Raw genomic sequence first — 72,089 nt, forward strand, 5'->3', positions numbered from 1 at the left:
GTCTTTCTTAAAATCTATTTTCTATATCTCATATTAAGAATATGAACTTATAGTAAATAATATCCATGTTGATCTAATTATAGCTACTTGTGAAAAAAAAAGGTTTGATCATAGTAAATTTCATGAATATGTTAAGGATCACAGTCAATGACATACGTATGAGAAAAAATATTTGTAACAAGTCTTGCTTTAAATGTGTATGGTTGTCCATGTAATGTATTATTTCTAGAAGAATCACTTACTCCTTATAGCCTCGATATAAGGAGGAAGTTCAATCAAGGCCATACTTGATTATCATACATGGATTACATCTCTTGTGCATGAATCTAAGTCATTTATCAGATTCGAAATCCGACATAGCATCTTGGCATTTGATGGATTTTCCAAAAACCATCAAGAAAAGCTCATCAATGAGATTCCATATTTCTCAAGTTATAGATGATTTCTACCGCCAATAAAAACAATTTGTGTTTATGAATAGCTATTATTCAAGTTTAATAATCCTTCTTAAAGCTAGTACCAACCGTAACTAATCAGGTTATTGTTCTTAAGCTGCTTCAAGTTCCATGTACCTCCCACTTGCTTTGCCATTAGAAGCTTTCTTTCTACTAAATCAGCTATAAAAGAAACAAGAAAACTTATTCTTGGTGGGTTTGCATATAATAATAATCTAAGCCACATGTATAGTATTATATACAAATATGCATTCAGTAGATTTTTGGATTTAGAAGCTTTAGTCTAACATGGGCTTCAAATCCTTAAAACATTTAATAAGATAGGGATGAAACCTTTCCATGAAAAATCTTATAAATAAAATGTTATATCTACTTATTAGATGGTATTTGTATTCAAGGTACAATTGATAGTGCTATATGTGTTATCCCATGGAAATAAAAGGAGGACATTTCTACCGATTAGAAAGTAAATCATACCAAGTAAGAATTAATTCATCATTTATTATCATTAAGACCTTAGATAGCTCTTACCAGTTTGTATCTCAACTTTATATTGGAAAGCTTCAACAAAGATTTCGCAATTATGTTTTACCATGTAAAATATAATTATAACTATTATAATTGTTAATAAAGTTAATTTGGTATCTTGTGCTAAATCTTAGACATTCATTAGAAAGGAAGTCATACACCATAGTCTATGGTTCCTTATTAATTATTTTCTCTACTACTTAGTAAAAATATCATTAGGAATCTTTTAAATATAAATAATATTTACATATGTCAAAAATCTACACTATTTGCCTTCAACGATCCCTTTCTTCAAGTTGGAATATTTGAATGTTATTTATAAAATAAAGATAACAATGTCAAAGATGAGTTTGATTTAAAATGAATTTGAGTAAAAATATTATGCATATAGAACTTGTTATTTATAAATCATTTTTAATTTAATTTATAATTCTTATTAGGAGATCTAGTATCATAAAAAGAATTTTAATCATTTCCAAATATGAAGGTGATCGTTAAGAAAAAAGATTTAAGTAAATACTTAATAATTCATAAATTAAATTGGGACATATATTTTGGCAAGCTAAATTAAAACTTACATTATTCCAAAAAAAAATTGTCTCATAATACAGGTACATTATGTTCCTAGCATAATTAATAAACTAAACTCCAAGAGTGTAGTTCCAACTCGATTGAGCTCATCTTGTTACTCTTCTGTAAATATCTGCAAACCATTTACAAATATTATATTAACATTTAAGTACCAAGTACCTAAGTCTTATATGAAATGTGTGATTTTTGTCTAGTAGATACATGAAGGACTAGTCTCTTAGATAAGAGGAGCAGATCCTCTTCCAATGTCTAATTTCTCCATAAAAGAAACAAGATCCATCTATGTGGGCCTTATTGGATCACACAAGGTGAATCTTTTGGGCCTTGTAATTTTCCTAGCTTGATGTTAGAAACATCTTTAGCATCACAGTGATGCCTTTATTAGGTATCATGTCGAAGTTTATTGCTCAAAGAAAATAGTTTAGGACTATAACCTTTAAGAGTATACAATTTCATATCTCTCATGAGATTGTCTCTTAAGACATGAACTCATTCATTGAAGTTGTATCTAGTGAATTTTATTGTTTCAATAAGTCATTAAAGAAAATGGCAATTCATGGTAATGAGAATGAATTATTTAACTAGAAAATTTTAACAAAATTCATTTAGTATTTTACAAACTCTTTAATAATTAATACCCTTCTAGTTTCTAAAAAAATTAATTATTAAAGTCTAGGATACAAGTTGCAAAACCAATAAATGGGTAAATGACCATTATCCCATTTATTTGAATTCAACCTGGTAGATATCGATTATCAATTACATCTTACTATATAATTCCTAGATGTATGGGACCGCTAATAAAACATTTGATTAGATATGTTTGATCCCATTTATGCCTCAAAACTCGTTTTCTTAGATATAATCCAATTTGAAAAACATGTGTAACCAGCCTATAACTTTGTTATAGAAATCGCAAAGACACCCCGACAATAAAAAGGTAACACTAAGCGGTTAGATATCCTTTATCCCACTAGTGTATACAAGAGATGTGCGAGTGTTCTTAAAGATGGATTTCATAGATTTGAGGTGTGTAAAAGGGCCTTTTTTATGTTTTATAATTCTAGTTTTTAAACACATATGATAGCATGGTTATTACATGCATATAATAAACCATGGTACCAATTTTCAAAATAAAATCATTTTTAAATGTTCTATATAAAAGCTAGTTTTTATATAATTTAACGTGATTAAATTTTAAAAACTGGTATTAAGTTTGAGAGCATTTTAACCTTTTATATCTTTAACAAAACTTCCTTTCATTACTTATATATTTCGAGTTTGTATAAGTTAGAAAAATCACCATTTTAAAACTTATATTTGAGTATTTCAAAATTTGACATTAATATCGGTTGTATAAAACCGGATTTTATTTTAAAACAATAAATGGTTACATCTTATGTCCGCATTATAAATATTGAAAATCAAACTCAATGTTATGTTTATTTTTTCCAAAAATTATTTTAGCATGTGAAAAACTAATTTATCAACCACACATAATAATTGTACAAAATAAACAACAAAAACATGCATAAAATTATATGTGCATAAACATAACCAACTAATGATATTTTTTATGAGCCAACAAAAAAAAATGCCAAGTACATTCCTAAAGAGAGATTTTAAGGAACCAAAAATCTTCTTGTAATGTTGTTGTCGAAACTTCCACTTGAGAAATTACTTGCAAAAGATTGGAAAAGCTTCTTGAAAGGAATATTTCAACAACTGTTGCTAAGAGTCCAACAACCCTTAGAAACACCATTAGTGCCACTTCTCAGAAACTATCACTAACTTTCACCATGTTTCTTAATCACGAAAATTGCTCTTTGGTCTTCAAAAAATGGCTCCAACTTCATTTCTTGTTACATTTGTGTACATATAAATTATTTCTAACCATTAATCTATTATTTACAAAAATAAACCAAGAAGACTAACCTATTTAATTTATTACATACCATATGAATAAATAAATTATTACAACCATTTGATAATAAAAAATACAAACACAACAACACAACAAACATATTGGCTAGTCTATGCACATCATACATATCAACATACACATTAAATAACCTTTGTTTTTATTAGACAACTTTAAATGAAAAAAGATGCATGAAACTTTTCTCACAAAAAAATAACAATTATAAAGTTGTCGTAGAAAATATGTATGAATTTGCTTTTATACAAAACCATGTTATCCATATTCTCCAAAAGCTAAGATTTTCAAAACCAAGTTATCCATATTCGTACCATATGAATATTTATTAAAATCAATTTCTAATAAATAATCAATTATATCAAGTTTTTGTTAGTGTAACCCATTAGTATCATATGTTAATTAGCAATATCACTTTAATATGATTCTTGAGCATACAAGATCTTTCACTAACATCAGTAAGAAAGTGAACGATACCAAAACTAAGATTATTTAGTTGCAAGCTCATGACCATCACATTCTTATGGAACGTTTGATACCGATTAGAGTTAGAAGGTTTTTAGAAAAAGACACTTATACATATATTGTAGGCCTTTTTATGTTTTTCAAGCAACTTTGCTCCATAACATTAAAGGTGGAGAATATGAGGAAAGCAAAAGTTGACATTATTTCAATATGGTGCAAGTTAGAATTGATTTATCCTCTAACGTTTATTTGACATTATGGTTCATTTAGTTTTGCATTTACCTGATGAAGTGATTTTCGGAGGCCCGATATATATGTGATGGATGTATCCATTGGAAAGGTAAATGAAAAGCTAAAAAATTATGTTAGAAATAAGACAAGGCCGGAAGTTCTATAGCTGAATAAGCTTTATCATTTTGTTCGATGTACCTTCGAGATGTGCAAACTCCATTCAATCGCCCTGAAAGAAATGAAGATGTCGTCGTTAAAAACACAAAGTTTTGGATATTTGAATCTAAATGTCGACCGACCAACGCAAATCAAATCAAAACTCGTAATCTAACGGAAATGCATAACATGGAATGGTTTGTACTGAACAGCTATGAAAAAGTCAGACAATATATCAAGTAACTGTGCTTATCTCTAACTTTCATTATCTAATTTTTTCTATCTTTTTACATTTATGAATACTATATCTTTTATTAATCAATGTAGGAAATTCAAATCTAAACATCCACAAGGTGATGAAAAGAGTGGATATCATAACTGGTTTCGTGAAAAGGTAACACAAATTAACTAACACATTTGTTTCGTCGATCTAAAAAATACATAATAAATATTATTATATTTGATAGGTTCATCAACTGAAATTAGAAAACTCTCCAAAATTCCACAAAGAGTTGTCACATCTTGCAACGGTTCGCAAATAAATGTTTATACTTATACCGCATTCATAGTCAACAGTGATATGTTTATGCTACTTAGTTGTGACCAACAAAACATAACTCTAAACTTCGGGGTTTTAGCAGTGGGTGACAATGGTAAGAAATATTATGGTCAGTTAGAAGAGATTATAGAGTTGCGGTATACAAATGATTATTCAACTGTACTAGTTCGGTGCAAGCAGTTTGAAGCTTGAACATGAGTTATTTCTAGTAATAATTTCACTAGTATCAACACACGACACGAAAAATAAAAATATGATTAACTCATATATGCTTCAAAACCTAACCATCGCTGTGTCATCGAGCATGTTAATCATCAAAGTATTTGGGACCTACCATCGAACGATGATTGTGACCAACTTGTATTACGACGACTCTATTCAAAATGTTGATAATAGATTAGATGAAAGTGTTGACAATGTGGAGATAGTTCAAAATATCTCTTCATCCAATGCTCCATATTTTATTAATTTCACCATGTACATTCAGAACATTCCTAGAGTCAATGTTAAGCTAGAGAGTGTAACTAAAGCTCCTCTACCAACTGATTGAGTTAATGATGTTTCTGTTTACGAGACTGATTATGAAGATATTGATTCTGATTATTATACTGAAGAAGACACTGAAGGATATGAGGAAGATTCTAATTAGAATAGTTCTTGTGTAATGCGTCTTTATAATAAAAACTTTATATGGATTCCTGGTTTAAATAGAAATGTTTATTCCTATGTAATGTGTATTTATAATAGAATTATATATATATATATATATATATATATATATATATATATATATATATCTTATAATTTTTCAGGTAATGATGTCGATATGGAACTTGTTTTCATACAATATGGATGTTGTTATGGTTCATAAACATGGGGGTAATGGAGTCGGTGACCCACCTCTACCAAGCGGTAGAGGTGTTGGTCGGCATGAGCAAGATGGTAAGTCTTATTATGAATTTTTATTTACTATTTTTTTCATTTATTATAAAATAGCTTTTCTAATAATTTTTAATTATATTTGTAGTTGTGCCATACAAGAGAGTCATAGGAAAAGTGAAAAACATTAAGCTCAAAAAGGCGCTCTTGGATAATAAGGACAAACCAATTGACATGGACTATGATAGAGATATGACATTTGATCCTTTAAGAGAGCCAAAAGAAATGTTTGCACGCGAAATAGCGAAAGTAATGTGACAGATGGTCCCTTTTGATACAAGAAGTTGGAAAAAAGCTTTCCCTAATAAAGGATACAGTAAAACAACATTTGAGGGTAAATTATTTATATAAGAATATTTTTTATTGTTATTTATAATTGGTTTTTACTTAGTTAACTTTTTTTTTGTAGACAAAATTTGATTTTGATCGGATTTCCTAGGATATAGAGGCTGCTAGGTTGTTAGAGAGTTATGAAGCAGCTTTTTAAAAGTTTTTAGATGATAGGTTGTTAGAGAGTTTTGAAGTGGCTTTGTAAAAGATTTTAGAGAGTGTAAAGCTGACGCGAAAGCAGTTGAGTATTTCCCAAAGGATGAACACCTAACTGCTTCGGCAAGAAACAAAAAAGTCTGTGAACTACAAACGACCGTGAACCGGGGGGGGGGGGTGGTCAAGCTCGTATAACAGTGTTTTCTATAAAAGGTAATGTACGATATTTGTAATTATTTATTTAAAATATAGTCTATTTTTTAATGTTAAACAACACCTCAAGAAAACTTTTCACGCTGCTCATACCGATAAGAATGTTGTATTTGTTTCTAATATAGCGGAGCAGAACTGCGTAAGTATTTAATTATAATTTGATCATATAATTAAGAATTTATTTATAGTTAATTGTTAATTATTTTTGGAAAACATGGAATTGGTTAATGAAAAATATCTTAAAACAAATGAAAGGACTAGAAGGTGAAATAAATTCGTCATCTGCTGAAGAAAGACCATGTTTTGAAAGAGTATTAGGTGAACGGTGTGGCCATATCAGAGGCCTCGGCTGGAAACCTTCTTCTATCTCATCGATTGCACAACCATCGCAGCCACCACCACAATCACAACCATCACAGGTAAAACAAGAATATTTAATTTCAATAGACACATATTGATTTGGTAATTTTCCTTTGTGGTGATCATTTGCTAAAAGCTTTGGTAATTGGTTTTTTGTCAAAAAAATGCATGTTGATTTGGTAATTGTGTTTTTGTCCGAAGTGCAAGAAATAACAATGTACTTTGGTATTTCTTGTATTTAAGGTTTTTAGCACAAAAAAGTAGACTATTTAATTTCAAAGTCTCGTATATCTATATAATGGTTAATAAATTTATGTTGATTTGGTAATTGTTTTTGTAATTTTGTTTATGTCCAAGTGCAAGAAATAGAAATGCCCTTTGGTATTTTATCCCTAGTTTAATAATAACAATGTACTTTGATATCAATAAATGCATGATGATTTGGAAATTGTGTTTATGTCCAAGTGCAAGAAATAGCAATGCAATTTTGGTATTTCTTGTATTTAAGTGCAAGAGAATAACAATGTACTTTGGTAGTTTTTTTTATTTATTTTTGATATTTTAACTTCTAAGTTTATATATGTTGTTATTTATTAGGTAGTTGAAAATTTTTGCAATGCTCAAAGACTCGTTGTGTAGAGAGGAACTTTGTGTTTTGTATATTAGACTTATGGTGACACGTTGTTACTTGTTGGAATTATAAGATATTTGTTGTTTATTTTGGTATTTAATTGTATTTATAACACTATTTAGTATCTAAGTGGATGTGGTTATGTAAGTTTTTTTCGCATTTAATGCTGTTACGTATCAGTGTTTTTGCACCCAAAAAATGTTGATTTAAAACATAATAAAAAATGTAAAATAATATTAATGACGATAAAGGGAATTACTGGCGACTAGGTTATTAGCGGCAACAAAGGGTATTACGGGCAACAAAAATATTAACGACTACATTTGGAGCAATAACGACATGACAATAATGATGACTTTTTAGCAGCAATATGACAATAATGACGACTTTTTTTTTTTTTTTTTTTTTTGTATAAGAGCAAATGAAATCAAAGGTAATCTTATAGAGATATCTCCAGAAAAATCCCGATATTTTGGGCAAATTTTTAATAAAATCCTAAATTTTATTTTTTGAATAAAAAAGTCATGACTTTTTCATCTTTTGAATAGAAAAACCCAAGAAACCAGCTAATTTATTCACTTAAGTCCTTTTTGACCTGTTCAGCAGGTCATGGGACCAAATTGTTAATTTTTTGAAAATAACGGGACTTTTTTGCAGATTTCGTCAAAAATTTATATGATACATAAACATATTTTTTTTAAATATCTATATCAATTTTTACGTATTTGTGTATTTTCATGTATTTATATGTATACATTTATGTATTTTTATGTTTTTTTAAATATATAAACATATTTTTTACTTATTTATATGTATCTTAGACCATTTTACATTTTTATATATTTTTATATGTAATTTTTTATGTATTATGTATTTTTACGTATTTATGTATTTTTAAGCTTTTTATATAGATGTTTATGTATTTTAAATGTTTCAACGTATTTTTTTACGTATTTACATCAATTTTTAAGTATTTTACATATTTTTTTTATGTATTACATATTTATGTATTCCTTTAAGTGATTTATATAGATGTTTTTGTATATATTTATGTATTTTAAATGTATAGACGTATTATTTTAAGTATTTATATGTATTTTTTTTAAACTATTGTACATATTTTTTGTGTTTTTTTATGTATTATGTATTTATATGTATTTTTGCGAATTTATGTATTCTTTTAGTTTTCTTATATAGATGGTTATGTATTTTTATGTATATTAAATGTTTAATTGTATTATTTTTACGTGTTTATATATTTTTACGTAAAAATAGTACACTTTAACATTTAATGTATATAAAAATACATAAACATCTATATAAGAAAACTTAAAAAATACATAAACACGCAAATATATATATATATATATATATATATATATATATATATATATATATATATATATATAAATACATAATACATAAAAAAACACATAAAAATACATAAAGAAAACTTGTAAAATACTTAAAAAATACATATAAATACGTAAAACAATACATTTATACATTTAGAATACATAAATATAGAAAAACATCTATATAAAAAACTTTAAAAAAATATATAAATACATAATACGTAAAAGATATGTAAAATACTTAAAAATAGATATAAATATGTAAAAAATACGTTTATGCACTTAAAATACATAAACATCTATATAAAAAGCTTTAAAAATACATAAATACGTAAAAATATATAAAAATGCATATAAATACATAATATATAAAAAATAACACATAAAAATACATAAAAAATATATAAAATGGTTAAAAATACATATAAATAAGTAAAAAAAAACGTTTATACATTTAAAATACATAAAAATACGTAAATATATACTTATAAAAATATAAAAAATACAAAAACACGTAAAAATGGATATAGATATGTAAAAAATATGTTTATACATTATATAAAAATTTTGACGAAATCTGCAAAAAAATCACTTTATTTTCAAAAAATTAACAATTTTGTCCCATGACCTGCTGAACAGGTCAAAAAGGACTAAAGTGAATAAATTAGTCAGTTTCTTAGTTTTTCTATTCAAAAGGTGAAAAATTCAGCACTTTTTTATTCAAAAAATAAAATTTAGGATTTTATTAAAAATTTGCTCAAAATATCGGAACTTTTCTGAAGATATCTCAATCTTATACAATAACTTTTATCCATACACACGATATATTTTTTATTTATTCCACTTTTTAAAAATATAAATGATTGTTTATAGATAAATAAATATTACTTCCCTAATTAAAATATGATTACAAGAATTAATTTTTAATTTAAAATTAAATTAACATATGACCCAATAAATAAAACATACAAAAATATATTAACAATACTATACTATATATAGCCTAAACCCTAAATAGTTGGTCTCATCCAAAAGTGAATAAGCAAATGAATATTAAATGATAATTCAATTCTGTTAAGAAAGAAAGAAAGACGTGCCAACGACTTTTAAAGAAAGTGAGTACCAGTTCTTACAGCTGGAACGGGTGAATTCACATAGAATCATCTATATAACTGTCGAGCATGAGTGATTGAAGCTGCAAGATGACCTGATTAACCATATCTTATCTTCATATAAGTGTAAGTCTCCATCTATGTATATATATACTCATATATCGCAGAATACACCAGACAGAAATACTCACAATAACATAAAGAACATATGGAATGGTTTAAGATACCAGATCATGCTGGCAGCTTCAATCTCTTAGACCAACATGGCAACATGGACACCAGTATTCTCGAAACAAGAACTGCAATTTTAGATAGATAGACACACACAGAGAGATAGAGAAAGAGAGAATTCATGTATCAGAAGGCATGCATGTTTATAGGTCGGGATGAGGGTATATGTTGTCATTTTTCACCGAGAGAGAGAGAGAGAGAGAGAGAGAGAGAGAGAGAGAGAGAGAGAGAGAGAGAGAGAGAGAGAGAGAGAGAGAGAGAGAGAGAGAGAGAGAGAGAGAGAGAGAGAGAGAGAGAGAGAGAGAGAGAGAGTTGTCAAAACACAGTTGTGTAGTTTTGTTTCTTCTTCAGACCACATAAAGTTTCCGACCACATAAAGTTTACATATTCATCTTTCTATATCAAACTGTACATGTGCGTATGTATATATTTATTATAGCCAACGATGTTATGTGATAAGAAAAGGGACCACCAATTCAAAAGAACAAGTTTCTACAAATTAACTAATGATTTTTAGTTTTTTACCACCCCTTTAGTATGGATAGATTTACTGGCACATACATACGGACCACCTGCCATGTTATAGAGTCTGTACACGTGTTTTTTTTTTGTAACAATTGATTTTGCACATGATTGTTCAAACGAATCATGTGAAATTATATTTTCAACTCCACGCATGGAATAATAGAATATTGACGATAGAACCATAGATTTCAAACACCATTCCGTCACCATGAAATGGATTAACGTTAAAGAACACGTTGATTAGTAACTTTTTTTTATTGATATTGTACTCAAACCAACTATCAAGGTCTGTTTTAAATGGTCCCTGGTATTACTTTTTGATACTTTAGGAGCATAAAATCTATTTTTACCTGTTAAAAAAGGACACTCACTTGTTATTATCCCTATCTTTGATGACATAGCTTTTTTCACAAGATATCAGAATTAAACTAAAATTCACCACATAAATTACCAAATCATAACCATAAACTAATCAAACACCTAAAATGATGGCACCATATCAGAATATCTCTAACTCCCACCAAAGAAACTAGTCACAGTCGAATCAACATCCTCAAGTCCAACATCGATGCATAACGGACACCCATTTCTATCATCGTCGTCGGTGCGTACCATGACATTTGTATCTCTATACTTCACTATACATTTGCAACCCACGACAACTGCTTCTCCGCCTACCCACAATGTTACTATAGTCGGATTCTGAAGAACAAGAACTCTCCAACAAGAAAGGCGACTCATTGCAAGCCATCATCATCCTGGCAGCTTTCTTCTTCGTCTTCTCTTCTATCTTCATCCTCTTCGACTCATTGCAACGAGCATCATGTTCTTCTCGTCCGAACCTTTCCTGCCAGCTTGCTCCATCACAAAACTCAACGGATTTTCCTCATAAACAAGCCATAAATGGTCTCAAGGGGTTATCCCCGCTCCACCATATATCAAAGTTCTGTGAAAATCAACAACCAAAGAACAAATATAAAGTGCAAAATACTTCATCAGAAACTTCCCTTTCCCTTGTCTAATTCTATAGATGTATCGCCTAAAACCCTCCAGCCAATCAAAGTATCATGAATCGTTTACTGAATAGATCTGACCTCAAGGGGGATTTTGACGTCTGGGTGTGTGAGAATGAAGTCTCTGGTGGAATGATCGAGAATGAAAGTGTGTGCACCCAAACTGAATGAGGTGCAGAGTATAATGGTGTAGGAGTAAAGAACATAAACGACGGTAACAAGGCAGTTGCCGCTATGCAATGAATTCAACAACGTGTTCTCCTCTGTTGTAAGATTATCAAGTTCTATTAAATGATTGTAGATCCCGAATATTATTCTGGTATGGATTGACGTGTCGATGTTACGAGAACCATCGAGGGAAATTGTCACCACCACAAATGGTGTGTTATAGGCTATCCAAAGGGAGCATCATCTTCTTCGGAAGCCCCATAACTACAAATTTTTCCGAGTTTTTCAAAGAAGATAAATGATCTCATTCTGGGAAATATATCATCTAGCAATCAGTGAAAGGGATTTTAAGAACACGAAACCCCGTAATCATTTGAGATAAGCGATTGAAAAATAAAGACATAAATGATTAGAGTACAAACATAAACAATGTTGAGTGGCTTAGGTTTATCTTTACCGGAATCAACATTTGGGCAACCGCCAGAGACAAAGAAGACAACATCGAAGTACGAGAAGACGAAAGACGGCGAGGGTTTTGATTGGATTCGGGTTCTAAAGAAAGCATTACATTAGGTGTTACATGTGACAATTGAGTTGACATCTAAACCTATTGATTAGGCAGGGGTTATCGGGTAACCCTTCTGTAACATCCGGATTTTCGGGTATGCTATTTTAACTATTTATTTTGAATTAATTGGAGGGACTCGACGAGTTGGTGCCTCAACTCGTCGAGTAGGGTCGCGTTTAGATGACGAGTTTAATGAATGGACTCGTCGAGTCTGGTATCTGACTCGACGAGTCGGTGCTGATGAGGAAAACCCTAATTGTCCGGGTTTGTGACCTATTTAAAGGCCCTTATGGCCTTTATTTGTGGCCACACAAACCCCTGTGAAACCCTAATCACCGTTGACAGCTTAGAGTGAGAAATAGCACCTTTATGAGCTTCTTGGTGTGTTCTTTGAAAGGAAGGAAAAGAGTTTCAAGGTTGGAAGCCAGGAGGTCGTGGGATTGGTTGCTATTTCACTCTAGATTTATGTATTAGGTACAAATTTGGACCTAATCTCTTGTATTGAATAGATCTCATGGATTTTGGGTTCTTTACCGTCTTTTGGAGCTAGATTATGAAGATGAGAGGTCCCTTTTCGATTTAGACATTAGATCTGGACCTTAATAGGTCCAGAGAGTCCTTTCAGGTTAGCTTTATGTAGTTCCATGAGTGTGTTGAGCCTAAAACACCATTAAAGTTGTTATTTCATCAAAAACAGCTTGATGTGCCATGCCTAGACATCAAGTTCAAACCTTTACGTGACTTTTGAGTTATAAAAGGCCAGATCTATGGATTAGAGGAACAAATCCGAACTCAGAAGGTCAAATGAGTAATTCCATGTGGGAAACTCGATGAGTCCATGAGAGAACTCGACGAGTCGGATCGGGTTGCCCCGCGATCCGTGACCAGTGGTAACCCGTCGAGTTGAGAGGTTAGCTTGACGAGTCAAGTGAGGTCTTAGAAGGATTCAGGGTATACGCATGAACTCGGCGAGTCTGGTCAAATTTGACCATTAACTGCGGTTGACTTCCGAGGACCTTAGGGTTTTGGTCAACTGAATCAAGAGAGGCCATGGACGGGTAGAATGGTCTTCTACCCATCCTTTAGAGATGAGAAGATAATGAGAGTATTGATTTGAGATGTTATCATTTGATAGGTGGAGGCTACACCAAGGATATCAGGTACGGGAGTTACTGGACATCTTACGAGGTGAGTCTTCTCACTATACATTACCTAGAGTGGTATCTATGTTCAGACCGGAGGGTCTAATGTGTATGTGTACATTTTTTATTATGTGAAATGTGTTATATATTTGTTATGTGATATAGACCGGGCCTGAGGGTCCAACGACTCATGAGGCCAGAGGGTCATCGATCAGACCGGACCGAAGGGTCCAACGAGCTAGACCTAACCAGATAAACCAACGAGCTACGGTACTGGAGGGTCACCCTGAGACACATTGGCCAGAGGGTCATACCGAGTTATAGACTTGAGTGGTTTATGTGCAGTATGTGGTATTTTGGAGAAATCACTAAGACTTTATGCTTACGATGTTGTCTGTTATGTGTTTCAGGTACTAACAAGGATCGCGGGAAGGCGTCGACGTGATCTGTAAACACTGAGAGAGTATTGAGCATATTGAGATTCTGGTAAATGATGTATTTGAGATACTGTTTGATACATTGGGTTTTGAGAATATTTTATGAAATATGTTATGTTGAAAGATGAAAAAGTGTTTTAAAAATTCATGTTGTTACAAGTTGGTATCAGAGCCTTGGTTTGAGGGATTCGGATGCACCTTCTGGCATATCTTAACTCAAACTGAGAGAGAAATTTTCATAAAATAAAAGATTTTGAGACAAGCAAAAAGGAACAGTGTATACAATTAGCCAGCGCTCGAACGACGATTTCCCAAAATACCCTTACATTACGTGATATTATGTGATATGCTATGCATGTTATAGTAGGCTAGGTATTCAAATCTAGGACTAGAGTGGCCTGATTTGTGATGCCTTAGCCTAGGGGATTGCTGCTACTTTGAGATGCTTTGAGAGTGCGTAGGTAGTAGCGAGGAGCTTATGGGTGGTCTATTAGAGAGTAGCATATGATTAGAGAGATATAGAGTATTTGTGATTTGGTATCCGAGGAGGAGGACTTGGGGTGAATATTGATGCAGTGTGGAAGGTAGTATAGGGCCCGTACTACTGGAGACACCGGGTCGGTGAATAGTCCAATTAAGAATCCTTCGGGTACCAAGGAACAAGTAGGGTTGAGTATCGAGTGTGAGTATACTCGAGCGAGTCTCTGATATCTTTTGTGTTGTGTTTTAGAGACATCATGGTTGGGACACGCCACAGTCCTGGGGACAGCGGCGTTAGCGACGAGGAGATTCATCGGATGATACATGACGAGGTGGTCGCAGCAATCCGGGAGGCCATTACGGAGATGTTTGATGAGCAGTACGCTGCTGTTACCAAGGCAGCTGCTGCCGTAGCCACAATAGCTGTTGCTGCCGTGAGGCCACAGGGGGGTGACTCGTTGCTATACCGAGAGTTCAGCAACACGAAGCCACCAGAGTTTGATGGGACTCAGGATCTGATAGTCGCCATGAGGTGGATTTCATACATTAAGGGATGCTTTTACACCTATTCTTGTCCGTAGCATCAAAGGGTTCGGTTTTCTTTGAACCAGCTTCGTTTGGGGGCGATGGATTGGTGGAAATTTGTGACGGCTGATTTCACTCCTGCAGAGATTACATGGATGTTTCATTAGAGGGCGTTGTTTTGCCCTGAACACGTGTCTACTGAGAAGGCCCACATGAGTCGATATCTGAGCATACTGAGGAGGGACATTCTTGAGTTCGTGGCGAACTCAACATACTGGACATTTGTTGAGCTCTAGGAATATGCCCGGAAGAAAGAGATCGAGCTGGAAACTCAGCCCAGGGAGGAGGCCGAGTCTCAGAGAATGGATGGGCGACCAAGTCAGTCACAGTTGACAGACAAGCGGGCAAAGCCCGCTGATTGAGAGTTGGGGGTTAGAAGGGCCACACTTGCGGGAAGTGCAACAAGATCCATGTGGTAGTGTGCAAACCAGGGGTGTGCTATAAGTGTGGCAAGGAGGGGCATTTCGCTAGGGATTGCACCAAGGGGTTTGTAGTTTGGTTTCACTGCAACCAGACCGGACATCAGAAGGCTGAGTGTCTGTAGTCACTTCAGGAATCAGCACAAGGATCTTCACCAGCTGCTAGAGCTACCGGGGTTCGGCCAGCGAAGGCCGAGGCACCGAAGGCTCACGGGATAGCCTTCCAGTTGACAGCAGAGGAGGTCCGTGCACCACCGGATGTCGTGGCTGGTATGTATTCTTTTATTTATTGATGTTGAGTTTGAGATAGTGTGTTTATATTGTTGTATGCTTAGATACTTTTTCTTGTGAATTTTATACCTGCTTTGGTTTTGTTTAACTTGGGTGCGAGTCGGTCTTTCGGATCTTTAGCATTTAGTCAGCACATCAGTATCCGACAAGAAGCGTTGAGTCGACCTCTGTGAGTTTCTGTAGCCGAGGAGCGAGCGGTGTATGCCACATATGTGATTCGAGGATGTGTACTCGAGATTTTTGGTGCTGAGTTCCCGATAGATTTGGCAACAATTGCGATGGGGGATGTCTATGTCATCATGGGCATGGACTGGCTGAGCTGATTTGGAGCTGTTATCGACTGTGAGCGTCAGTTGGTAACCATTCGAGACCCTAATGGGGGAGTACTTACGATGTATGGAGAGGATACTCGATCTGGGTCAGCATTTTGCTCGGATACCAGGGCGAGGAAGAGTCTATAGCAGGGTTGTGTAGGGTTTGTAGCCTACGTGATGGATACACGAATTGCCACCGAGAGGCCGAGTTCAGTCGATGATGTCCTGATAGTGCGTGAGTTTCCGAATGTTTTCCCCGAAGACTTACCAGGTGTGCCTCCGGAGAGGTAGGTGGAATTTCACATTGATTTGGTTCCGGGAGCAGTACCTATTGCCAAGGCATCCTATCGCCTTCCGCCTCCCGAGATGCAGGAGTTATCCTTGCAGCTTCAGGAGTTGCTGGGGAAGGGATTCATTCGACCGAGTAGCTCACCGTGGGGAGCGCGGATCCTTGTTATCAAGAAAAAACGGACTGAACACACCAGATGTGTATTGATTACCGGGAGTCGAAGTTAATGGTCAAGAACTGTTACCCACTACCAAGGATCGATGATATGTTCGATCAGTTGCAGGGAGCATCTTGGTTTTTCAAGATAGATTTGAGGTCAGGATATCATTAAATGAGGGTGCGTGATGAGGATATCCCAAAGATGGCATTTAGGACTTGTTATGGGCATTACGAGTTCGTGGTGATGCCTTTTGGGCTCACCAATGCACCAACAACATTCATGGATCTCATGAACTGAGTATGCAGGCCGATGTTGGATCAATCGGTGATAGTGTTCATTAATGACATTCTAGTGTATTCGAGGTCTAGAGAGTAGCATGAGGAGCATCTGAGAGAAATCCTCAGAGTATTAAGATCGGAGAGGCTTGATGCCAAACTCTCCAAGTGTGATTTCCGGTTACGAGAGGTCCGGTTTTTAGGGCACCTCATTAACCAGAATTGGATATTGGTCGATCCGGCCAAGACAGAGCTGTTATGCATTGGGAGGTGCCGAGATCCCCCATCGAGATCAGGAGTTTTCTAGGATTGGCCGGCTACTATCTAGGATTTATCAAGGATTTCTCCAAGATTGTCGTGCACCTCACTAGATTGACCCGGAAGGGTGTGGCTTTTACTTGGGGACCAGAGCAGCAGACCTTGTTTGAGACTCTTCACCAGAAGTTATGCGAAGCCCCGATGTTAGTTCTTCTGGAGGGAATGGAGGATTTTGTGGTGTATTGTGATGCATCTATATCAGGGTTGGGTCTGGTGCTTATGCAGAGACGGCACGTGATAGCATATGCATCGAGGCAGCTGAAGCCTCATGAGATGAGGTACCCCACCCACGATTTGGAGTTGGAGGTAGTGGTGTTCCACCTCAAGATATGGCGCCATTACTTGTGCGGGGTTCAGTGTACCATATATACGGACCATAGGATTTTGAAGTATCTGATGGATTAGCCCAACCTGAATATGCGCCAGATGAAATGGTTAGATATGGTTAAGGATTATGATTGTGAGATCCTGTACCACCCGAGCAAGGCTAATGTCGTAGTCGATGCTCTGAGCCGCAGGGCGGATAGTGCTTCGATTCGAGACATATGTATGAGGATGATGGTGATGACTCTGGTGTTAGATACCATTCAAGTGGCCCAGGTAGAGGCTGTGAGACCGTAGAACCGCAAGAGAGAGAGCGGCTAATTGGACAAGTATCCGAGTTTGTTACTGATGGTCGAGGGCTTATGACCTTCCATGGATGGATCTGGGTGCCGTTTATGGGCGGGGAACATAGCATACTAATGGAGGAGGCGCACATATCGAGATTTTCTATCCATCCCGGGGCCACTAAGATGTACTTGGATCTGAAGAGAGACTATTGGTGGCGATCCGAGCTCAAGTTCCAGGTTGGAGATTTTGTACTTCTGAAAGGTAATCCGGTTTAGGAAGCGGGGCAAGTTGGGGCCTCAATATATTGGGCCTTTCAGGGTGATCGCCAGGGTAGGCAAGGTAGCCTACCATTTAGAGCTACCCGCAGAGTTGAGCCAGATCCATGATACCTTCCACGTATCTTAGTTGAGGAAGTGTTTCACTGATTAAACGGCTGTAGTGCCACTAGAGGATATTCAGGTGGACGTGAGCCTGAACTACACTGAGAGACCGATTGCCATCTTTGATCGGAAGGTCAAGGTTCTAAGGAACAAGGAGGTGCCTTTTCTTCAGGTCCAGTGGCAACATCGGAGAGGGTCCAAATCAACCAGGGAGCTGGAGCCGGAGATGCGGAAGCAGCATCCAGAGTTGTTTGAGGTCGAAGACTTCGAGAGTGAAGTCTGATTCTAGTGGGGGAGAATTGTAACATCCGCATTTTCGGGTACACTATTTTAACTATTTATTTTGAATTAATTGGAGGGTCTCGACGAGTTGGTTCCTCAGCTCGTCGAGTAGGGTCACGTTTATATGACGATTTTAGTGAATGGACTCGTCGAGTCTGGTATCCGACTCGACGAGTCGGTGCTGATGATGAACACCCTGATTCCCTAGGTTTGGGACCTATTTAAAAGCCCTTATGGCCTTCATTTGCGCCCACACAAACCCCTGTGAAACCCTAATTGCCCTTGAGAGCTTAGAGTGAGAAATAACACCTTTGTGAGCTTCTTGGTGTGTTCTTTGAAAGGAAGGAGAAGAGTTTCAAGGTAGGAAGCAAGGAGGTTGTGGGATTAGCTGCTATTTCACTCCATACTTCTGTATTAGGTACAAATCTGCACCTAATATCTTGTATTGAACAGATCTCGTTGATTTTGGGTTCTTTACCCTCTATTGGAGCTAGATTATGAAGATGAGAGGTCCCTTTTTGATTTAGACATTAGATCTGGACCTTGATAGGTCTAGAGAGTCCCTTGAGCTTAGCTTTATGTAGTTCCATGAGTGTGTTGAGCCTAAAAAACCATTAAAGTGGTTATTTCATCAAATAGAGCTTGATGTGCCATGCATGGACATCAAGTTCAGACCTTTACGTGACTTTTGAGTGCTAAAAGGCCAGATCTATGGATTAGAGGAATAGAACTGACCTCATAAGGTCAAATGAGTAATGCCATGGGGGAAACTCGATGAGTCCATGAGAGAACTCGACGAGTCGGATCGGGTAGTCCCGCGATTCGTGACCAGTAGTAACCCGTCGAGTTGAGAGGTTAGCTTGACGAGTCGAGTGAGGTCCTAGAAGGATTCAGGGTATACACATGAACTTGCCATGTCAGCGAGTGCACTCGGCAAGTCTGGTCAAATTTGACCATATACTAGGGTTGACTTCCGAGGACCTTAGGGTTTTGCTCAATTGATTCAAGAGAGGCCATGGAGGGGTAGAATGGTCTTCTACCCATCCTTTATAGATGAGAACATGATGAGAGTATTGATTTGAGATGTTATCATTTGATAGGAGGAGGCTAGACCGAGGATATCAGGCACGAGAGTTAATATACATCTTACGAGGTGAGTCTTCTCACTATACATTAGCTAGAGTGGTATCTATGTGCAGACCGGAGAGTCTTATGTGTATGTGTATGTTTGTGATTATGTGCAATGTGTTATATGTATGCTATGTGATATAGACCAGACCAGAGGGTCGAATGATTCATAAGGCCATAGGGTCCTCGATCAGACCGGACCGGAGGGTCCAACGAGCTAGACCGGACCAGAGGGTCCAACGAGCTACGAGACTGGAGTTTCCTGCTGAGACACATTGACCGGAGGGTCATACCAAGTTATAGCCTCGAGTGGCTTATGTGTTCTATGTGGTATTTTGGGGAACTCACTAAACATTTATGCTTACTGTGTTATGTGTTATGTGTTTCAGGTACTAGCGAGGATCGCGGGAAGGCGCTGGTGTGATCTGTACACACTGAGAGAGTATTGAGGATATTGAGATTCTGGGAAATTTGATACATTGGGTTTTGAGAATATTTTATGAAATATGTTATGTTGAAAAATGAAAATTTTTTAAAATTCACGTTGTTTCACCTTCACTTTTCTCAAAAAAGACCCTTTAAACCCTAAAAACATGAATATGTACCCTTAGAATGCAAAACAAAACAAAACAAAACAGACCTTTTAAACCAAAACACATAAGTTGGGTGGGTCACAGTGACAATAACCCCCCCTTTTTTTTTAACTAAATACACAATGATTTTTTTCATAAAGTAACATAATACTTTAAGATTTACTTATTTGGACAAGAGAAATCATTCCTACCATTTGTTCTTATCTATCTTCCAACTTACAGGTCTATCCCTAATATTTTGAAGGCCTTGTACGAAAATAATATTTAATTCCCATAAAAATATTCATGTAATATGAAATTTAGAAGTAAATTTTTACCATTGTAAATTTTAAATTTAAAGTTGATAGCAAACATTTCATAAATTTTCTAAATGAACAACACACATACATGTCTTCACTCATTAGTAATAAAAATAAAAATTTTACAAGCAAATTTCTTGAAGGCCAACACATTAAAAAATTTTAAACCTTAATCTTTTAGTATTTTAAAAGCAAATTCGTCAATTATATTTTCATTGTCAATATTTTAAGAAACATATTAAGTCAATATCAAAGCTTTGCCAAAGCGTTCAATGACTTCAATCTCCCTTGAAACATGACATCTCAAATATTAGTTTTTAAAAGGTTTAGAAATAAATTGCATACATGTTTATTCTTTTTAAATAATTAAGTAATACGTTACGTGTAGTTTGTTTGATTTTTTGTAACTACTTCAATTTGTTAAATAAATCATCATTGTTGATTTTAATAGTTAGAATCTAAGGTTACCACTAATAGTGGTCCTAAGGAACTCGTTTCTTTCTTAATCCTCACAGTTTAAGCCTAAGCATAGAAGGTCCAAAACTAATGATCTTGAACAACGAATCTGATAAGAACTTATAACACCCCTTTTTTTCTAAAATGGAAGTGTGTAAACTACGAAAACATTTTTATAAAGGCATGATTTATTGAAATTAGTCCCATCGAAAACATTTGAAATGGTAAGATGACTTAGGGGATACAACTTCATATAACATACAAACCATGTCAGTAGAATATGTTTACAAAAGCTAATTCCAAAGTATCTAGTCCATCTACAAAGCTTCTTTCCATTCATACATAAAAATCCTCTTTTAAGGACCATAACTTCTAAATGTTTGAACCAAAACCTAAAATACATGGCATTCACAAACATAATACCATAGAAAAAAATATATTGTGAACTACATGGGTATCATGACTTCGGGATTACAACTTCATATATCATACAAACCATACTAAAAAACCATGAGTACAAAAGCTATTTCCAAAGTATATAGTCCATCTACAAAGCATCACTCTGTCCAACATCAAAATTCCTTCTCTAGTAATCAAAAAAAGATCCTCTTCTAAGAACCAAACCTTGTAAACCTTTGAACAAGAACTTACTATACATGGAATTTGAAACATGATACAAAAGACAAAAAGTGTATCGTCAATTACATAGGTGACATGGCTTAAGAGTTACAACCTCATATTACATACGAACTATAGCAAACAAAATATATGCACAAAAGCTAATTCCAAAGTATGTAGCCCATCTATAAAGCTTTAATCTATTCATACATCAAAATTCCTTCTCTAGTAATCAACAAAAGATCCTCTTCCAAGGAATAAACCATCTAAACTTTGAACCTAAAACTATAATAAATGGCATTTAGAAACACATCACAAAAGACAAAAATGTATCTCTGAGCTACATGGGATTTAGATATTTTTTATGGCTCTTTACAAACTGGTCATTATAACAAGAATAAATCAACCTATCATAACATCATGCCAAATAGACATCTACTTAACGAAGGGCGATACCATCACAGTAGATTCTTACTAATCCCATTTCAATGGACATCATATGTCTATAAAATGTTTAGCTACTATGTCATTCACATTGATGTTTGCATACTCACCAATTTTTTTTTGCAAATTGATCATACACAAGTTCCAGGATATCATTAAGTAACATGAAGACATTAATAATCTTAGCATAAAATCATGACAATATAAGCTTTTAACAATTTCAAGAATGAATCATATAAAATGTTCACTAAAAACCAACTGAATATAATTAACAATTGCTTTAGAAAAAAATCATAAAAATAAACACTTAGTATGCTTAATAACATTCATATATATATATATATATATATATATATATATATATATATATATATATGTATCTATATATATATGTATATATATATATATATATATAAATATATATATATATATATATATATATATATATATATATATATATGCATAAGAAAACTTTGGATTGTAAAATCATTATTTCTTTTCTATGTATCCTATAATGGGAAAAATCCACATGTACTCACCTCAAGAAGTAAGTTCGTATAACATATATCCTTTCCTTTGTACATTTTTAATCCTTCTTTCAAACCTATAGAATAATTACAATATAATGATTTATCAATCATTACATGTATTCAACATATGTAGACTAATTCTACATGACCAATAACCCAATATAACCATTCTTTCTAATAAAATCTTTCAAATACCTTCATATAATGTCAAAATGTCGTTTCTCCTAATATATCGTTCTTTTTATATAATAATTTAAATTGTACTCTTATGTGGTTAAGGGTATAAGTTACTCTTAATTTTCTTACACCATTCACTAAAATTATGATTCAACATAACTCTAATCATAATTTTATACCCATTATTATTTAAGGGATAAACAAATAGAGACTATGCCATATTTTATGTAGATAACTCTATATAAGTACCCATCACTATATATTCTCATGAAATGCAAGCTTTTTTTTTGTCAACAACTCTTTATTTGTATCTCAAATATGATTTTTAAAATCCTTACTTCATACCATAACATTACCATGACCTGAATGTTTAAAACATGGTAATATTAGAATAAAACATGTTTTCTCAATCTAATTCATGTTTACCCTAACTCATATCCAACAAGCAAAACATATAACAAATTAGGGTTTAATACTAAATATTAAATCCATGAAATAAAACCATAGAAATGTTTTAGAAAGTGAAGATACCTGTAAACTAAGCTTGAAATGTTGAATCTTTACTTCTTTGTTTAAAACTACTTAAAATATGTAACATTGTACTCAAACACACACTAATTGCATCACATGGTGCACAGACTAGGTCATGAAAGCTACTTGGAAAGCATATAACTTTGTCATTTTAAAGCTACTTTAGATTATTTTTTTTCAGTACATTCCTTGTGATTTTATACCTACATTTTAGTCGCAAGAATCAATACATTTGGTGATCAGAAGCATGACATCTTTAAAGGGTATCCAAGAAGGCTATCATATTTTTTTCTTAATGTGTGCATTCATGCATTTATTTCCAAGAATTAACAATGTAACACACCGTTTTCACTTTTGAAGACAAAAAAATGTAAACCTTTTTTATAAATATGAAAGTGAAAGTATATTTCATTTTAGCTAAATGAGCAACTGAAAAGTTGTAGTACACGTCACTACCAACGTGTGGATATAAAGAAAATCAAAACGGAGTTCATATGTGAAAGTTACAATTTTTATAAGTTTGGAGGATTTTATAAATTTTGTGGTTTTACTATCAGGTTCCGCGGGGTGACACATTTAATGTACCGACTTCACCGGCCCGATATATTATGCAAGAAAGTTTGAATAAGATGAGTCAGAGGTTGTAGATTGACCCTCTAGTGGTTATGAAGTGAATGATGGTTTTCCAGCCTATAAATAGAAGCCTCAAACCTCTTCCATTCTTGTACCTCATCAGACCTCTCTCATTCTCTCTCTCTCTCTCTCTCTCTCTCTCTCTCTCTCTCTCTTCATCTCTCCTTCTCAGTCCATCATGATTCGATTTCCCATTTTATAGTATCATCGGTGAAGCGATGGAGGTTTTGAAAGAGTCCTTGAGAGAAGGATTAACGGTCAAAGATACGGTCGTTATTTTCCGAGCATGTCATCAATCGAGTAAGTTACACTTTCACTTAATTATAACTTGATAAAGAGTTTACCCATTTTTGTTTTTATGAACTTATGTATTAGATTAACCATAAATCCCAGGTATTATACTGATTGATCTACTTACAGGAGTAGTGTCTAGGATAGACATGTTGGCCTGGTTGTTAGATTTCAAAAAGTCTATATGCTGAAATAATCCTTCCTCCTGAATGTCTTGACAGGCTAATACTTATTAGATAGTCATTTTAGTATTTATGGGATTGGATAAGAATCTAGATACTAATTATACAATTTCCATACTTGTTGATCATTTATAGTATTATAGGTTAATGTCTATTCGGTGCGCCTCCTAACTAGTTGAATAACTGATATTATTTCGAGTAACCGTTCAGATGAGTTTTTTTCACTCTACTATATGTTACAATATATATCCACTATATGTTAGGATGTACATATATCGTCGTATGTTGTTAAGCAAGTTGATAATCTTAGTCGATTCGTTGTTATTGTTAGATTGTTTTTTCTATTTTTTTTATCATGTTGTGAGTTGAGGGCAGTCCAACTATGGGTTGAAGGACACCATACTCATGGTAGACTAACATTATGCTGAAAGCCAAGGTGTGGACCAACTTTAAGTTGAAGGCCAAAGGGGTGGACCAACTTCATGCTGAAGGATAAAGGGGTGGACCAACTATATTTTCAAAGCGATTATTTCTATGTGTAGACTAGAATAGTCTTTTGTATCTTTGGTTGTTCATCTATATGGTTTGATCATATGTATATATGAGGAGTTGATGGCAGAATGATGACACTTCGCAAGCCTATAGAATTGTGTTGACAATGGAACGATGATAGGTCGTTAGTCCAGATACATATTGTATCAGTGGGATGGTGAAAGGCCATGAGTCATTGTTTGTATACATTGGTATATGTATTATGATATATGTTATTTTGGGGAGCTCACTAAGCTTTGGTTTACAGCTGTTAACTAAATGATATCATATGGGAAGTGAAAGGCTTCACTTTACATACACATCAACATCATGTTTTGATATTTTCACATGTTCCATTTTATACTTTGCTTTGAATAGTTGGGTTTTTATTATCAAAAAACGGTTTTCTTCATGAATGAATATTATATTTCTAAAAATAAATATCAATTGGTTTGGAAAATGAGACATTACAAACATACACTTTTTTATATTTTATTCCTAGTATATAGAACCTCATCAAAGGTTTTAAATAATATTACAATCATTAAATATAACTATTATAAGCTTTCTGCATAAATAACATTTTTGTATCACTTTATAGCACATAGAACACTTTTGAACATCAATTGAATTCACATACATATTGATCTTTCTTAACTAATAGTTTTGCATTTATAAATTATAAGCACATATATCATGATCAAACAAGAATTACATCAACGATATACCTTTTGAATCCATTTGGTATTGTTTACAATTTGTACCTATTTTGGTACTTCACAAGTGTTACCCTTTTTTCAACAACTTCCTTGATTCAAAAGCATTACAATTTATTTATTCTAATATATTAAATTTTATAATTTAAGGAGGATACAATACCCTATACAATAAACATTATTAATCCATCGTCTATACATGTTTCCAACTCCCTCATAATGGGTTAATAAATGTCACTCTTTATATCACTATTAAGATGAATTTCAATATCTGTAAGGATCACACCGCTTGAGTCTAATTTGATGGTCAGCGTAGTAAGATTTCCTTTCGAAATTCCATAGTTCTGGTAGCAAGTTGTGCCAAAGTAATGGCTTCAAAATGGGAAATGTATGAAAAAGATATATCCTTTCTAAGGGACCAAGAAAAATATATGAGGATATCTTATGGGTTTGAGTTAATGCAAAATTATCATCATTATAAGAGGATAAAGAATTTAGATTTTCGCTTCTCCATGTGAATTTTTAAGATACCCTCCTATTGGGTGGATGGTGGATGCCTTCGATTTCTATTTATGTGTTAGGGGGGGACTATTATTACCCATAGATTTTTGGGAGACTACAGTGTGTGATACGATGTAGTTTTTGGCATCTAGTATTCAAACGATATATAATTTTCTCTTTTCTCATCTCTTCGGAGAAGCAATCTCCACTTTTTTCTTTTTTCAACTTATGTACTTTATTCTTTTTCAACTTATGCTTCTTGCTGTTTGTTTCTCTTCAGTCCCCTTAGATATCTTATCTGATGTCCCAGTTGTTGATTAGGCAGGTTGTTTTGGATCTGAGGCAACCATACCCACTATATAATATGCTAGGTTGGGTGAAGAAATGTTAACCAAGAATAACATAGCTCCATGTAATATTCAAACTTTACCAAATTTTAATCGATCAACAAGTATTGAATATAATATAAGTTCTTTTAAGACAAATATTTTAGAGTTTTCTCTTAAGGTAACTCCGACCACAACTTAAACCTTCTGAAATCATAGACCTAAAATTTAGTGGAAGGTATTTCATTCTTCTATGTTTTAAGGTACTCATTGAATTCATCATATAGGAAAGTTTCATATTCTATCAGACTGCATCTATATACTCCCTAAATCAATTTGATCCATTGGATGCTGAAAGTGCCAATCTCACCACTTTTTCCTGAAATTTAATGAACCTTAAGTTGCACAAAAAGATGGAAATACTCTAATTACACCCAATATGAAAATTAATTTAGTGCGATTTATAGGCACCCAAAATGGTGAGTTTAATGAGGTGACATGTTTAGTAGATTCAACAGATAAAACTTTGCTATTGTGAGTTGCCATATTAGCATTCCATGGATTTGGAGTTCAGTGACCACTGATCTCTTTAATGGGTACAAAGGAAAGTTTCTAATTCTTAAATATATATTATAAATTAGCTTTTGTAAAGTTCCATTGAACTTTATAGACTTCATGCATTGTAAGGAAAATTGAAAGAGTTATATAAAGTGTACAATGATGATCTGGTAATCCATTGAACGCTATGGAGTTCAATCAATTTTGGAGGTCTTTACGGTGGTATGTAATGTACAGAAGGAAATTAAACCAAAATATATCTCCATATTTATTCCTCCAAGTAGAAAAAAAAACCACCATTTCTTGATCCAAAGATTAAAACTCCTCATGAAAAAACCATTACCCACCAACACAACTTGAACCTAAACCAACATAACCTAAAAGGCAACAAATACCAAGTCTTCAACATCAAAGAAGTTAAACCCTCGGTATAAAAATATTGACTCAATACTAAAAGCAAAACCAACCAATGTTGTTGAATCATCAATTAAACTAACAAAACCAGTTGACACAAGATCCAACTATCATAAAAAAAAATTCGCATTCAGCTTCAAAGATAAACATGACACATGATCATCAAATAGATTGGAATAAAATTCAAAAGTATAATATTAAGATCAAAACAAAGAATTATTATTAAAAGAAGAAGATGAGGTATATTGAAAATTATCTACTATAAGATTTTTTTTTGTCTTTGTCAGATATCATTGAAGTGGTTGATTGCAAGGAGATAAAATTTGAAAATAGTTTTAGTTTTTTAGAAATAAAGGTTAAGATGAAAAAGGATCCATACAAAATTTAATAGATTTTAAATTTACTTCAATCCTAAAGATTGGGTATTTGTAGTAGATTTCTACTATCTCAATATGGATAAAAAGTCTGGAAGAATTGAAAGAGCTCTTTATGGAAGATTGAAGTGTTAAGAAATCAATTGAATATGTAATCAGAGTTAATTTAAACATGATGATGTAAATATAATCCTGTTTCAGCTCATATTTGATGGGATGTGTGCATGCAACCCTAATGCTTTGGATCTAGGTTTTCTCTAGTTGAATATGCAAACTTGAACAGAAAAGAAAAAAACCTAGGTAGAAACTACTATTTTTGGAATCTATATAAAACTAGGTTTTAGTTAAATACCTTGATTGTTATATTGTAATAACAATGATTCCCTCTTAGATCTTGACGCTTAAGAACTTAGTGTCACAAGTGTAACACCTCTAATGGCTCACAAACACACAATGCAAGAGAATGAGATGAGAGAGGAGGAAGGGATCGAATTTTTAGTTCCTGCTTCTTCTAAAGAGTGGCCGAAATTATTAGAGTTTAGGACCCTTTATATAGTGCACTAAGGATGCTATGGATAACCCTAATCTCAAATATGGTAATTATCCACCTCCTTTGATTATCCATATATGATAAGATATTTTAGAAATTCTAGAATAATCTTACACATACCATAAAATTTCGTTCGAAACCTTCCCTAGGTAGGTTCTGGACCCTTTTGCTTAACTATTAAACAATTGCACTTTTAGTCCCTGCACTTTTAATTAATTTTGTTAATTCTATAATTAATTCCAAATTAATTTCTGATTAAATATTAATTAACAATATAATTAATAATTAATGTATTATTTCCATAACATATTAATAAATCATTTATTCCAATTTCTTAATCAAATTAATAAATTCATCCTCTTCCTCAATTAATCATCCTGTCTAGTTACAAGTGTGAAGGCAGTCCAAAAGGACCATGTCACTATCAATTTAAGTACATACCAATTATAATTATGGGCTTAGACACCTAAACCAATAGTCTCCCACTTGGATAAGTCTAATAACTATAGTTGCAAGTATGAATTTCAAAACTAATAAGCAATCATAGCTCTCAAAGATTTTGTTGAACTCTGACCTAGTTAGTTGCATGTCCTAATATAAGGGATCATATAATCCTCCGTTCTGCAAGATATCATGTGAGCAAATGACATGGAACATAATTATTCTCATTGTCCAGCAGTTTGTTTCACGAAGTCTGAGTTGTAATGACAAAGAACTTAATCGAACACATCAATTCAGTCTTGATCGGGCCCGATACATAAGTCAACACCAAATCATCGAGGGGCCCAAGATATCGCTTTTGCCCTTAGGGAAAAGGAATAGACAAACTTTGACTCATATGCTTGTACTATTTACTCATCAAATCATGCACAATGATACGTTTTATAACATCAAGTTACTGATGCGTTTACGCATTATAAAGGCACAACCAACTCGTAAACAACTCATAAATCTCGGTCAACAGATTATATCATATTATCATCTTAGAATTTCTCGTGATAAATTCCATGAAGTAATTCAATGAGTGTGGGTTTAATCCAATACTCAAATCCTCATTTCAAAAGTACTTATGAATGTTGCATCAAACCATTGCTATGTCTAAACACTTAGACAATCTACAACCAAATTCATGACATCCTTAATTCACTACTTACTTCTAAAGTATGATCGACTGTGGATATTTGAATAATCCAATTATTCGGGAAGTAAAAAATGCAAAAGAAACACAATGATAAACAATTTAAAAAAGAGAGTAAACAATACTTATAAACAAATCTCTATTTATTTAATCATCAAATGCCAATTACATTTATTTGTTTCTAGTTTGTAAATATCTATCTAGTCACTAAAACTAATATCATCCATCATACTAGTGCTCCTCGTGTGCTGAACATGCTTGATCCTACTAAGACCCTTCGTGAGGGGATCGACTAGATTCTATTTTGATGATACCCTCTTAACGACTTCCTTCTTCTACATGATATCTAATAAATTGATATTTTCTGTCGATATGTCTTGATCTACCAGGATCTCTCGATTCCTTGGTTAAGGAAACCGCTCCTTCATTATCAAATAAAATCTCCATAGGCTCCTTTTTTGGCTGGTACAAATCCAAGATTTCCAATGAAGTTCTTCAACCACATATCCTCCTTCGATGCTTCACTCACGACAATGTACTCTGATTCACAAGTAGAATCAGCCACAATCTCCTGTTTGGAACTTTTCTAAGTCACTGCTCCTCCATTAAGGGTAAACATCCAACCTGACTGAGAACGGAAGTTATCTTTGTCTGTCTGAAATATGGCATCACTATACCCAGTAACTCTTAATTCATCAATGTCGCAAAGCACAAGGACTCAGTCCTTAGTCATTCGGAAATACTTAAGGATGTTCTTAACCCCTATCCAATGAGCTTTACCTGAATTTCCCTGATATTGACTAACCATGCTCAAAGCAAAATCCACATCAGGGCGAGTACATGTCATAGCATACATGATCAATCCAATGGCGAAAGTATATGGTACTCGACTCGTTTCTGCTATCTATGTATCGGTACTCGGACTCTGAGTATTACTCAGCTTTGTATTACTTTGGATAGGCAACTCCCCTTTCTTTGAATTCTCCATGCTAAAACGCTTTAGCACCTTATCCAAATATGTACTTTGATTATGTCCAAATAGTATTCTACTCTTATTTCTCAAAATCCTTATTCCTAGAATATAAGCAGCCTCTACCAAATCCGTCATAGCGAAACACTTTCCAAGCCGAGAATTAACTTCATGCAAGGTTGGAACGTCGTTTCCTATAAGTAGTATGTCATCAACATACAATACCAGGAAATTCAATATACTCCCACTAGGTTTGACTTATACAGAAGATTCATCCTTACTTCTAAAGAAGCAAAACTCTTTAACATTCTTCTTAAAGTAAATATTCCATCTACAAGGAGCCTATTTCAATCCATAGATTCTCAAGCTTACACACTCCATTGGGGTATTTAGCATTGACAAAACCCTCTGGCTAACTCATGTAAACATCGTCAGCCAACTTTCCATTAAGGAAAGCGAATTTGACATGCATCTGCCAAATTTCATAGTCATGAAATGCAGCTATGGCTAACATAACCATAATAGATTTAATCTTGGACATTAGCGAGAAGGTCTCATAATAGTCAATCCCTAGGGTGTAAGTAAATCCCTTCGCAACCAGTCGATACTTGAAGGTGTGCACCTTTCCCTCCATGCCGGTCTTCTTCTTGAAGATCCATTTGCACCCAACTATCTTACGACTTGGTACATTGTCAACCAAGTTCCAAACTTGATTGTCATACATGGACTGGATCTCACTGTTCATTGTCTCTTTCCATTTATCAGACTCAGGGACCTCCATGGCTTCCCTAAAGTTAGAAGGCTCGTCCTAATTTACCAGTGTACTATCAATGATAAACGTATCACCATCCATAGTAATATGGAAACCATAAAACTCTAGTGTCTTTGTAACTCGTGTGGAATGTCTAAGAGGTAATGACTCATCAATAGGTTCAACAGAAATTTCTTTCTCGGATTAAGTGTTAGTGTTAGAGGTTTCTTCTGTCACAACCCAAAAAGTTTAGACCCAGCAAAGTCTAAACCTTAACCAAGCACAAGTGAAACCACATTGCAATCCTTGTTTCATTGTATACTCTATTGCCTTAAGGGCATGTTTATAAGCTAATAACTAAGTATAGTTTTAAACCTAATTTGGTTTATGTTAGTATAAATTAACATAAGTTAAAAGACTAAGGTTTAAACCATAAAATAAACCACCATATATTAGTTTTTGGTCATACAATTCTAGAACAAGTAGTTTTCGGCCTAGCAATCTAATTCAAATGGAGTTTATGATTGGAATAAATCAAGAGCAAGGGTTTTCGGTCAAATATAACCGAAATCACCCCCTTATGAGACCGAAGTCATCTAGCTAAGCCCACATAGGAACGAAACCCAAAAGCTAAGGCCCTTTAAGGCTGAAAACACAAAACTATATATATTTGTTCAATCGTAAACACTCCCCATTTCTCACATTTCACACTGCAAACATGTCTCATTTTGCTCTCAAGTATCATCCGTAAACAACATATGTTCATAAGGATTTTACCCAGATCTTCTTATTTTCACCAAGAACACCAAGAACAATCTTCAAGCACATCGAAAAATTCCAACCGAAAAACCCCCCAAGCACACCGAAAACGCCTAGAATTCCTCCAAATACATTCCTAAGGCTTTTTGTAAGTATTTCTTACAGAATTAAGTGTTGTTTAACACTTTAAATTATTCCATTATTTAAATTAATATCTTATTTATTTAAATACAATATCGTTTATAAATATTATTAGGGTACGACGATTTTCATGTATTTTAATCAGAGGATCATCGTTAGTACTTCGCGACTCAACCAAGCACACACGTTCAAGGTGAGTTCATACTCCCATATTTTTCCAAGCTTTTTCAATGTTTTTAAGGGGGGGAGTACAAGTAAAACACAAGAAATCTTGTGTTTAAAAATAATAGATTACTTATTATGTGTTCTTACCGTTAATATGTATTTAAACGTGACGGTTTTTACATCACCAGAAACAAAATTATAAACTATGATAAGTATAGTTTATGGAACATTGGAACTGTGTTACAAAGTTCAGGTTACAACACGGAAACAAACTTATAAACTATAATAGATATAGTTTATGTAACATAGGAATCTATTGTACAAAGCTCTGGTTATAACACGGAAAAAAACTTATAAACTATAATACGTATGGTTTATGGAACAAACCGCCTGTTTTTACAAAGTTACATTTTATTTACTAAATGGTTTTTTACTTTATTACTAGTAAACTCGTTGAAGCAATTTGTGAGACATCTTCACGTACTTATCTAAGTACCAACCAAGTCTTAACTTATAACTAGAGTCTCTTGTAGGGAGAGCGAGATATTGGTGTATAGATCTATTCGGGACTGACAATCCCGCACCTTAGCTGTTAGCTACAGTTAAACCCACATGCCTGGGGTTACAAATGTCGTTAACATTCCGACACCTGAAGAACGTCACGCTCATGCCATCTTAGGTTACAGTATGGTTATAAGAACTCACATGGAGAAAACAACGACACGTTTATGTAGTAATATACTTTTTAACCAGTTGTAAGGGGTATTAATTGTGTGATTACTTAGCATATACATCAGGGTTATGTAAAATTAATGTCCGGTAGATAGTGGAATGTGTGATTTCCGCCTTACTTCATGTTCTTTACTTGGTTGTGGGCTTTGGGCAGATTCACCCATTTGATCTCGATTATATACTACTTGTATGTACTAACTGATCACAGGAGGGTATTAACATCACATCTAGTTTATACGGAAAACACATCTTCAACTAGTTTTACTTATGAATAAAACTAGGTATCATAAAATTAATTAAGGCAATTATACTTGTACTTTTCGGTCTTGGAACGTTTAAGACTACAAATTAGTTTCATGGAAAATATAGGATTTTCCAGTGTAAAAATCATTATTTTACAAGTAAACTTTTTACAAATCAATTTTCTAAAAACAAATACGATTAATTATCGAAAACAATACTTTAAATTAGAGCGGGGGGAACTAGGAACATTTTTACAAAAGGTTCAACACTTATTTAAAAAGTAGTATAACATAAAAGATCCTTAATCGTTAATTCTATGGTGCCTTCAGTTATACATCAAAGTCATATATTGATAGTATCCGATAGGTAGTGGAATGTGTGATTTCCCCCTTACTTCCAGTTCCTTTGTTTGGTTGTAGGCTTAGGGCAAATCCACACATTCAACTATACGTTTGATATTAGCTTATATATAGCTAGTATAAACTAAGTGATCATAGAAGGAACTAGTATCGTCACATTTCTTATTAAGAAAATATAGGATTTTCTGAAGGAACACATGAACATTTTCAAAGAAAAAAGGATATACTTTCTATAAAAAAATGCTTATGAACTCACCAACTTTAATGTTGAAACTTTTTCAAACCACGTGTATTCTTAGGAAAACTAGTAGACAGGTACCCTCTCAGGCGTTACGAAGATGGAGCATAGTAGTATTACGTATTATCATTTGATATAGTTTTACTGTTAAACAGGAAATGTTTTGAACACATTGTAAATTATATATTATCAATACAATGGTTTTTGTTGCTTTGATTACTATTATACAAATGTTGTGATATTGTACATGATGTCATCTACCCACGAACGTTTCCGCAGTTCTGGTTTGGGGGTGTGACACCTTTATCGCTTGGCTCTTTAATTTCTTCAAGATAAATTTTACTCCCATTGTCCTCTTTTCATATGAGCTATCTCTCTCGAAAGACTCCTCTTCCTTCTACAAAAACCACGTTCTCACTTGGTCTGTAAAACAAGTATCTAAATGACTTTTGTGGATAGCCGATGAAAATACATCGCTGACTTCGAGGTTCAAGCTTATCGTGAGTCTCTCATCTAACGAAAGCTTCACAACCCCAAACTTTGATATGTGCCAATGAGGGAATCTTTCCTTTGCACATTTAGTGCGGTGTTTTGGCAACCTTCTTTGTCGGAACAAGATTAAGAATGTGGGCGGCAGTCTCTAAGGAATACCCCCAGAATGAGATTGGAAGTGAGGCCCAACTCATCATGGAACGAACCATGTCTAATAAGGATCGATTATGCCTCTCATCCACACCAATAAGTTATGTTGTCCTATTAGGTGTCAATTGTGAAACAATTCAGCATTCCTTGAGGTGTTCATAGGACTCAATACTAAGATACTCACCACCTCTATCGGATCTGAGCATCTTAATCTTCCTGTCCAATTCATTATCGACTTCATGTTTGAATTCTTTGAGCTTTTCAAAGGTTTCTGACGTATGCTTAATTAAGTAGATATATCCATATTTGATATAATCATCAATAAAAGTCACAAACAATCGATTTGCATCCCTTATGGTGGATCTGAAGGGCCCACACACATATGTGTGTATGAGCTCCAACAATCCATCACCTCTTTCAAAAGAACCGATGAAAGGTGATTTAGTCATCTTTCCAAGTAAACAAGACTCGCAGGTATCATATGACCTAAAGTCAAACGATTCCAACACTACATCCTTTTCGATTTGGGCAATGCATTTCTTGTTGACATGTCCAAGATGACAATGCCACAAACATACTTTGTCTAAACCATTAGACGAATCAATTTGCAACACACTATTTCCTAAATTGTGTACAACCATCATAGTTTCATACACGCCATCACAAGGTAATGCTTCAAAATAAATACACCTTTATAATAAGTATGAATAGAACCATTCTCAGTATAAAAAGAATATCTAAAACCGTATGTATATAAACCATGAAATGAAATAATATTTCTTTTCATTTCTAACGAATAGCAACAATCATTTAAATCTAAACACAACCTACTACTAAGCATTAAAGAATAAACACCAATCTTCGTAACATGTGACGATCTCTTATTGCCCATAATTAGGTTCATCTTCCCATAATCCATATCTTCATTTCTTTTTAGTCCTTGCATGTAAGAGCAAATGTGAAAACTAAACCCTATATCAAGAACCCAAGAAATCCAATGTGATGAGCTTTTACATAGAATAGTGTAAATACCTTATGAGGTTGGCTTAACCTTGACATCCTTTATATCTTGCAAGTACTGTTGGATTAATGTCTAAGTCCATAACTATAATTGGTAAGACTTGACCCGACCCGACATGGTCTATTTGGGTTGCAAACCTTCATACACTTGGATAGACTATAATGAGAGAAATAAGACACTTATGGTTATTAATATATTATAAGTTCTAGTATATTAATAAGAATAATAAGATTATTTAATTAGTATTGATCAAGAGTTAATCTAGGATTAATTAAGTGATCAAAAGAAGACTAATTAAATATAAGGGTTGATTGTGTAAATCATCCATACTTATATAGTGGGCTAATGCTCCATGGATAATCAAGTGGGGCTAAAACCCATAGGATGGTCCATGGATGCTCCATGGTGTATTTGAACCCATGGATCCAAGGAAATGGAAAGCCATGACAATTAAGGATTTGCCCTAATTGTAACACTATATAAAGATATTATTCTTGACAAAAATCGGCCACTAGTGAGAGTAACAAAGGGCTAGCCGATTTCATGAAGTGTAGAACTCTCTCAAGTTATTCTAAGTGTTTTGATAACTGTGATTCCATTTGAGGCTTCCACACTATTGGGGCTAGGCACTCAAGCTTCATGAAGACTTTCTACATCAAAGAGGTATGTATTCTATCTTGTTACACTCATTGTTTTGTATGCTAGATTAGGATAATACCTTGGATATTCTTATTTGCATGTATAATAGAGAAAACATAGATCCAAGGTATTTAGGGTTGCATGTACACTTAGGAGTGTTAGAATGCTCAAAAACCCAACAGTGGTATCAGAGACTACGCTTGTTTTCTTGTTATACTTGCAATAAAAGCTGAAAAATCGAGTTTTGATGCTGTCAGCCCAGCAGACTCGCCGAGTCTATGAAGGGACTCGATGAGTCCAAGGCAAAATGCATCCAACTCGCCGAGTTTTGTTCATGCACTCGACGAGTTGGACCCCAGACAGCACATTTTCGAGGTTTTTGGCTAGAAATGGACTAGGAACATTACCCTAAGTTGTTTTTGAACTTATAAACTTGTTTTTTAATGTGGTAATGTTCATGCTAATCCATTTTCAAAGATAATTGTCAATAGATTCATGTTTTGTATTAGTTTAAGGTTTAGACTAATTACATGAAGAAGTTTGATATGAATTATCTTGTTCTTATGAGTTGCTTAGATTAATAGAAAAGTTAATTGAAATAGTTGTTTTCAATCCATTTTAATCTAAGAGTTGAGTATAAAATGTGTTTGTGTAACTTGTCCTCAAGTTACATGAAGAGTCACATTAAAGACACATAAAACTCATAAAAGTTGGTAATGGTTACAAAATGAAGAGTCTTGTGTCATTGAATATTTTTTTTTTATGACTCCATAACTTGTCCTCAAGTTATGGAAGTTCAAGAGTCACTTCATTAATAAATAAATAAATAAATAAAGTGTAACCTTAATTAATTCCATAAGTTATAAAAATAAAGAAAAGTTAATTCTTTTATTAGTTTAAAGTCTTCCATAAGTTATGGAACTTGAAGAGTTTTTTGGATTTAAACTACTTTAAACACATAAGTTATGGAATTAATTATTTTTGAATAGTTTCAAAACTTGCCCTCAAGTTTTGGAATTTGAAAAGTTTTCTCTTATGAATACTTTAATTCCAAGTTAGCCCTTAGAATTTTAAAAGAGTTAAAATTCAACACTTATACTATTTATAACATTAATGGTTAATTATTATATATATGTATAAGAACAAGTCGTTTTACCGTTAGTAGGCGTCATTCACGAAACCGGTCTATAAGGTGGGTATAAGGTTGTTGCCTATAAAATGTCGACTTAATGGGTGTACACTCTCACCCACCGCTTGCTTCATCGGTGGAGGGTCGTTAGCCGAATGGGTAGGACAATGACTTTAAATTCTCCCTTCATTAAAAGTATTAATGATAAATACTAAGTAACTAAAATCTTAATAATTCCCAATCTTAGTTACTTTAGGAAAAATGTGAATTTGGTGCTAGCCCATGGAATTCACACTTTGTACCTTACCAAGTCGTTGGTGGAGCGTGTGTGGTTAACCGGCACACTAACTTGGACTAGTAAGGACCACGAAGGGTGACTTAATGTTTGTCATAGATCAATGGAGCGTGTGTGGTTAACCGGCACATTGATTAGGTGATAATATTAAGGATACCAAGTGAATTGGTATGGTTATTCACACCTTGTTTTGTGATCCTCGGCATCCCAGTCACAAAATTTGAGAGGGCACACTCGAGATTGAAACATGCCATTGAAAAGTTCAATGAATCTCAAAAGATCTAGGAATTTCAAATCCAATTAAAACCTAATAAATTATTTCGTTTTTTTATGGTGGAAATTGGTGAATCGTCATTCGCCTACCTTCAAATATTTTATAGCTTGGATTACGGCATCCCTCTTCTAAGTTATAAAATAGTTTGTTGGGTCCTAGCCTTAATATTTCATATTGGGTGTCATATTAAGGACTTTAAATCAACTATCTTGAATATCTCCCAAAACATGTCTGGTTTAGACATTTATGATCTTCCCAAATCTCTTGAAGATGATGTTCCTCAACATCATGCTTCACTTCCTCTATCTCCTCCAATTATTCTCCCTCACCCACAAGTTCTTGAAAAGTTTAAGGTCACTCGAGCCCTATTGGCAAGTAAAGGTCTTGGTGTGGTCACATCTTGGAGATGTAGTCACATATTGACAAGCCGGGAGAGTTGGGTGTCAAAGTCTTGAGAAAGTTGGTGCTTCAATCACTCTCTAAGTCACATAGTGAGTTCTTTTGGAACACCTATGAAACAGACTATGACAAGACCCTTAATGATCTTATCTATTTGTTAAGATCAACTTCCTCAAAACTTGATGGACATTGACAATAGTGACACAGGAAATCCATAAAAGCATTCTCTTCCCAATGGAAAGGGACCGGTCATAGTCAACTCGGTTGACCAAATGGGAAAGAGAAAAACTAAGTCTGTGATAGTCCCGTGTACCATTATCAAAGGGTCCATATGTTTATATTGCCAAAGAAAGGGGCATTGGTTGCAAAGCTGCCATAATTTACCTAAGGATGTTAAAGTCGATAAGTTTGACTCTACTTCAGGTAAAGTCCACTGTCTAACTCTATTAAGTTTCTATTCTGAGATTCTTGATACATGATGTGACTGGGTCACATGGTGATGTTTTAAGAATCAAAGAAAAGGTAAAGAAACTTAAAGAAAGAATATGTTGAATCTGATCGCGTAGATGGATTTCTATTGCGTAGTTTGAAGATCGGATTCTTGAGCTACTTCTTAGGAGTTATAATACATTGCTTGTGAATAGATAACAACAAGGTTTTCATGTGGATTGTAAGGATAAGTATTTTCGCAAAGTTTTAAAATAAAAGAAAAAAAGGGTTTTAATTTTATTTATTTTAAAAATATCCTTACAATGGCATCTGTGGAAAATTGTTGCTTATATGTTTCCAGTAATTGCAATATTGGAAAGTGGATTTGATTCTTTTATTTGTGGTAGTGTCTGAATTTACCAAATGAAGAAACTTTTTCATCACCCAAATTTCAATTGGACAGAAACTTGGAATCATACAAGTTGTATTGTATGATGAATGAGAATTTTTATCTTTGAAAAATTAAGATTAATTCTTTGATCACATGTATATGTGAGTCAATTAAAGGACTAAGGAATTAGGTACACTGGGTGTGCGCTGGTCAAGGTCCACCACAAAGATTGATTTGTCATGATTTACTAAAGATTAGTAAATATGATTATACTTATAAGGTTAAGTATAATTCAGTAACATTGGAAAGGTTCCAATGTATGGCAGAGCGAATAAGAAGAATCAAATTAGGCAAAAGGATAAAAGTTTCTCAAATATGAAAAGATGGGAGAGTACTTTAGTATCAGTTTTATGATCATCTTAATGATTTAGAAACCATATCACAAATTCATACTCTAAGGACGTCTTAGTGCATTGTTATGGCTAAGAAGAGAGGTCATCAATTGTTGGATTGGTTAAGATCAAGGAGATGAGTCATACTTCGTTCCAAAACAACTCTTAGAGTCTTACTCCAAGATTGTAACCTTGAGTGACATAAAGTAAGGTTTAAAACACTTATCAAATGTAGTGTAAAATGTTTCTACTCTTGTACATTTGAGATTGGTAAGTTGTGATGTCTTGGATGAGACAAAGACCAACTAAGACCAATTGTGTGAAGTGTTAGTCTTGATAAGCATCCGCACTATCCCTTGAATATTTGTTTTGTCAAGGAATGGTTCTTGACTAGAAAAACTTATATGTCAAGGGGACAGTGGGAGCCTTAAAGATCCTGAAAGAGTTTCAAGATTTAATCAAGAGTAAAACCTGTAATTTATCACTAGTACACGACTTGAGGTTTGCAACCTATCGTGTTGACATAATTCTTATTTTTGTACCTACTTCAAATAAGTTGGTTTTGCATGTGAGTTATCAGAGTTCAACTTGCAAGCATTGGTGGGCCTTGTGCTACCAAGGTGACAAGAAAGTAAGATTGAATAAGTTTAATCCATGTAAGGCTGAATTTGTCACTAACCTTATCTTGTGATTATGGTTTTGACAAATTCACATGGATAGGAACTCATACACTATAAAATCTAAGTGTCATAAGGTTTCTCTCTGATTCATGAAAATGATGGTCAGGAAACGCTTTTACTAAGTAGATTTTACGTAGATAGCAATTGTGTTATTTGCATTTTTCAAAAGTCGTTAGTGGAGCGCGTGTGGTTAACCGGCACGCTAACATGGACTTGTGAGAAATGGAAAATGCCTAAGCAATTGAGATTATGATTACGGCATCCCTTTTCATAGTTCTGAAAATTGTTTAGACACACATGTGAGCTATCTAAGAAAGGATGTATGAATCTAAATTTCAGAAGTCCAGCAGATTTCTGAAAATATGTCAGAGCTAGTGGGAGCATAAGTGTTATGCTGATAATCATCATGTTAGTGGGAACATGATTATTATTATTAGTATTGCAAGCTAGCAATGTTAATTATAGAAAACAAAGTTTCAATCCGTGAAGTTGCAGGGGTTGAAAAGTTGTTTTGCTATAATTAAGGGAGAGGAAATTATACTTCATTTCAATTCTAAAAGCTTAGATTGAGATTTTAATCATCTTTAGTCAAGAATACATATGAATTTTGTGTTGGAATGGTTCAACTTGAAGAAATTCTATATATATTGCGTTTTCAAATTCGATTATGATTACGGCATCCCTCTTCATAGTTAAATTTTGAAAACATGGTAAATAAAAAATATTGTAGCAAAAGACTGGTCTAGTATCATGTCTTTATGTCAAACATCATGAATCGTGTCCCATATGCTTCGGATATAGGATCGATTTCATGTGCTATAATATTCATCTTTTCTAAATTTTCCAAATGCTCAGGGCATTTAGAAGGGAAAAGTCTAGAACTGGATATGACTAAATTGATTAAGCAATTGTCGAGGACAATCTGAAGTTTGCCAATGATTGGTTTCTCAAGGACATTTGGAAGTATAGTGTTAATTTTAGCAGGACCATATTGACATTTTCTGAAAAGATGTAACTCTTGTTCGGAAGTGATATTCAAAATGGGACTATGGAAATGTCTCCATAGGTGGAAGTTATTCAATCTATGTAAGATTAGAAAACCTTAATGCAAGAAGGATGTTCAAAGAAATGTACTTTGAATATGAGACTTCCGTTCCATAGAAGTTGAGCTTCTTTGGAATACTCTGTAATGACTGGTGACAAGGTTTTGGTGACTTTGTGAATAATCATTACAAGAGGAACATTGCATAAAAGTTTAAATTCTATCAGTTTTTTTTTGGTAAATGATAGGAATCAGGGATTCTCACATTTACAATAATGATTTGGGATTGTGAAATGAGTATCAATGGAATCATATTCAATTGATCTACATCACAATGTAAGGATCATAGACAAACATAGTGTGCATACTTGGGGTATGGCATAACTATTGTTTAGAAAACAAAGTGTACATGCTAGGAGCATGGGACGACTGTTGTTTTTATTCAAGTATTAAGTTGATTATTTGAAACATTGAATAATGTGTAATCAATATGGTGATAAATAAAAAGTGGTTTTATTTATATTCAAAAGGGTTCTGAGACCATATTAGATTCGATTATTATTGTGTTTCACTTTCCATGTTTTGACTTCCAAAATAGCTAGGTTATTCTTTTCGAATGACTAAGTTATTTAAACACTCCACAGTCGTTCATATGTTGGAAGTAGGTATGAATCAAGACTGTCATGAATCCGGTTTGTAGATGGCTAAATGGATTTAGTCATGGCAATGGTTGCTACAACATTCATGAGTGCTCATAAGTTATGAGTATTGGAATAAACCCACGCTCACTTGTATCACTTCATGGAATTTATCTCGAGTGATCGTGAGACGGTAATATCATATAAATCTTCAAACCTAGAGATATGAGTTGTTACCTATGAGTTGGTTGTGCATTGATTGCACGTAAACGCATCAGTAACTTGATGTTATAAAACGTGCCTTTGTGTACAATTCAACAAGTAGTAGAACAAGCATATTAGTCGAAGTTTATCTGTTCCTTCTAGAAATAGAAGTGATATCTGGGCCCCTCGATGATTTTGTTGTGACCTATGTACCGGCCGGTCAGAACTGAATTGATGTGTTCGATTAAGTTCTTTGTCAAACAAATCGAAAATCGGGAAACAAACTGCTGGACAATAAGTACGACGTTGTTCCATGTATTTGTCCGGCTGATATCATGAGAACAGAGGATTATATGATCCCTTATCTAATGGACAAGTCATTGACAAGGTCAGAGTTCATCTACAAGGTCAGAGTTCGACAAAAGCTTTTGAGAGCTATGATTGCCAGTTGGTTCATGAGGTCATACACAATAATAGTTTTAGACTTATCCAAGTGGGAGACTGTTGGATTAATGTCTAAGTCCATAACTATAATTGGTAAGACTTGACCCGACCCGGCATGGTCCATTTGGGTTGCAAACCTTCATGCACTTGGATAGACTATAATGAGAGAAATAAGACACTTATGGTTATTAATATATTATAAGTTCTAGTATATTAATAAGAATAATAAGATTATTTAATTAGTATTGATCAAGAGTTAATCTAGGATTAATTAAGTGATCAAAAGAAGACTAATTAAATATAAGGGTTGATTGTGTAAATCATCCATACTTATATAGTGGGCTAATGCTCCATGGATAATCAAGTTGGGCTAAAACCCATAGGATGGTCCATGGATGCTCCATGGTGTATTTGAACCCATGGATCCAAGGAAATGGAAAGCCATGACAATTAAGGATTTACCCTAATTGTAACACTATATAAAGATATTATTTTTGACAAAAATCAGCCACTAGTGAGAGTAACAAAGGGCTAGCCGATTTCATGAAGTGTAGAACTCTCTCAAGTTATTCTAAGTGTTTTGATAACTGTGATTCCATTTGAGGCTTCCACACTATTGTGGCTAGGCACTCAAGCTTCATGAAGACTTTCTACATCAAAGAGGTATGTATTCTATCTTGTTACACTCATTGTTTTGTATGCTAGATTAGGATAATACCTTGGATATTCTTATTTGCATGTATAATAGAGAAAACATAGATCCAAGGTATTTAGGGTTTCATGTACACTTAGGAGTGTTAGAATGCTCAAAAACCCAACAGGTACTTGGGGCATAGCATCCTTCGGATCAGAGGCACGGGGAGCTTCAAAAGTAGATTTGCCATTGGGGCCATTACTTGACGACCCGACTTGAGACTTTCCCATCTAGTTCTGGTTTGAGGGAGATTTCCTCTTCTTCCCTTTCCCATGCCCTATGCCCAAGATGAGAGAAGCTACAGCAGCAGGAGTGGAAACATTACTCTTTCCTTTCAATCCACTCTTGGTGGTTCTCAACAAGCTTTGGAGTTCACTCAATGTGCTTTCCTCCTTGTTCAGTTTCACCACCACGAAAAATTAAATTTAAGTTAATTAAGTTTTAAATGAAATTCCTAGATCTTTTGAGATTCATTGAACTATTCATTGGCATGTTTAATCTCAATTAAGCCCTTTCCATTTGTGATTGGGATACCAAGGATCACAAACAAGATATGAATAACCATGCAAATCAGTTTGGTACTCTCGATGTTATTTATCACCTAATCAATGTGCCGGTTAACCACACACGCTCCATTAACCAATGATAATTTATGAGCTACCCATTGCTAGCATTTATTAGTCTATATTAGTTTGTCAGTTAACCACACACGCTCCACTAACGACTTTTATAAAGTGCAATGTGCAATTTCATGGAATAGCATCAAATTCATATTTTACTAAAGTAACTAAGATTGGGAACTTTTAAAAAAAACATTTAGTTACTTTATATATCATTATACTTATTAATGAGAATTTAGTGTCATATCAAACCCGTTCAGCTAACGACCCTCCACCAATCAAGGAAGCGGCGGTTGAGACTGCACACCCATTCAACCGCTATTTTATAGGTAGTTTCCTTATAGTCGTCTTATAGATTGGCTTCTTGAATGAGGCCTACTAACGGTAAGACTGACTTTTCTTATATATATATATATATATATATATATATATATATATATATATATATATATATATATATAAGGGTGTAATTTAAATATTTAAAATACTAGGGTTCTAAAATTTAAGATTAACCCATTTAATTTCAATTTTAAAACCATGATATTTCAAGGGATGTATTTTAAAAACTTTTTCAAAATACAAGGTTAAATTTTTTAATAATAAAATTAACAAATTAAATTTATCTTTATCATAAAATTTTAACCCAATCATGAATTCATGATAAGAATACAAATTACCAAGGTTTTAAATAACGTAAGGTGTGACTTGGCGGCAATATCAAGCCTCAAGATTTTCCAAGCCTTGGCGAGCCACTTGATTGTAAGGAATGACTTAAGACGGAAATTTTGTATATAATTAATATTTTTATATGTATTTTCAACTATTTTTTATTTTTATATACATATATGAGTTAAGATCACATTTTCGTAATGCTTGGCGGCATGTATAAGCCTTGGATCCATGACGTGCCATGACGAGCTTTTTAGAACCTTGAACATTACTGATTAAAATATCCAATTTTAAACAACTAAAACAAATTTAAGGTAATTATCCTAATCAATCCATGAGATAATTATTAAAACCGAAAATCTTTGATCTGAGATTGCAACTCGTCGAGTTGGGCAATTACCACGTTGAGTTGGATGTCAACTCGTTTAATTAAAATATAACCTCGCCAAGTTTGATGAAAAGATTGACGATTTTGTTCCCTCCTTCATTGAACAATTCATAATTATATCATATTCAATACAAAACTAATCCTCGGCTCTGATACCACTGATAGGTTTTGAGCATAAGAACAATTGTTATTTGTGTATGCAACCCTAATGCTTTGGATCTAGGTTTTCTCCAATTGAACATGCAAACTTGAACACAAAAGGAGAAACCCTAGGTAGTAACTAATATTTTCAAAAAATATATAAAACTAGGGTTTGGTTACATACCTTGATTTTTATATTGTAATAACAATGATTCCCTTGTAGATCTTGAAGCTTGAGAGCTCAGTGTCACAAATGTAACACCTCTAATGGCTCACAAATACACAATTCAAGAGAATGATATGAAAGAGGAGGAAGGGATCAAATTTTCGGTTCTTTCTTCTTCTAAAGAGTAGCCGAAATTATTAGGGTTTCGGACCCTTTATATAGTGCACTAAGGATGCTATGGATAACCCTAATCTTAAATATAGTAATTATCCACCTCCTTTGATTATCCATATATGATAAGTTATTCTAAAAATTCTAGAATAATCTTACATATACCATGCAATTTCTTCCACCACCTTCCCTTGGAAGGTTTTGGATCCTTTTGCTCAACTGTTGAACAATTGCAATTTTAGTCCCTACAAGTTTAATTAATTCCTTTAATCCCAAAATTAATTCCAAATTAATGTCTGATTAAATATTAATTAACAATATGATTACTAATTAATATATTATTTCCATAATATATTAATAAATCATTTATTCCAATTTATTAATCAAATAAAAAAATTCTTTCTCTTCCTCAATTAATCATCATGTCTAGTTGCAAGTGTGAAAACAACCTAAAAGGAGCATGCCACTATCAATTCAAGTACATACCAATTATAGTTATGGGATTAGACACCTAATCCAACAATATTATCTAGAGGATTCCAAAGTACATATGGGAGAAAATGAAAGCCTAAAGTTATAAAAGTTACAAATGACTTCAGTAGCTACACTATCTATAGTGTACTCAACAGATAAAAAAAATATCAGGACTTCAACTCTCAAAGTGATATAACGTAAGGCCCCGATAAAACGCATATAGAATCAAAGTTATGAAAACCATCGATATGGATATACTAAAAAGACTTCAACTTTACCTAAGACTTCGATACATCACAACATATTCGATTCTATAATATCCTCTTTTGTGATGAATATTAAATCTTCAAATACTAGGTAAAGTAGTCACTATATCCATAAAAACTCTTCGAATCTCCATGTACCAACATACAATCTTCCTGATCTCCATCCCATCTTCATTGAAATTTATCTTCCATTTGTTGATCCTTAAAATAATGCTGGTAAGATTCATATTGAGTACATCTCCTTGAAATCTATATGAAAGAAGTATTTCTTCTTTCATCCTTTTTTCATGTCTTTCCCTTGGAAAACAACCCTTTTGGTTTCATCAAAATCTCACCATCTACATAATCATTGATATTCAAATCCTTCCTCAAGGTTGAATTTGGAATATCTGGATTCTTCTTAAAGGCAACCGCTGTCACACCCCAAAACCAAGAACGGCGGAAACGTTCTGGGGCAGAGGACTTCATGTACAGTATCACAACAATGAAAAGTAGTAAACAAGCAACAACATCATCCATTGCATTAATAATATAATTATTATACAAGTGTCCTGTCAAATTTTGATAAACATAAAAGCATAAATCAAAATGAAAGATGAGTCTTGAACAAGCTCCATCTTCCTTTCTCCTTGCATCGGTACCTGTCTATGATGACCTGAGGATACAAGAAATTTTGAAAGAGAGTATCAGCTTTAAAGCTGGTGAGATCATAAGTATTTAGTGTCTTAATTTGTACGTAAGTATTTGTATGTAAGAATTTGTATATGAACTGTAAGTATAAAGAGGTTTGTAAAACAACTGTAAACATTTGAAAAACCCTAGAAATCCCTATGATTCCTATTAGTAATAAAAGGAGTCTTCTACCAAGACTTAACTGTTCTCAATGTAGTCTTCTATCAAGACCTAACTATTCTGAATGTAGTCTTCTACCAAGACCTAATTGTTATGAATGTAGTCTTCTACCAAGACCTAACTATTCTGAATGTAGTCTTCTACCAAGACCAAGCTGCATTAGTATTACCCTTTGGAACAAGGGCAACTAACAATGTTAACTGAAGACATCCGTAGATGTACATTTACCTCTGTTGCTAACAGCTGGGTATAGGAATAGTCAGTCCCCAAATGTATACCTGTAATGGTATCAACCATTGACATCCGTGGATGTGCTTTTACCTCTATAGCTAACAGAGATTCTAGGAATGGTCAGTCCCGCAACGTATCCTTGGGTACTAGGATATTAAATCCAATCTATCTCGTCGATTATGTGATTGAATCACAAGGTAAAGATAAGAATGAGGTTTATATAACAGAATCTATACAAATAAAATGTACTAGTAATTCCTGTAAGTGTACTCATGTACATGTGATCATGTGACCATATCTATGTAATAGTATGGTAAGGTACTGTAATGTTCTAGCTGTAGTGTACGTACTCTCTATCTAGCAAGTATAGTAATATATTGTAATGTTCTAGTTGTAGTGTACGTGCTCTCTATCTAGTAAGTATAGTAATGTACTGTAATGTTATAGCTGTAGTGTACGTGCTCTCTATGTAGCAAGTATAGTAATGTACTGTAATGTTCTAGAAAGTATGACTCATGAATGAACTGACTCATTGTATAGTATTATGTTCTAGTAATAGTTCTAGTATCTTCCTAAACTACCTATATGGTAGCTTACTAGTAATATAACTGGTACGTATGAACATAGATGTATACCCTTGCTACCCAAGGGTATTGGATGAACTGGAAGGGGCTTTATGACTATATATGTACATATGATATATAACTAACATTTAAACGACCTTCAGATGGATATCCGATATCCCACCAGACCACATCTCAAGCGCGAAAAGGAAATAGGGTGGATAGCCTTCCTAAGTCTTTTAAACATTTCTCATATAACTATACATATATAGGCATGCAATTTATAATATAAAAGCATAAAGTAAGTTTTGTAAAACCTTTGAACATAATTATTATCTTAAGAAAAGATCGACTTGATGTCAATCTATAAAACAATTTGAAGTAAAAACAGTTTGAAGTAAAAGCAGTTTGAAGTAAAACGTTTTGATAACAGCTTGGAGTAAAGCAGATCGGCGTAAAATGGTTTGAAATAGGATCATACAGTGTGTAATGAACCGTTTAATAAGTTTTTTTAAACATATAAAACATTTAAGAAAATCATTTGAGGAACCTGTGTGTTAAGAATGGTTAAAGTGAAGTGAATCATTTGAATGCTGCATATTAATCACATGTGATTGATATAATAACTAGCATAATTCTACTTATTAATCACATGTGATTGATACAATAATTAGCGTGATTCTACTTGTATCCCCCCCCCCCCCATAAAACATTTAAAAACATTTATAACATTAGTTAAGGGGTATGAACTCACCTGTAGTAAGTGGATCGGAAGGAAGTGTCGGATAAGTGCTTGGTGTCAAGTGAAGACTTAAACACGCACAAAGATCCTAATAACATATAAGGATATATGTATATACTCAATTAGTTTTTAAAAAACTAATAAACAAATTTAAAACACTCTAAGGCATGTTAAACACTTTATACACGTGTTAAAAAGTCTCAAGGGTTGCATCTAAGTGTTGTAGGGAAAGGCTAGTGTGTTTGGGGTTCAAGGGTAAGTCTTAAAATGAGTTTACTCCCTAAGGATCAACACCCCTTGAGTTTACGGCTGTAAACTCTTGAGTTTACGGCCGTAAACTCCAAATCTTTTGACCATTTGGTGATTTGAAGTCTTCTAGGCTATTCCAAGCATTCCTAGTTCACGAATTAGCCTTAGGAAGTGTTGTTTGGCATCAAAACACTCCTAAAGGGAGTTTACAGTCTAAGGACCATTTCTCATGAGTTTACTACCTTAAACTCATGATTTTACTACCTTAAACTCCTAAGTTTATGGTATTTGGGGTTTTCAAGTCCTTAGTTCAACGATGGCACTAGTCTAGGTTAGATTTAGCCATAAGAACCAAGTATGGGACTTTAAATGGACATTTACCCAGTTTTTGGGGTGTTTACGATTTTGGGGCATCCCTAAACTGTAAACACATAAAATTAGGGGTTTTGGTGCTTTTTCAAGGCTTAAACACAAGAAGGAAGGGTTTAAACATGTCAAGGATTTTCTATACGTCAACTAGGGCTTAGATTTCGGACTTAGGCACACTTTGGTGCCTCTTTATGGTGTTTACAGTCCAAGCATCTATTTGGACCGTGAACACTCATACACTTGTGTTCTTGACAAATTTCCTTGGTATAAACACGCATAGTTAGCTTTAAATGACTCTAGGATAGAAGTACTTACATCAGGAAGCTTGAATTGAGCTAAAAGGCCAAGAACACTTAGTGTGTGTTCTTGGTGTTCTTGGTGCTCTGGAAAATCTAAACAAAAACCGGAAATGAATGGGTGAATAGATGCAGAAACACTAGATTAAGTGTTTTACTAACTTGAAAGGGTTAAAACACTTACAAGATTGAAGATTTGGAATTAAATCTTGGATGATACTTGAGAGAATATTTTTGGAGTTTACTCTTTTGATAATTGGGGAGTAAACTCATGTATAAGCATGAGTTTACGGATTTTTGGATGATTTTTCGACCCAAACATAAAAGTTTGGATGGGTGTTTCTAATACGCGAAGTGTTTGCGGTTTTCAAAAATCAAAACTCGAGACAACACTTTCTTACACCCGTTCGCTTAAAAAAATATTAAAATAATCAAAATAATTTTATATTTCTTAAAAATAAGAAATAATTACATTGAATTATGCTACGAAGTGGTTGACTTTTAGGGTCTGACCGAATGGAAATTTCGGGTTGTCACAACCGCAAACTCAAAGATCACATCCTTTGATAAGATCTCCCATAATCTTTGCCTATGTAACAACCCCTTTTGCATTTCTCTTGCCTTGTCTAGAATTTGATCATCATTAATATCTCCCAAAATCTTCACCAATGTAATAAGATCATTTAAGTTCATCAGTGGAAAATCGAAAATCGTGAAATTAAATGGAGTGTTGTCTGATCTGATAACCTTGTAAAGATAGTTTGGAATTATGCCTTCAAAGATCATACCCTTTGATATCGAAAAAAGATTGATTATCTTTTTTGGTGACCAGACCTCATCTTCGGTTTTCCCAAGCACATCATGAAATTAAATTTTTATGCTTTAAACTCTTCACTATCTTGATAATTTCCAGGTGACTTGAACTGAAAAAATTTGAACATAGAGGGATTAAAAGGAATGTCAAGTTAATTAAAATATGAGTATTCAATCAAGTAACTTCACTTTGGTTGTTTTTCAAATGCATCAACATCTCCATAAGCAACATCCTCTATTTTTTCATAACACTAGACTTTATTAATATCCCCTTTTTTCAAGACCTGGTGGATCATTTGCTCTTCTTCTCATGATGTTATTGAGTTGCTTCATTCATTCTAAGTCTAGCGCATTCTGATTTTTCTTCTCTTCTTCTATTGGTTCAATACAAGCACATTTCCTTTGTTCTCTAAGTCATCTTGAGTAACTAGCTTTACAACCAAAGAACCTAAACCTCCTCCTTTAATATTAATTCCCTTCTTTGACTGCAACTTTGATAACTCAACATTTATGGTCGAAGTTGTTGTTGTTGTTTGAATATGATTCAGTAGAATAGGAGTAGGAATCTAAGAAGAAAACATCTTTCCAACTATAATAGGTTTTTCAAACCTCCAAACTTCGATTAGCCACCCTTATCTCCCCCTTATTACACGAGCATCGGTCGTGGAGCATTTGAACACAATCGAAGTACTAAACTCAATATTGGAGATAGTTAATCTTTGAAAGACTCATCAATTGAAGAAATAGTTGAATTAAGCTTCTCATCATAAATTGAAGGGTTTGAAGAACCAAAAAGCTTCGATAACGTCACTTGAAAATTATTAAGTGAAGTTTCGAGTCCCTTTAATAACTTCCCATCAGACTCGTTTTTGTTACTTAACTCCTGCTTGTATTCGATATTAAACGCACGAATATCTTTGATCAAAGTTCGAGTAACAGACAAAAGAACATCAACATTCTTACGTGCACTTGTGCCAAACCATCAATTTTCTGCACTCATGCTTTTCACGAGCAATATCCTTCACATCATTAAGATCACGTTTGTAAAGAATTCAAATTATTATCGAACCATTGTTGAATATCAGTCACAATTGCTTGAACAGTTTATTTCATATTCCTCTCTTGAAGAACCAACAATGACACTACATTTCTTTTGTTGATAGATGAAGAAGTACTAGCAGTATCATTTACAAATTGTAGAAAGGTGTTGAACTTAGAATTGAGAACCTTATACTAATTCCCATACATAATGATATGATCTTCTACATATTCTTCTTAAGAATCAAAATCAATATCAATAAATTTGACATGTTCTTCTTCAGTGTTGTGAGTTTGGTCTTTATGCGACAACTAGAATAATTTGACTCAAACCAAGTCTAGGGGGTATGGAGTATAAGTGTATCCATGATGATTATCTATGTGACCTTGATGCAATGCTTTTATTTGGAAGTCAAGAAGGTACCATGTGTATGAGTAAAGATAATAAAAACTTGGAATTTCATGATTGACTTAAGCCTTGAAAAGTCCATGCAAATCAAACATAAATAAAATCGCTATAACACAAGAACTCAAATTTGTGCTACAACTTTGAACACTAAAATTTTAAGACCACCATATTTGTGTTACCTATTAACTAAGAACTAAAAACACATCCATAAGAATGCCTCAAGACCGGAATCCTTAGCCCATGGCCCATTAAGGCCGAAATCTCAAGAAAATGAAACCGAAATCACCACCTTGAAGCCTATTAGGACCGAAATCCTCATGTATGGAGTGTATTAAGGGATTTTGGTCATACCTAGACCAAAATCACATTCCTATGGCCAAAAACCTAAAGGGTCAATCATCCTAAAGTGGTATCTAGTGGGGGATTTTTCTATTAGATATTTTGTACGTCAAAGATTTACCTTGGGAGGAAAGATTCAGCATTACCTCTTTTTACCTAGAAATCTAGCATGCACAACACTCAATTATCTAACATATATCCATAATCATTCCTTCCATTTAAACCACGACAGAAGACTCCTTCCATTTACTAGCACTCTTCATTCATCTTCCTTCCATTTCCTTCTACACTCCAGCTTCATATTTCAAAATACTCTCAAGAACAAGCTTGGGTCTTCCCAAAGATCTTCATCATCTAAGTGGTACTTTGAGTTTGGTAAGTAATTTCGACAACCCCTAGTCTTTTTACACATTATTATGTAAATTTCATCCCTATTTACACACAAAATTGTGTGTTAACCTTCTTACGGTATTATAAGCTTCAAGGAGTTCGTAAAGCACATACTAGTGTTTAGGTTCGAAATCTCCCTCGCAACACTTCAAAACATCCACAAGAAACACTCAGCGTGAGCTTCATACCCCCAATTTTTCGAGTTTTTCATTTTTTAGGGGGGGGGGGGATACAATTCAAAATATGTTGGTCTTATGAATATTTATATCCTTCAACTTATTATTTGAATGTGAAAAAATATTTGTATAAGATGTGCTTAACACCATTTTCATTTACATAAAATCATGTTTTACGGGTTTGATGTACAAAGATAACCAAAAATATATGTCATTTTGTGAGTACAAACCATAAGATTTTGGTGGTTTTACTAAAAATAGTTCTTTTAGTAAAAATGGTTATATTTTAGCCACTATTGTTTTAGTGGGTTAAAACCCAAGGATTTATGTTTTGGTAACAAACATCAACATGAGATAAGTTTACAACTTGATATTTATATAAACTTATAAATAGTTTACACAAAACCATACTTTATAACATTTCAATGGTATAAATATTCCATTATACAAGAAAATAGGAGTCGAAGTTCACGTAAATCCGTTAATGCTCTGGTGAGATATATTCACTTCACTGTACCTACCTAGCGTACACCATAAGTCTTGCATTATAAACAGAGTCTTCTAGAGGGAGAGTGAGATAGTTGTGTATAGATGTATACGAGATTGACAACCCCACACCTGAGTTGTTCACTACAGCTAGACGGGGCAGTCTAGGGTGACAAATATCTTACCGATTTTGATGGCTGAAGAACGACGTACTGGCATCACAGTCACAATAGTGTGGTTATAATAACTCACATAGGGTTAACAATACTATCTTGGTTTACGGGAAACTTACACTTCACCGGTTTTATTAAAATATAAAAATGCATACTACATATCAGTACACTAATGTTTACATTTCTGGTCTTAGGGTTTAAGACTACATTTTTCATACATCAGAGAATATTGGTTTTTCTGGGAACATACATTTTACAATTACAAGGAAAAGAAAACAAAGGACATGCATACATTTTTAGTCTTTGGTGTAAAACTCAGAAATCATTTTTATAGAAACTATCAGATTTTCTGGAGATATACAAACCATTTTCAAACAAAGCAAATACAAATATTTTCATACAAATACTCTTATGAACTCACAAACATTCAGTGTTGACTTTTTTTTATTCAAAATCACTTGTATTCTCAGGGAACCAGTAACTAGGTACTTAAGTCTTGAGAATTGGATTGCAATATTTTGGAACTTTTACTTTTCTGTCATTTTTGTGTAATTTATGAACAAATATAGTATGTAAACAATGTAAGTTTGTGTTCTCAATGTGTGTTGTTTGGGTTGCTATGTTTCATTTATATTCAACTGTTATGATACTATACAATGATGTCATCCGCCCCCAGACGTTTCCGTCGTCCTGGTTCGGGGATGTGACACTTTAGATAGAGAAAAGATTAGAGAAGTAATTGATTATTGTATAATAACTTAAAACCTTGTTGAATATAAAGAAGTTGTAGTAGCTTGAATAGTCCAAGTGGCAGGTGTTGATGTTGGTGGTGGTGGTGGAGCTGGCGAAGCACCATTCAAGATATCCTCAGCCATGTTAACATTTGAGTCTTGTTAGATAAATTCTCAGAGATGAATGAAGACCTATCCTCCTCTGTTTTGGATTTAGAATTAGGACCTTCAGGTGGTGTGACAGTAGTCGACTCAAGAACATAAGTCGAAAGTTGTTCATTATTTGTGATATTGTGTCCACATTAGATGTGTTCACAGTGACTGATGGGTTTTGGTCATAAGACATCCTATGTGCTCATACAAACCCTAAAGCTTGGATCTAGGTTTCTCTATTGTACATGCTTTGAATCCAAGACTATAAACCCTAATTCTATCATATGGAAATTGATATTAACATATAATTAGGTTTAAGATATTACCTTGATTGTTATGTAGCAATAACAATCCTAATTCCTCCTTGAATTGACTTTGGAAGGCTTAGAGTCACAAGTGTCACTCCTCTAATGGCTTACAAACACCAAGAGAAAATGGAGAAGTTATAAAGAGAGGGGAGAGGTATAAGAATTCATCTCTAGGACCTCTTGGGAAGAGATACACGAATTCATGAGCCTTAGGGGGTTTTTATAGGTGTACAAATAGGGTTTCAGTCATTATCCTTATCTAGTTGCTTGCTTACCAAGCAACCCATAAGATAATCCTTGAATCCTTATCATAGTCGAATTCTAAGGTATTATCACCTTAAATTCGTCCATCCTATACTTAGGATAATCCTTACCTTTTTTTGTAACTATCACATAATTACAATTCAGCCCCTCTAGTTTAATTAATTACACTTGATCACAAAATTAATTCCTAATTAATTATTGACCAATATTAATTAAACAAATATGATTTCTCCTTTAATATATTATTCTTATAACATATTAATAAATCATAATAACCTCTCTCTCTCTTTATTTATTTCTCCAATCAAATTGCTTTGGTGAAGGCAACCCAACAAGACTATGCACCATCGGGTCAACTACATACCAAAATACTTATGGACTTAGACACTAATCCAACAGTCTCCCACTTGGATAAGTCTAATAACTATTCTGCGCATGACTTCAGATCCTGATCTGCAATCGTAGCTTTCCAAAGTCGTTGTCAACTCTGATCCTATCAGACACGCGTGTCCGTAGATAATGGATCATATATTCCTCCATTCTAGATATCATATGAGATATGATTCCTAATCATTCTCTTTGTGCTATTTCTCGATTCCTGATTTATGACGACTGACTAATTGAACAAATCAAATTAGCCCTAGCCTGGCCGAGCATTTACGTTTGTCATCACTAAATCATCGAGGGGCCCAAAGATATCGCTTTTATCCTTCTTTGGATAAAAGGAACGGATAAAATTTGATACAATGTTTGCTTGCACTTACTTACCGAATCACATACAATAATATGTTTTATAACACCAAGTTACTAGTGCGTTTACATATTATCAATATGCAACCGATTATCAAGATACAACTCACACATCTCGGTTTCAAGAATATAAGATGTTATCGTCTCACCAATCACTCGTGATACAATTCATGGAGTGATCCAAGTGAGCGTGGGTTTAATCCAATGCTCAAATCTTATTCATAAGCACTCATGAACGTTTCAGCAAACATTTACTTATGTCTAATACTCTTTTAGACAATCCACATACCAATTCACGACAGTCTTCATTCATACCTACTTCCAACATATGAACGACTGTGGCCCGTTCGAATAATTTGACTGTTCTTAACCAATTAAATTATTCAGGAAGTCAAAACATGCAAAGTGAAACACAAGAATAATACTACTCCCATATGGTCTCAAAACTTTGAGTATAAATAAAACTCCTTTTCTTTATCACCATATCGATTACTCATTATTTGTCGTTTCGGGTAATCAACTTCTTACTTGAATTACAACACTTATCCCATGCTCCTAGCATGTACACAATGTTTACCTATGGTTCTTACTTTGTGAAATAGATCAAATTGAACACATTTCCAATCATTCTGATTTCACAACTCCAAATCCTTTTTTCATAAGTAAAAGAATATCGAATTCTCGCTACTTATAGAATATGCTAGATTCTAACATTCTATGTAATGATTCTTTCGTAATGCCACTGCTCCAAAGTCACAAATTAGGATAAAACCAAACATTATTTGATTGAATCTTCATATGAGGAATAGATTCAATATCCTTGGTTGGATCGAATTGGATGACTGGTGCAGATGGATTAGACATGACGATTGAGGAGTGCAAGAATTTTTGCATATAGGATTTTAGGGTTAGGGTTCTTAAGAGAATGTAGAAATCAAAAAGTCCAAATTGAACCACCACTAATCCTTTTATAAATGGCATAAAATTTGAATTTGAATCAATAACCAACCATAATGCACCATTTGTAAAGAAGGTAACTGAGGTGACATGTGCTTTATCTACCATGTGTAGACGTAATGAATGTATTTATCGATCAACGACAAAGTATAGTAACCAAACGTCAGCATAGATTAGTTACTTGAACTCTACACGAGAAGATAATAATAACCATATGAAAAATTGAACATCTGCCAAACTTCGATAGTAACCAAGAACCATTCTTCAATTTGTAAGGTTGGTTATCATTCACTAATGAGATTTCAAAATGAAATCATAAACAAACATTGGAGAATCTTGGTACAAGTTATTATTACTTGAAACCTCGAGGATCCCAATGTTATGTGTTCCAAATGAAAAAACAGAATCAAGATAAGAAAATTTTGGATAAAGTGTGATATCAAACATACATTGATATAAAGACAGTAAGATCACGGGCAACGATACTCTTCCTTCGATATCAAGAAAAAAATTGAATTGCTTGTGTGGTTTCTCGTGAATTACATTTGAATACTTGTAAAGAAGTATCAAAGGGCACCTTTTAGCCAAACTCGAAGGTAGCCTTGATTTTCAAACATGTTTGCAACTTAATATATGAGCAAATCAATGTAAGAGAATACTTGAGTGATCAGCGTAGTCAGCATCTGTAACGTCATAAAATTTCCAACCAAAAATTTTCATTTTTACAACCATCAAAACATGAGTAATAAGTTTAGATTCCAAAGTAACAATGTAGTCACAACCGATTACATAACAAAAGATAACAAAATAGTTTCCCCGAGTGTGTGTACGGTCACGCTGGCGCCTTCCCACGGTCCTCACTAGTACCTAAAACACATAATGCAACAACTGTAAGCATAAAGCTTAGTGAGTTCCCAAAATACAACATACGCACATACGCCTTTCTAGTCCTTGACCTTCCGGTCCATGTGTCTCAGGGGACTTCCATCCCGACTGGGTAAACCTTCCGGTCCTACCCACGTCAACCCTTACAGTCCATATGACCACGCCTTCCGGCCCATATCATGTTGCCTTCCGGCCAAAATCAAACATATCATACATGACACATATAGCAAATAACTTAACACACATAAGGCATATATTCCATATCATAATCGACCTTCCGGTCACACAGTCAAAACCCTTCCGGGTACAGTATAGTGAGAAGGCTCACCTTGAATGCCTCGCTAAGTCGCTAATCGTGAATCCTGAAATCACTTGGGCTCGAACCCTCGAGATGCAATCCTCCTATGATATTATAAATCTATAATTATTACTTGTACCACAAAGGTGGGCCATCCTTATCAAGTCAACACAGGTTGACTTTGTCAAACGTCTTTAATCAATTTGGACCGGACTCGGCGAGTGCACACTACTGACTCGGCGAGTCTACGCATTTTAATCAACTATCAGGGTTATTCCCCTTTGACTCGTCGAGTACTCCCCCGACTCGACGAGTCCCCTCCCCCCCCCCCCCCCCCCGTGGGCCTGAATCACAGGGCCACCGCGACTCAACTCGCCGAGTCGAAGGTCAACTCGGTGAGTCCCAACCTGACTCGGTCCACCTGTCAAAACCTTTCCAACTCTCTGCGACTCACTGAGTCGCCCACAACTCAGTCCGGACTACACACAGGATGGTCTCAAGGACAATCTTCAAGCGACTCGTCAAGTCTGTTCTTCAGACTCGGCGAGTCCATGCCATGCACCAGCTAAAACTGGCTTTTGCGGTTAGATCCGTTCCATACATACATAGATCTGGCCTTCCCAAGCTTATTTGTCACGTAAAGTCTCAGTCTTGGTTGCCATGCAATGCATACAAGGCTTATTTTGAAGAAACAACCTCTAATATGGCAAGTTTAGCTTCTAACTCAAAAGAATGGACATAAAGCTTGTCATAAGGGGTCTCCTGGACCTGCTAAAGTCCAAATCTAGGTTCCATATCCCCATGGGACCTCTCATACTTCTTATTCAAGCCAAGAAATGCAAGAAGAAACCCTAGATTTGGCACATCAACACAAAACACGAAGTTTGGCTCTGAAAATTACCTCAAGAAGACTCCCTTGATGAAATAGCAACAGATATAAGCTCCCCAACACTTCAAGCTTGCTCCTCTCCCTCCTTTCCTTGTAATATCACACAAAATCATGAACAAATGGCCTTCAAACGCACTCACAAGGGCTTACAGACGAATGGAGGCTCTTAGGGTTCAAGGTGGCTGCAAATGAGGGCGATAAGGTCCTTTAAATACGGCTTAGGACCGGGAAATTAGGGTTTCATTAAACAGCGCGGACTCGCCGAGTCCATCCCTTGGACTCGCCGAGTCCGGACACGAACCCCCGCCCAAAACCGCGACCCGACTCGGCGAGTTCGACCACCAACTCACCGAGTCCCCTCACAGAATGCCAAAAATATATGAAATGAAGATACCTGGGGATCCGGGCTGTTACAAATCTCCCCCACTAGAATAAGACTTCGCCCTCGAAGTCCCGCTTAGGCTAAAAGCTCCGGATGCTGCTCCCGCATCTCACGTTCTGGCTCCCAGGTCATCTCTGATCCCTTCCGATGCTGCCACTGAACCAATACCAGGGGTACCTCCTTGTTTCTCAAAACCTTGATCTTCCGATCTTTGATGGCTACAGGTCTTTCAGCATAATTCAGGCTTGCATCCACCTGAATATCCCCTAACGAAACCACCACTGATTCGTCGGCTATACATTTCCGCAGTTGCGACACATGGAAAGTATCGTGAATCTATCCCAACTCTGCTGACAAGTCTAAACGGTAGGCTACTCGACCCACCCTTGCGATCACACGGAAAGGACCAATATATCGGGGCCCCAACTTGCCCCTCTTCCTGAACTGAATCACTCCTTTCCAAGGAGAGACCTTCAGGAGCACGAGATCACCAACTTGGAACTCAAGCTCGGACCATCGCTTGTCTGCATAACTCTTCTGTCGGCTCTGAGCGGTCAACAACCTTTGCCTGACCATCTGAATTTGCTCGGTCGTCTGAAGCACGATCCCCGTGCTACCCATAACCTGCTGTCCCACCTCACCCCAACAGATGGGGGTGCGACACCTCCGCCCATATAACAGCTCAAAGGGCGGCATACCAATGCTCGAATGATGGCTGTTGTTATACGAGAACTCTGCTAAAGGTAGATAGGTGTCCCAGCTCCCTCCGAAGTCCAACACACATGCCCGAAGCATGTCCTCGAGTGTCTGAATTGTCTGCTCACTCTGACCGTCTGTCTGAGGATGATATGCCGTACTGAAATGTAACCTAGTACCCAACTCTTCATGGAATTTCTTCCAGAACCTGGAAGTGAAACACACGTTGCGGTCCGAAATAATCAAGATCGGCACCCCGTACCGAGATACTACTTCCCTCACATATAACTCAGCCAACTTCTCCGTAGAAGAGCTCTCGCTAATGGCTAGAAAATGAGCGCTCTTTGTCAGCCGATCCACGATCACCCAAATCGCATTGACTCCTCTCGCCGTTCGCGGTAACTTGGTGATGAAATCCATAGAGATTTGTTCCCACTTCCATTCGGGAATCTCTAGCGGTTGCAGCTTACCGTGCGGTTGCTGGTGTTCGGCCTTGACCTGCCGACAAGTCAAGCTCCTCTCGACGAACCAAGAGACATCCCTTTTCATACATGGCCACCAGTACTCCTTCTTGAGATCCAAATACATTTTCGTAGCACCAGGATGAATCGAGAATTTCGATCGATGTGCTTCCTCCATCAAAATAGTGCGCGCACCACCCACAAACGGCACCCAAATCCGCTCCTGAAAAGTCATAAGCCCTCGACCATCCGTAACAAATCCTGATACCTGACCTACAACCCATTCCTTCTTCTGGTGTTTCGGCTTCGCAGCCTCCATCTGAGCCCCTCGAATAATATCCAGAATCGGGGAGAAAACCGTCAACCTCATACAAATATCTCGGATTGGGGCGCTATCCGCCCTACGGCTCAATGCGTCGGCTACCATATTAGCCTTGCCCGGGTGGTACAGGATCTCACAATCGTAATCCTTCACCACATCCAACCACCTCCTCTGTCGCATATTCAGATTTGGCCGATCCATCAAGTATTTCAAGCTCTTATGGTCCGTGTAAATCGTACACCGAACCCCGTACAAATAGTGTCACCAGATCTTGAGGGCAAACACCACCGCCCCCAATTCCAGGTCGTGCGTGGGATATCTCGACTCATGAGGCTTCAACTGCCTCGAAGCGTACGCTATCACATGACCCCTCTGCATAAGTACCGCCCCCAAACCCGATATAGAGGCATCACAGTATACCACAAAATCCTCCATCCCTTCCGGGAGGGCAAGCACTGGAGCCTTGCACAATTTCTGATGAAGCGTCTCAAATGAAGACTGCTGCTTCGGTCCCCATGAAAACGTAACACCCTTCTGGGTCATCCTAGTAAGTGGCACAGCGATCTTGGAGAAATCCTTGATAAATCTGCGGTAATATCCAGCCAAACCCAGAAAACTCCTGATCTCGGTAGGCGATCTCGGCACCTCCCACCTCAACACCGCCTCAATCATGGCCGGGTCGACCAATATCCCCTTCTGGTTCACAAGATGCCCGAGGAACTGGACCTCTCGTAACCAGAAATCACACTTGGAGAACTTGGCATACAGTCTCTCCGATCTTAAAACCCGAAGAACCTCCTGCAAATGTTCCTCATGCTGGTCCCTAGTCCTCGAATACATCAAAATACCATCGATGAATACGATCACCGACCGATCCAACATCGGTCGGCACACCCGGTTCATGAGATCCATGAATGCGGTCGGGGCATTGGTGAGCCCAAAAGGCATCACCACAAACTCATAACGTCCATAACGAGTCCTGAAGGCAGTCTTTTGGATATCCTCCTCGCGAACCCTCATCTGATGATATCCCGACCTCAAGTCAATCTTGGAAAACCAAGATGCCCCCTGCAACTGATCGAACAGATCGTCGATCCTAGGTAACGGGTATCGGTTCTTAACCGTCAACTTGTTCAACTCCCGATAATCGATACACATCCGATGTGAACCATCCTTCTTCTTGACGAACAAAATCGGCGCTCCCCAAGGCGAACTACCGGTCGAATGAATCCCTTTCCCAACAGCTCCTGAAGCTGCGAGGATAATTCCTGCATTTCCGATGGAGCGAGACAGTAAGGCGCCTTGGCGATGGGCGCCGCACCCGGAACCAAATCGATACGAAACTCCACTTGCCTCTCCGGAGGCACACCTGGTAACTCCTTGGGGAACACATCTGCAAACTCGTATACAACCGGAACGTCATCAATCGAATTGGGCCTCTCCACAGTCACACGAGTATCCATCACATAGGCTATGAATCCATCACAGCCCTACTGCAAACTCTGCCTTGCCCTGGCCGCCGAACAAAACGCCGACCCACACCGGGTCCCTTCGCCATAAACCGTGAGCACTCCCCCACTAGGGTCTCGAATCATCACCAGCTGTCTCTCGCAGTCAATGACTGCTCCAAACTTGCTCAACCAATCCATGCCCACGATAATGCAAACATCCCCCATAGCTATAGGGACCAAGTCTACAGGAAACTCGACCCCAAAAATCTCGAGCACGCATCCTCGAATCACCTCGGTGGCGTATACCGCTCTCTCGTTCGCTATAGCAACTCGCAGGGGACGACACATCGTCTCCCGATCGATATCGATGTGCTGGCTAAAAGCCAACGAAACAAAGGACCGACTCGCACCCGAGTCGAATAATACCAAAGCAGGCACATGATTCACAAGAAAAGTACCTACGCAGATAGTAATATAAGCATAATATCTCAACATAAATGTAAATATATGAAAGAATACATACTGGCCACTACATCAGGCGCCGCGCGGACCTCCTCCACAGTCAACTGGAAAGCTCTCCCACGAGCCTTCGGGGCCTCGGTCTTCACTGGCCGAACCTCAGGAACCCTGGCAGCAGGCGAAGGTCCCTGGCGAAGCTGGGGGCACTCGGCCTTCCGATGGCCAGTCTGATTGCAATGGAAGCAAACCATAAATCCCTTGGGGCAATCCCTCGCAATGTGCCCCTCCTTGCCACACTTGTAGCAAGCACCCGATCGACATGCCCCCTCGTGACCCTTGCCGCACTTCCCACAAGCGCGGCTCTTCTGTCCTCCGGATCTCAAATCAGCGGACTTGGTCCGCTTGGCTGCCGACTGCGACTGAGCCGGCTGCCGATCCACCCGTTGAGACTCGACCTCCTCCCTGGCCTGGGTCTCCAACTCGATCTCCCGCTTCCTGGCATTCGCCTGAAGCTCAGCAAAAGTCTGATATGACGAGTTCGATACGAACTCCCGGATATCTCTCCTCAGCACTCCCAAATACTGGCTCATCCGAGCCTGCTCTGTGGACACCTGCTCGGGGCAGAACATCGCCCTCTCATGAAACTTCCGCATGATCACTATAGCCGAATCGTTACCCTGCTTGAGGGTCAAGAACTCCTGAACCAACCGTTCCCTCTCCACCGGGGGAACATACTCGTCTCTGAACATAGTAGTAAATCTCTCCCAAGTCATGGCTGAAACCTCCGCAAGAGTGAAGTTCATCGTCACGAACTTCCACCAATCCTTTGCTCCCAGGCGGAGCTGGTTCAAGGCGAACCGCACCCTCAGATGCTCCGGGCATGAACAAGTATAGAAGCATCCCTCGATATCAGCAATCCACCTCATCGCAGCAATCGGATCCTGCGTCCCGTCAAACTCTGGTGGTTTCGTGTTGCTGAACTCCCGGAACAGCAACGAGTCACCCCCATGTGGTCTGGCAGTGGCCACAGCTGCGGTAGCTGCAGCGGCAGCAGCCTCAGTCAACGCGGCGTACCGCTCATCAAATGTCTCCATCAGCATGGTCTTAATAGACCCAAACATCTCCAGAATCTCGGCCCGGATCGTTGCAGCTACCTCCTCATGAATCATCTGACGAAGCTCCTCGTCAGTCACTCCACTCGTGCCAGGTCTGTGTCGTGGTCCAACCATGATGTCTCTGAAATACAACATAAAAATATCAGAGACTCTATCGGGAAAAATCGCACTCGATAACGCAGTCCTACTCAGTCTCCGATACTCAGGGGTTCTTACTTGGGCTGCCCACTGACCCGGTGTCCTTGGTAGTACGGACCCAATACTACCAATTACACCACGTCGGTATTCACCCCAAGTCCTCCTCCCCAAACCTCGAATCCTGAGTACTCTATTCTTATCATACTCTAGTTACCCACTCGCGCTCGAGCACCTCATAGAAGCAGGTTTCCTTAGACTAAGGCATCACAAAATCAGGCCACTCTAGTCCTAATATGTATACCTAGTCTACTAGCATGCGTATCATATCATATCACATATCGTAACACATATAATAAGAGTATTTTGGGGATTTTTACTGTTCGGGCGCTGGCTGACAGTACACACTTTTTCTTCTTTGGTCGTCTCACTTATCAAAAAATTTATTACTTATTTATTTATTATTATTATTATTTTTTTAAATTTTCTCAAATCCCCGGTTTGAGTTCAATTACGCCTGAAGTTGTACCCGAATCCCTCAAGCCAAGGCTCTGATACCAACTTGTAACGTCATAAAATTTCCAACCAAAAATTTTCATTTTTACAACCATCAAAACATGAGTAATAAGTTTAGATTCCAAAGTAACAATGTAGTCACAACCGATTACATAACAAAAGATAACAAAATAGTTTCCCCGAGTGTGTGTACGGTCACGCTGGCGCCTTCCCACGGTCCTCACTAGTACCTGAAACACATAATGCAACAACTGTAAGCATAAAGCTTAGTGAGTTCCCAAAATACAACATACGCACATACGCCTTTCCAGGCCTTGACCTTCCGGTCCATGTGTCTCAGGGGACTTCCATCCCGACTGGGTAAACCTTCCGGTCCTACCCACGTCAACCCTTACAGTCCATATAACCACGCCTTCCGGCCCATATCATGTTGCCTTCCGGCCAAAATCAAACAAATCATACATGACACATCTAGCAAATAACTTAACACACATAAGGCATATATTCCATATCATAATCGACCTTCCGGTCACACAGTCAATACCCTTCCGGGTACAGTATAGTGAGAAGGCTCACCTCGAATGCCTCGCTAAGTCGCTAATCGTGAATCCTGAAATCACTCGGGCTCGAACCCTCGAGATGCAATCCTCCTATGATATTATAAATCTATAATTATTACTTGTACCACAAAGGTGGGCCATCCTTATCAAGTCAACACAGGTTGACTTGGTCAAACGTCTTTAATCAATTTGGACCGGACTCGGCGAGTGCACACTAGTGACTCGGCGAGTCTACGCATTTTAATCAACTATCAGGGTTATTCCCCTTTGACTCGTTGAGTACTCCCCCGACTCGACGAGTCCCCCCCCCCCCCCCGGGCCTGAATCACAGGGCCACCGCGACTCAACTCACCGAGTCGAAGGTCAACTCGGCGAGTCCCAACCTGACTCGGTCCACCTGTCAAAACCTTTCCAACTCTCTGCGACTCACTGAGTCGCCCACAACTCGGTCCGGACTACACACAGGATGGTCTCAAGGACAATCTTCAAGCGACTCGTCGAGTCTGTTCTTCAGACTCGGCGAGTCCATGCCATGCACCAGCTAAAACTGGCTTTTTGCGGTTAGATCCGTTCCATACATACATAGATCTGGCCTTCCCAAGCTTATTTGTCACGTAAAGTCTCAGTCTTGGTTGCCATGCAATGCATACAAGGCTTATTTTGAAGAAACAACCTCTAATATGGAAAGTTTAGCTTCTAACTCAAAAGAATGGACATAAAGCTTGTCATAAGGGGTCTCCTGGGCCTGCTAACGTCCAGATCTAGGTTCCATATCCCCATGGGACCTCTCATACTTCTTATTCAAGCCAAGAAATGCAAGAAGAAACCCTAGATTTGGCACATCAACACAAAACACGAAGTTTGGCTCTGAAAATTACCTCAAGAAGACTCCCTTGATGAAATAGCAACAGATCTAAGCTCCCCAACACTTCAAGCTTGCTCCTCTCCCTCCTTTCCTTGCAATATCACACAAAATGATGAACAAATGGCCTTCAAACACACTCACAAGGGCTTACAGACGAATGGAGGCTCTTAGGGTTCAAGGTGGCCGCAAATGAGGGCCATAAGGTCCTTTAAATAAGGCTTAGGACCTGGAAATTAGGGTTTCATTAAACAGCGCGGACTCGCCGAGTCCATCCCTTGGACTCGCCGAGTCCGGACGCGAACCCCCGCCCAAAACCGCGACCCGACTCGGCGAGTTCGACCACCAACTCGCCGAGTCCCCTCACAGAATGCCAAAAATATATGAAATGAAGATACCTGGGGATCCGGGTTGTTACAGCATCAATTACGCATTGTTAAAATTTTATAGTGAGTAAAGATATAGAAGAATGTTCAAACTAAAATATCATTTCATCAAAAGAAAAAGTTGGATCTTTTTGGGTAGAAATGACCTAGGATTAGAACATTTCACTAATACCACGCAAAAGAAATGAAAATAAAATTTTGAACATTCAAAGAAAGGTACACTGAAACTCAAAGTTTCATCCGTCATTTCCACGGTAAAAATATTGAACAATAAATTCTTCACCATTAATTACATAAAGTGTGTTGTTTGTTGGGTCTCACTCTCATCATGGTAAAAATGATTTCGAAATCATAAACACATACTTTTGGCACACCTACATTCAAGTTGTTTTTACTAGAGATGTCTTGGGATATTTGGCATTGTGTATGCAATATGTAAGAAATTTGGTGTGAAACGATTGGATAAAAGAATAATTGTACTCCTACTAAAAAATAACCAAGCAATCAACTTTTAACTTAATTTGAGAAGAGAAAGGTAACTTGATTACTTTTTTTAATACAACCTATTAGGAAGAATTTTTTATTAACTCGATGACTTTTTTTTAAGACAACATATTGCAGCATACTTCTATGGACAATTAACTAGTTAATGAAAAATGAAGAATACCTCATCCCTATGAACTTCATTTTGGCATGCAAATGAACAACGCATGTTGCAATGATATATCCAAATTATAAATGAATAAGAAAAATTATATATATATATATATATATATATATATATATATATATATATATATATATATATATATTGAAATTTTTGATGTTTTTGTAAAGAAAAGACAAGAATAAAGAAAATATTTTTAAATTTTTGAATTTTTCAAGAACAAAATAGAAGTAAAGAAAATCTTTTGGTGGTTTTGAATTTTTGAAATTGAAAGACAAAGTATAAGAAAATTTATCACAAGATTCCATTATTGATCAAATCGCTAAAAAATTCAAAGAAAACCTCGAATACAAGGTGAGTCAAAGCTCTAACCATGAACAGTAACCGTCGAATGATCTAGAACTATAATGGAAGTTATGAAAGCAATAAAGTTTGCAAAATTTAGACACTAAAAACAACAATTATCAATTAGAATTTGGAACATAACAAGCTTCCATCATCCCTAATCCATTTAAAATTCTCATGAAAGATTTTTCATCGAGAGGTTTTGTAAAAATGTCAACAAGTTGTTTTGTAGTTTTGTAACATCCAGTTCCAGGTATCCATTTCTTTAGAATTTCCAATCTATTTCTTTTTAGGTTTTAACCTATGTCACGATGTGGGCAACTTGTGTGTCTCAACGTTACCATGTTTGAGGAAACGCACATTCCCTTTAGGATTCATGATGTGACCACATGAGGGTCACAAGATGATAGCTGTTGCGAGCCAAATCCTAATTTTGGGGATTGTCCCCTTATTTAAAGGAAGTGTGTGCTAGGGTTAGCTAACACTCAGACTCCATCACCTCCTAACACCGTCCTTGAAACCCTAATCCACCATATTTGATTGTGAGCTCCATTTCGGGTGTTTTCTAACAAAGAAGAAGAAGAGATAGAGTTTTGGTGGGTGAAATCAGCTTACAAGCCTCAACATCAACCTTTCTCACACATTTTGGACCCTTGTGAGTATCTAAGTTCCATTATTTATGATCTTAAGTGCTTAGATCAAAGTTCTTATGTGTATTTCCTCATTGTTGGGATATTTGGAGTGTTGGTGTTCGGTAAAGTTGCCAACTTTATAGATCCCCAAGGCCCTTTTGTATATAGAAGTGTTAGATATGAATTTTATTAGAGTTTGGTGATCTTACATGAGATCTTGACCCCCCATCTTTTCATTGTTTTGACCTAGCATGTGTTGGGACATCTGTTAGACATGCAAGTTTAAAAATATATGATTTTTAAGGTGTTATAGGATAAGGAAGGACATTTGGAAGGTTTGGTTGCTTGGATTAAAGGATTAAGAGATTAAAGATCGAGAATATCTAGAGTGTTGTCACGACGTGACAATTTGGGTCGTCACAACATGATGAAGGATGATTCGCGACTATTTTGTCTCTATTTTGCGAGGATGTGACCAAGGGTGGTCACGATGTGGCGACTAGCTGAATGAATTTTTTAGTGTTGACTTTGACCAGATCGTTGACCTTTTTACTAAGTTTGACTTTAGTCAAACTTGGGGTTTTGAGCTATAATTTAAGGAATTATCCTTGTTAGCTGTACAGGGGACTCGTAGAGCCGGTAGTTGGATATGTGATCAGTTCAGCTATCTTCTAGACTTCGAGGTGAGTTTCTCCCTATACTCGTTGGTCGACGACACCAATGTTAACCTACTAGATTATGTTATGTATCCTTGTGTAGAGGATGTTGATACGCTATATTGGTTTGTTTAATTGGTAGATCTGTAAGAATACCTATATTCCTGGTTATTGTTTACCTTTTTACATATATCGACATAGTATGGTTGGGTTGAGGTAGTACTTCTTTATGCTGTAAGCCAACAAACCCAGGAGAAATCCAATCATAAACTGAGGGTCCGGGCGGGCAATCCAGTCTTATGATGTGGGCTCAAGAGCAAGCTAATATGAGCTATGGGTCGGGAAGTCCAATCCAGTCTATGTATATGGGCTTAGGGGAAATCTGATCTGATGATGTGGGCCCAATGTTTATGTATTGTATATGTATAGTTATGTGGGTTATTTTAGGGGAACTCACTAAGCTTTGGCTTACAGTTGTAGATTACAATGTTCCATGTACTTCTGATCATCGGGGAAAGGTGAAGCCGGGATCATACACATCCTCCTATGGTTTTAGGTTTTGAGAGATTCACATGATACTCTAATTCCCTTGGATATGATTTGAAAACATCACTTGTTCATTTATGGATTTCGTGGAAATGTTTTTATAAAAATGAAAAAATTATCATGGTTATTGGGATGGTGCAGGTTTTAAAAAAAGAAACTTCGATATTGCCATCCTCAATATGATTTTTGATGAAATGGTATCGAAGTGCAATATGTTTCATTTTAGAATGTTGCACAAGATTATGAAAAATGTGAATTGCACTTTGTGAAATACAAAATAAAGGATTTTTCTTCATGTTAATCGCATAATCATGCAATTGGGTTTGAATCCAAATCACTTGCAAAGTACAAGAAGTAGCAGTAATATACTCAGCCTCCATTGTAGATATTGGTACACTTGTATGCTTCTTCGATCGCCAATTCACAAGCTTACCATCTAGAAATTGACAACCAACGGTCGTGATCTTTCTATCTAGTTGGCAACCACCCAAGTTTGCATTTGAAAATGCTTGAATGAGGAATCTTGTTTTTGCTGGATATCATAATCCTAAAGTTGGAGTTTGATACAAATATCAAAAGATGTTTTTTACAACAATGAGATGTGGTTCTCTTGGGTTTGCTTGGTACCTGGCATAATTACAAACCTAAAACATGATGTCAGGTTGACTAGCAGTCAAATATAACATTGAACCTATCATGATTCGATAAGTCCTCAAACAAAAAGCGAACTTATCCAAAAATGGACTCAAGCGTGTGCCACATTCCATTGGAACATTCACGTCTGAATAATTTGTCATTCTAAAGCGCTTAGGAAAATTCTTTGTGCAATTCTCTTGATCGATAAACATTACATATTTGTTTTAGTGAATTTTTGATCCTAGAAAGTAATTAATCTTTCCCATCATACTCATCTTAAACTCACTTTTCATCAATTCCTCAAATTCTGTTGATAAAGAAGGGTCGATAGAACCAAAAATTATATCATCTACATATATTTGAACAAGCATGAGATGATCCCCATTTTCTTTCGAGATACTGTGGGATCAACCGAACCTTGTTTAAATTTAGAGATTTTCAAAAAAATTGGTTAACGTTGTATACCAAGACCTTATTGCTTGTTTCAACCCATACACAACCTTATCGAGGATATAATCGTGATTAGGAAACTTATCATTCACAAAACACGGTGATAGCTCAACATAGATAGGTCCTTCGAGTACTTTATTTAGGAATGTATTCTTCACGTCCATTTGATACATGTCGAAGTTCTTGTGAGTTGCATAGCAAGAAAATACAAACCGCTCTGAGTCTTGCAAAAAGAGAAAAGGTTTCATCATAATCGATACCTTCTTTTTAACAATTACCTTTTACAACTAACCTTGCCTTATTTTGAACAACATTTCCCTCTTTATCAACTTTATTTTTGAAAACCCATTTAATCCCAACCACATAAACATCTTCTAGATTAGAAATTAACCCCAAACTTTATGTCTTTCAAATTCAGCCAATTCAAATTGCATTGCAACAACCTAATCAGGACGTTCTAATGTAGTTTTGATTTTTTTGGTTCAATTTTAGAAATAAAAACACTAAACATACAAAACTCCTAGTGAGTATCAATAAATTCATTTCTTGCTCTAACAAATGCTCTTGTTAACACACTAGAATTAGGATTACCAAGAATTTGTTCTTTTGGATGATCACGTGTCCATTCTCCATTGGAGAAAATGATGGATCAAACTTCATATCATTAATATAATCATTGTTATTTGCACTACCTTGAGCTTCGTTTTCTTTGACTTATGGAAAATTGACATCTTCAGTATGTGTTTAACTTTGCTTCCTTTGAACACATGAATTTGCTATGTGTTGCTCTCCCTCAACAATAGCACCCGAAGTTAATGGCTCCCCTCGAATCGAGATTGTGTTAATAGTTTCTCCCCCCTCAACTTGACCCGGTGTCAAAGTTTGATCTTCTTCAATTGGATTTGTTGATGGCGTAGATATACATTCATCTATTCGTCCATCAGTTATTGTGGAATCATCAGAATGCTTCGATTCTTTAGGAATTTGATTGTCATTGATATTTACCTCAACATTAATTGATCTGCCTGGAATACCAAAAATTAGATCAAAGTCAATATCAAAATTATGCGTGTGTTTCGAATCCTTTTTAGAATCAGATAAAATTGGAAACTCATGCTAGGCTCTTTTCACATAATAATCATCAAATGTGAAATTGAAAGTTTCTTCAATCCTTCGTGTGTTATTTTTCATCACCCCATATGCCATATAATTGTGGGAATGCTTAAGCAATATCCCATCATCAACCTTCGTTTGAAGCTTTGAAAGATGATCTTTCAGTGTCATGATAAAGCATTTGCAACAAAAATATGGAAACAAATATGGCATAAGGTTTCCTTTTGTTAATGATTTCATAAGGTGTGATGTTAAATCTTCAATTAATGAAAGAATATTTTGAGTGAAACACATTGTATAAATAGCCTCTACCCAAACATATTGATGTAAATTCACATATGCGAACATTATTCTAGCAGCTTCACACAAAGATAGATTCCTACTTTCGACAACACCATTTTGTTGTGGTGTGTAAGGAGTATAAAAATTTTGAGAGATGCCAAGATTTGTCAAGAATAAATGAAGAGCATGATTCTTGAACTCTGTTCTATTATTACTTTTGAGACGATGAAATTTCTTCTTTAGACTCATTTCAATGCTTTTGATGAAATCAATAATCATTTGAGCGGTCTTAGAATTATGTCTAAAAACTGAACACAAGTAAAGCGAGAAAAATCACCCATAATGACCAATATGTACTTCTTCATATTGATAGACTCAATAGTAGAAGGTCAACATAAGTCAATACGTAGAAGTTCAAGAGGTTCAACAATCTTCAAGTCGATGATGATTGGATGTCCTTGTCAACGTTGTTTTCCTTGTTCACAAGCTGCACACAAAGAATCATTATCAAACTTAAGAACTGGTAAGCCACAATCTAAATCATTTAGAACAAGTTTATTTAGATCTTTGAAGTTGAGATGTGAAAGTCTTCGATGCCAAATCCAATAAAGATAAGAAGTATCCTTCGATAACAACCATACAGAGGGTAAGCCAACAACTGGTTTTAAGTCCTGATTAAACATATCCCCTTTCCTCTTTGACTTTAGCAAAACTTTTGTCGTTTCTTTATTTGAAATGGAACTTCCTTCTTCATCAAACTAAACTTGATTTCTTGTTCCCACTACCAGCTGAGATACACTTATAAGGTTATGCTTCAAATATTCAACATAAGAAACTTGATTAACTATAAACTTCCCATTTGTAACTTTCCTATATCCTTTGATTTTGCACTTGCGATGATTTCCAAACTTCACTACTCCTGCATTTTCAAGTTTCCTAAAACCTCACAGGTTCTCTTTTCTTCTAGTTATGTGACACAAGCACCCACTATCGA

The 72,089-nt window shown here is 35.8% G+C and overlaps 1 long non-coding RNA gene and 1 pseudogene across 1 annotated transcript; both read right to left on the reverse strand.

The window, feature by feature from the left end:
- Positions 1-3,087: 3,087 nt before the first annotated feature.
- On the reverse strand, positions 3,088-10,432 carry LOC145037404 (uncharacterized). The gene is made up of 2 exons (XR_013678817.1): positions 10,029-10,432; positions 3,088-4,435 (listed from the first exon to the last, which is right to left on the reverse strand). It is a non-coding gene; the product is annotated as an uncharacterized LOC145037404 (long non-coding RNA).
- Positions 10,433-11,565: 1,133 nt separating this feature from the next.
- LOC145036101 (fructose-1,6-bisphosphatase, chloroplastic-like) lies at positions 11,566-54,063 on the reverse strand (annotated as a pseudogene).
- Between the last annotated feature and the right edge of the window lie 18,026 nt (positions 54,064-72,089).

Source organism: Lactuca saligna, chromosome 3 (genome assembly GCF_052625555.1).
Source record: "Lactuca saligna cultivar CGN05327 chromosome 3, ASM5262555v1, whole genome shotgun sequence".
Lineage (NCBI taxonomy): Eukaryota > Viridiplantae > Streptophyta > Magnoliopsida > Asterales > Asteraceae > Lactuca > Lactuca saligna.